The sequence below is a fragment of the Delphinapterus leucas genome, chromosome 3 (assembly GCF_059928025.1).
Source record: "Delphinapterus leucas isolate spDelLeu-1000000601 "Yukka" chromosome 3, BTC_Dleu_Yukka2, whole genome shotgun sequence".
NCBI classification, from domain to species: Eukaryota; Metazoa; Chordata; class Mammalia; order Artiodactyla; family Monodontidae; genus Delphinapterus; species Delphinapterus leucas.
The window spans coordinates 96,117,147-96,176,396 of record NC_143131.1 but is presented as its reverse complement, the minus strand read 5'-3'; the positions used below and the strand labels follow the sequence as shown (position 1 = coordinate 96,176,396).

The 59,250-nt window shown below is 39.9% G+C and overlaps 2 protein-coding genes across 5 annotated transcripts; both read left to right on the top strand.

Moving 5' to 3' along the window:
- Positions 1-10,005: 10,005 nt before the first annotated feature.
- Positions 10,006-28,556, top strand: TMED7 (transmembrane p24 trafficking protein 7). The gene is made up of 3 exons (XM_022590886.2): positions 10,006-10,613; positions 15,674-15,919; positions 25,524-28,556. Exons 1-3 carry the CDS (start codon positions 10,419-10,421, stop codon positions 25,758-25,760), a joined length of 678 nt encoding a protein of 225 aa, XP_022446594.1. The 5' UTR covers positions 10,006-10,418; the 3' UTR covers positions 25,761-28,556.
- A 14,503-nt stretch (positions 28,557-43,059) lies between these two features.
- Positions 43,060-57,701, top strand: TICAM2 (TIR domain containing adaptor molecule 2). 4 transcript variants are annotated; one of them, XM_022590857.3, is made up of 2 exons: positions 43,060-43,165; positions 56,165-57,701. In XM_022590857.3, exon 2 carries the CDS (start codon positions 56,220-56,222, stop codon positions 56,925-56,927), a length of 708 nt encoding a protein of 235 aa, XP_022446565.1. In that variant the 5' UTR covers positions 43,060-43,165; positions 56,165-56,219; the 3' UTR covers positions 56,928-57,701. The 4 variants fall into 4 exon arrangements, with proteins under 4 accessions (XP_022446565.1, XP_022446577.1, XP_022446558.1 ...); XM_022590869.3 differs by lacking the exon at positions 43,060-43,165 and adding an exon at positions 43,211-51,080; XM_022590850.3 differs by lacking the exon at positions 43,060-43,165 and adding an exon at positions 43,211-51,080 and having other exon boundaries at positions 54,513-57,701.
- The last annotated feature ends 1,549 nt before the right edge of the window (positions 57,702-59,250 follow it).

Here is a 59,250-nt window from a genome sequence, read left to right as displayed (position 1 = left end):
TTATCTGATTAAGGGTAACCTAGTCAATATAGTTGTTGGAAAATGACACATATATAATCCTAATATTTTCAAATGGCTAAAATAAGATTGCCACAATAGAAAAGGAAAGAGCTCGGTTCTGAATACAGTGCTCTGGATACAGTGCTCTGTATCCAAACAATTATCATTTGTATTCTCTATCCACCCATCCCTTCAGCCAATATTTATTTACCACCTATTATGTGCCAAATAATGGAGCAAAGGGAAGACAATTCTCTGTCTTATAATGTGATTTTTTTAAGGAGGAGATTATAATAAAAATAAGGATGCTTGACTTCTGTGTATTTCAAACACCTAGCACAGTGCCTAGAAAACAGAGATGCTCATTTATAGAATGCCACATTTTTGTCTTCCCAGAAATGATTGCTCTCTGCTTTCTACTGCCAGGCTGCTCCAGTTTCTTTTGCATCACCAGGATGTCTCTGAATAGCTGAGTAGCTTGGCTTCAGTTAGGGAACGCTTTCCTCAATCTCAGAGAAAATCCATCAGGTCAGTCAGTCAAATTGCTCTTTCACTTTATCCCACAGCATCTTCTGAATTCTACTCAGTTGTTCCTGTCCAGTATCTCATCTCCTACTGTACTGACTCATATCCTCTTCCATCCTACACCCATCCCAACCGGTGCCAGTCAGCCATCACCAGACACACTATTTTATTTCTGGTCACCACCACCTTTTATCTTGGGTACTATAATAGTCTTTCAATTGGTCTCCTTGTTTCAATATTTTCACCTCTCTAATCCAGTCTTTATATGGTAGCCAGAATGCTCTTTTGAAAATACAACTTTAATTAGCTTCTTTCATGCTTAAAATTTTTCAATGGTTCTGCATTGCCCTGGGAAAAAGTCCAAACCTGTTAACATGACTTTCCAGAAGTTTTGTAATACATTCACTAATCACTTTTCATCCTCATCTTTCTTTTGTTATCCTGGTCCCTTGAGCAAAGTTTTTGCTTAAATATTTCAGCTGTAAATTTCAGATGAAAAAGAAACAATTGAATGTTTGTACCTGAGCAGAAGTATTAGAAAGGGAGCAGCACCCCCTAGCGGTCAGTATGGTGTTGGTGGGGCGTTGAGGGTGAGACGTGAATCTGAAAACCTCAGAGTGTGTTAGAGGGCCGCTTGCCCATTTACAAGTGGAGATTCTTCCTCCATTGCTTCCTGCATTTTGGAGAATGCAGAACTGATGTTCCCAAGGAAGGTGGTGTATTTGTTACTGTCTCCAACTTCAATTTTTTAAAGTACAAAAACATTTTTCAAATGCATATTTAAAATATTGCCCCATAACATGCTCATAACCTGAAATCCTAACTCTACAATGTTGAGAAATTACTTTGGAGAGGGAAAAACATGGTCTGACTACAGCTTTCTGGTGAGTTGACAATATAGTGGAGTGGATTCCTGGCTTCCAAAGATTCCGTGTTTTCCATTCAGCCATTGGTGAGAGACTCAGTGGCTTCTGAATCTGTTCTTTCCTTGAGACACAAATATGATTTACATGATTGACCAACAGGATTGATTTCCTTGTGGTTTTGTTCTTTATTCACTATCAAGTAGGCAGTTAATCTCAGCAAGATTCTGAAAAGGTGACATCAATTTTTAAATTTCAAATTTATTGCCTCCTGTGGAAAAATTATATGCCTTAATAGTACTCACAGATTTGGGTATTCACAAGAGTCTGAATAAGTACCCTTCCTGCTTATCTCTGTGTCTATCTCTTCAAATAGATTAAGGAACTGTGAAGAATAATGAATTAATGTGCCCATTTGACTTTCTCTTAAATATCAGAGATACCAGCTAAGTCTTTACTAGGGAGCAATCTATGAGCTTGGGCAAAAATACAGGCATCCCTCACTTTCTGAATTCTCACCATCTGAAGATTGCAAACAGTTTTACTCCAAATTCACGCTAAATCAAAACCCACTGTAATAAATGACCTTTCCAGATAGGATGAGTCCTTGCTGTCCCTGTTTACATGGGTTGTACATTGTAGATATCATCTTCACATTATTAAGGGCTATGATTTGAATGTTTGTGTACCCCCCCCCAAAATTCATATGCTGAAATCCTAACCTCCAGAAGTGATGATACTAGGAGGTGGGGGAGTGATGGAGCCCTCATGAATGGGATTAGTGCTCTTACAAAAGAGACTCCACAGATCTCCCTCAGTGAGAAGACACTGGCTATGAGCCAGGGAGAGCTTCACTAGAGGGCAGCCATGCTGGCACCTTGATCTTGGATTTCCCAGCCTCCAGAACTATGACAAACAAAGTTCTGTTGTTTATAAGCTACCCAGTCTGTAGCAGTGTACCCAAATGCACTGAGACATTAAGTAAAAATGTCTTCCAGGAAACCAACCCTGCCAATTAGTTGCTAACTATCAACATTTTGGGGAAGTGATCAACTGCAAGCAAAAAAATCACAGATGCTGCTAATCAAATGTATTTATTGCTAAGTATATGCCTTTATATAACTCTAACCTTATATTTATATGGCTATAGTTACATAGGGACAATGTTGAAGAACTTAAAGGAAACTTGTTCAACTTAAGGCTCACTGTTAGTCAGAAAAAGAGAAAGGGGAAGAAGAGCAACTCTGCATACCCTGTGCCAGATGTTTAAAAGATATTTTAGCTCACGCACAGGAAATGATTAGTGTTATAAATAACTGTGATTATAGCATGAGCAGAAGTATTACATTCAGAAATGCATTCCCACGCACAATCTTATTATTGGGAGCCACATAACTGCAAGATAAGGGAATGTTATCCATTTTGAGGAGCTGTTTTATTGTCTATTTTAGTATTTGTCCTTTTGATTCAGGTGAGGATTTTCAATTGAGAATCCTTGGCATTGAGTCTCAGTTGCCAAGCTGAGAAGACTGTCTAACTATATCTTGAATTCAGACCTGGACACACCTGTGGCATGTACTGCATTACTTCACTCCTTCACTAGCTCACTCTCTCTCAACTTTCACCCATCACCAAACCTCTACCAAGACCACAGTCCCCCTTCCCTCCCATCACTGAAGCTCACTTGGGCAATTGGAAAGGAACTATTTTTTAAATTGCCTCATTTTATAAAAATTTTAGTTTTCAAGATTTAGTATGTATTTTTAACATAGTTCGTCCTTGTTTGTTCACATTCCAGTGCATGTTCATTGCAATGTAGAAGGAAGACACAACTTAGATCTGATACTGTATACTATCTTTGAGAGCTGCATACAAACATACCGTTGATAAGCCCATCAAGTGTTGAATAATGGGATGATTAGTATTTTATTTAAAAAATTTTTTCTATTGAAGTACAGTTGATTTACAATGTCATGTTAATTTCTGCTGTACAGCAAAGTAATTCAGTTATACACAAGTATACTTTCTCTAAAAAATTCTTTTCCATTATGGTTTATCACAGAATATTGAATAAAAGTCCCTGTGCTATACAGTAGGACCTCGTTGTTTATACATTCTATATATAACAGTTTGCATCTACTAATCCCAAACTCCCAGTCCATCCGTTCCCCACCCCTTTCCCCCTTGGCAACCACAAGTGTGTTCTCTATGTCTGTGAGAGTGTTTCTGTTTTGTAGATAAGTGCATTTGTGTCATGTTTCAGATTCCACATATAAGTGATAGGATGATCAGTATTTTAAATGCTTATCTCATGTAGATATAATAAATGGAATGTTATGTAAGTTAAAGAGTGTAGTTAGTGATATTTAGGAAAATTAGTTGGATTTTTTTGTATGAATATGGAATGCATGGTTATTTTTCCCATTTAAAATACTAGAATAGGGGCTTCCCTAGTGGTGCAGTGGTTAAAAATCCACTTGCCAATGCAGGGGACACGGGTTTGAGCCCTGGTCCGGGAAGATCCCACATGCCGTGGAGCAACTAAGCCCATGCGCCGCAATAACTGAGCCTGCGCACCACAACTACTGAGCCCGTGAGCCACAACTACTGAAGCCTGTCCGCCTAGAGCCCGTGCTCCGCAACAAGAGAAGCCACCGCAATGAGAAGCCTGCGCACCGCAACAAAGAGTAGCCCCCACTCCCACAACTAGGGAAAGCCCGCACACAGCAACGGAGACCCAACACGGCCAAAAATAAATAAAATAAAATTTTAAAAATAATAATAAAATAAAATACTAGAATGTAGACCACTCTAAAAATACTAGATTAGAGGCTAACTCTAGTGCCTAAATTTCTATCCAACATGTTTTCAGGAATATTTCAGATTCAGATAAAGAGGAATGCAGGCTGTAGGGAGAATCATGAAGATGCTGACATTTCTGGTCCCTGCTCCCTTATGTCAGGGGCTGCCTAAACCACCATCTTCACCTCTGCGAGGCCAAATGCTTAATCCTAGAGCTTCCCTGATCTGTATCTGACGCTGACGCCAAGGAGGTCACGGCAATGTCCCTTCCCTCTGCCTAAACCTTGCCATTTGAAGCTTTGATTTTAGATTTATGTTATTTCTAATCTAATTACTTAATCTGATCTAATACTTTAACATACAGAAATAAGAGGAGCCCTACCATCTATAGGAGTAATAAGAAAAATAAAGGGTTTTTTAAATAGTAACCTTTTGAAGGAGAATTATATAGAGAATCTCTACTGCATTTCATGCACTGTTATGGATATTATCTCATCTCATTCAGTCCTCTCAGCCACCTACAAAATAGGTATAATTACCTCCTTTTTATGGATGAAGAAATTAGGTATCAGAAAGGGTAGGTCATTTCCCCAAGCTTACACTACACTATACTTCCTATGTTATATAGGCTCAAAGACTATGTTTGAGTCAAAATTTGCATTGCTGTGTTATCACCGTAAGCTAAACAAATAACGGTTAATTTTTTAAATAATATTTTGTAGTCCCTAGTAAGGAGGTATACCTGACATAAAGATGATATTAATTTGTGTATTTTATGAAGCTTTTTCACATATATATTCTTTCTGATTCTTAGATTAATCCTGAGAAGTGAAAAGATAAACTAAAAATCTGGAACACAATTAAATTTCTACTTTCTAGTTTATGAACCTTCCAAGGACAAGAATATAGATTTCTTCATTTTCTGTCTTTATCCAGTGGAGTAGATTGATTGCAAAAATCAACAAAATTCTTCTCTCACACCTACCTCCCCCAACACTTTTGCAAAATGTATATGGCGGATTTGTAGTGTATTAAATTAGCTGAAGTAGAACTAGTCTTTCCTAGAATTCCATTCCCTACATAGTTGGAGGTTAGTGAACCACAAGAGACATTCTGAAAGACAGAAGGGATGAAGCAGCCACGATATCGCTTTTTACACCTGAATCTTCTCTGATTCTGAGCCAGGTGCGTAAAGAAGAACACCAGCTTTTCCTGCAGATCCCCCATCACTGAAATCAGACGCTTGGAGGGAGTGAGAAAGTGATGTGGGTTGTGGCCCATCCACACAGGCCCAGTTTCTTTTTCCACTTCATATCCATCTTTCCTTTTTGACTGCTTTATCTACAGACTTCAGGCTCCAGAACCAGACAAAGAAGCCGCAGCCTCCCATAGACTGTTTAACCCGCTCCCACATTAATAAAGTCAAATTCCTAGAGTCAACTCCTTATCTTATATGTCTACACACATATATTTACATTTATAGAAATATTAAATATATGTATATTCAATAACAAATATATATACATATATAAATATATATATATATATACACACACACACACTCATTTATATATTTGTTATTGTCGTTTTTTTCTTCTAGTGGTCCTGCTTCTTTTAATGGAGCCCTGACTGACACAATGTCTTTTGCAGTTCCTCCCTGTCCCTTTAATCTGGGTTGGCCTTGTGATTGGCTTTGGTTAATAGAATGAAGCAAAAGTGACAGGGCCCATTTCTGAGGCTAGGCCTCTAGAAGCCTTGCACATTCTCTCGGAACTCTGTAACTGCCACGTGCACCGTCCAGGGCTAGCCTGCTGGAGTATGAGAGACTACTACACAGAGGGGAGCCCAGTTGTCTTAGCCAAGGCCATTCTAGACCAGCCTATAACCAGCTGTCCCACCCAAATAAGAGCAAACCCAACCAAGATAAGCACAGCTGCCTACCCAACCCCCAGCTGACCAGAGACGATGCTTGAGCCCACCTGAGAGCAGACCCATCAGCTGACCTATAGTCTCTCGAGCAGTAATAAATACATATTGTTTAAGCCACACTTTCTGAGGTGTTTTTTACCACAATAATGGCTAAGTGATGCATCCAGCATATTAAGTTTTCCTTCTTTCACTGTGAAATATAACACACATGCAGAAAAGCATATAAAAATAAAACCATATAAAAATAAATAAGTTTAACAAGTAATTATAAAGTGAAAATATATGTAACCACCCCCTAGGCTATGAAAATGATCACTGCCAACACCAAAGAAGCTGCCCCATTCTCCACCCAATGTTGCTTCTCACCTATCACCCTATCCTTCCCCACTATCCTGACTTCTGAGATAATCATTCCCTTGCTTCTTTGCATAGTTTCACTGTGTATTAGGGGAAACAGTATCATTTAGTTTTGCCTGATGTCAGCCTTTATGTTCTATATGATTTCTTTTTCATTGTGTTTATAAGATTCCCCCATGTTGTCCTATGTAGCTATAATCTGTTCATTTTCATTGCTATGTAATGTTGCATTTCAGACTGCACTGAAATTTATGGATATTTGTGCTGTTTCCAGTTTGGGACTATTATTAGACTTTGGCTTTAAGTATTCTTGCCTATGTATCGTGGTATACCTGTGCATAAGTGGTTCTCAAATTTTTGATTCCAGAATCTTAAAAATCAGATAAAATAAAATAAATAAAAATTATTTAATGAAAAATTTAAATTATAGAGATTTGAGACCAAATATTTATTGAATAATTTATTTAAAATAACAATATATACACAATGGAATATTAGCCATAAAAAAGAATGAAATTGTGCCATTTGCAACAATATGGATGGACCTAGAGGGTAGTCATCTAAATGAAATAAGTCAGAGAAACACAAGTACTATATGATCTCACTTATATGTGGAATCTAAAAACAAAACAAAGGAACAAACAAAACAGAAACAGACATAGATACAAAATACAAACTGGTGGTTGCCAGAGGGGAGGTAGGTGGGTGTTGGATGAAATAGGTGAAGGGGATTAAGAGACACAAACTTCCAGTTATAAAATAAATGAGTCATTGGGATGTAATATACAGCATAGGGAGTATAGTGAATAATACTGTAACAATTTTGCATGGTGACAAATGGTTACTGGATGTGTGGAGATCATTTTGCAATGTACTTGATTGTCAGAGCGTTATGTTGCACACCTGAAACTGACATAATTTGTACATCAAGTATACTTCAATTAAAAATAAACAAATAAAATAACAATAATAAACCCATTATGTGTTATATTCATTTCCTGAGACTGCCATAACAAACTGCCACTAATGTGGTGTTTTAAAACAACAGAAAAGTATTCTCTCACAGTTGAGGAGGCCGGAAGTCTGAAATTAAAGTATTTCCAGGGCAGTTCCTTCTGGAGGGCTCTGAGGGAGAATCTGTTCCATGCCTTTCTCCTATCTGCTGGTGGCTTTGGGCAATCCTTGGCATTCCTTGGCTCATAGATGCATCACTCCAATCTTTTTGTCTTCACGTGGCATTCTCCCTGTGTGTCTGTGTTTGTGTGTCTCAGTTCTCCCTCTCCTTTCTCTTATTAAGGACACCAGTCACTGGATTTAGGGTCCACTCTAAATACAAGATGATTACATCTTGAGATGCTTAACTTAAGTATATTTCAGAAACCCTATTTCCAAGGTCGAATTCACAGGGTCTGGAAGTTAGGATTTGGACATATGTTTTTTTGGGGTACACAGTTTCACCTACTACATATGTTAACATGGGTAACACATTTTAACATGAAAAAGAGAAATATTGTCCAAATGAAAATTTAGTGATAAGGGTCACATTGCTTTACATTTGTGTGAGTCTCTTTAATATCTAGATTCATACAAGAAGCTGGGTGCTCATCTGCTTTTACATTCGATATGTTGTATGTTGTTTTGGTTGAGATGTATGATGGAAATCCAACGTCCAGTAGATAATCTCAGATCCTCTGAAGGGGTTTCAAAGTCTCCCAAAGGTCTTTGGGGCACACTTTGAGAACCACTGCTGTAAAGTACATACTATAAGTATATGCAGAGTGGAATTTCTAGGCCATATATGTATCTTCCACTTTATTAGATAATGCCACATTGTTTTCCAAAGCCGTTGGGCCAATTTACATTTCCACCAGCGATGTATGAGGGATCTTGTTGTCCTATTTGCTCGCCAACATCTGGTATTGTTGTATTTTTAAAAATTTGTCTGTCTGCCTCTCTGGTGGTGTGTACTGTATTGCATTATGGTCTTAATCTTATTCATTCATTCATTCTTTGTTTGTATTGCCACTTGATGCATGAAGAAATGGAGGTTTAAAAGAGCAATGTTTCTTGCCAAGAGTCAAGAGTTAGAAAATAGAACCCAAGCTTTCTACTTTGAAATTCAGTCTTCTTTCCACTCACAGACACACACAAAAAAACTACTTCTTTTTCTGGCCTAGCGTTACCAAAAGTGGGTTCAGCTGCTTGCTGCTCAAAAGCCAATAATCGAGAGGCAAGATTTGTTGGAAAGGAAAGCCTGCTTTATTTCAGAGGCCGGCAACCTCCGAAGGTCAACTCTCTACTGACAATCAATCAGTGGGCAAGACCTTTTAAAGGGGAGTTTCAGGTGTGTATAGGTGGAGGGAGAGGGGCTACATGCAGAAACAGCACAGTCACCTCTGACAGTTGTCCTGCAATTAGTCATGCAGTGGTCTGACCAGTGTCACCTCGATTGTTTTAAGTACAGTTAGTCTTCAGTTCCAGGGTCAGTTTGTTCCCATTTCTTTGAGGCCAGTTCTCGGAATTGTGGTAGCTTATGTCATGGCTACAGTCTGGTCATCATGTAGTTAATTCCTTCCACCTGGTGGGGATTTCATTCTCTACAAGACAGCTGCTCAAAGGATATGGCTCAGAATATTATCTATAGCCCTTGAGAAGGAACTAAATGTCCTTGACATTGTTTAATGACTATTGCTGTTTTGTCTTGTTTGACGGTTTTCTTTTGCTTCTGCAGTTTTTCACTTCTTGATTAAATTTATTCTTTGACTAAAGTTTTTCTACATACAAAAGGCAGGCTGAGGACATGGCACTGTTGGGGCGGCTAGGGCATGGGGTTTTCTGTCCTGGGAAGGCCCCATAGGGTCCTGCTCTGTTTCACTTGGTCTCAGGAAGGTGCAATCTCCCCCAAATCTCATCTCCTGGGGGCTCCTTTCCCCCTGCAGAGGCTTTGGGCACCTGAGGCCATTAAAGGTCCTTCATCACCCCCCTCATCAAACACCTCCACCTCCCCACCCGGCCTTCCCACCACCCTCTGACTTCCCTGCCTGGCTCCTACATACATGCTTACTGTATGATGCTTCCTGTATGACAAACACTCTTCTAGGGTTTTTTTCAAATAGTGAAGCCTTGTAGTAACCCTCTGGGTTAGGTACTATTACTTTTCTCATTTTTCAGATTCAAAGACTGAAGTAGAGAGGTTAAGCAGCTGGTCTAAGGTCACACAGCCAGTAACCAGCAGAGTAGGGATTAGAACTACTGCAGTCTGGTGGTCACAGAATTCGCGCTCCTAGCAAAGCTGCTTCCCCCCAAACTTATTATTTCCAAGAAAATTCTCTGCAAATTGCAAAGCGCTCTACCACCGGCGATTAGCCCTCTAGAGCAATATCGGCTCTTCATCACTCCCTCTGAGCCTCCCTAGCGTTTAGCTCTGGCAGAAACACTCACGGGCCGGCAGCTCCTACCACAGGCCACACCCCTTCTCCTCGCCCCGCCCCGCCACGTTCACCATGCTGGCCACGCCTCTCGGCCCAGGCGCTGTCGGAGGCCTAGCTGACGCCTTGCTAGCTTCCACGTACACACTCCAACGTCTCTCCCCGCGGCCGGGGGAGAGCACATCCGGGTCGCTGGAGCAGGTGCCTCAGGCCCCGCCTCTTTCCCCAGTCTCTTGTCCCAGCTTCCGGCTATCTCAAGTCTTTTCCGCTTGTTTTCTGCCGTCTTTATCTGCGCTCCCCAGCTCGTTCTGGCGTCTAGGCCCTGGTCCCTCAGCACCCCTACCCTGTAACCAGCGACTCGCTGCGCATCTCGAATCTCTCGGGGCTCGGAGCAACTCTGCGGTGCGTCTTCGCGGTGCCGTTTGGGGTGAGGCCTGCCGCGCGCCGTGAGTCCGTGGAGACGTGAGCCCGCGTCTCCCCGCAGCTCGGTTGAGGCCACCGCCGCCGCTTCGGGATGCCCCGGCTGGGGTCCGCGCAGCGCTGGGCTGCCGCCGCGGGCCGTTGGGGCTGTAGGCTGCTCGCGCTGCTGCTGTTGCTGGTGCCGGGGCCCTGCGGCGCCTCTGAGATCACGTTCGAGCTGCCCGACAATGCCAAGCAGTGTTTCTACGAGGACATCACGCAGGGCACCAAGTGCACTCTCGAGTTCCAGGTACTACGGGCTCAGGCGGTCGCGGGCCCCAGCTGGCGGTTCCAGGGTCGAGGCTGTTTTCTCATTCTTTGGCTGATTCAGGAATCACATCTAGGTAGCTGATGCAGGCCATTTGGCTTTCCTGTCCGAAACCTTGCGCATTAGACATTTAAGACCAGATGTTAAGGTATATAAATTCCAGAAATGCTTCCTGTGGCTGTGATTTTTCCGTCTTTTCTCTAATGTCCGTCATTTTGAACTTTCTTCTTTAAGAGTTTCCTTTTAAAAGAAAAATGTATTCCTGTTCCAGAGTGCCCAACGTCAGTCCGCCGCTGTCTAATCCGCACCTCCACTTTAATCAGATTTCAAGTGCTGCCGGTATCTAACTCCGTTGCTTTTCAGTTTTTCCATTGATACTAGGATTATTGGTTAATGTGGTTCCTGTCGTTGGAAGAGCTCTATTCCAGACCAGATGACCATCTGCCAAAGGATTTGTAGAAGGAATTGCTGTGATAAATGAGAGGCCCCTTTTCATTTGAGGGATTATATAAAAAAGTGCCTATCTAACAGAACGTAGTTTCTTAAATTGGTTAGAACAGTTTACTGTTTCTTTTTTTGTTGGTAGACTTAACGTGTTTGAAAAGCTGTTGAGTACTAGGTGCTGGTGATAGAGAAGTGAACAAAATAGATAGGGTCGCTGCCATCATTCTTGATTCCCTACCCATCCTACGGTTCTTTTCTTAATTAGTACCTGTTCATTCATCAGAATTGTGCTTTAAGAGCAGAGAATAGGTGATATACGGTCTGGTCATTGGAATCTGGGAAGGCTTCCTTTAGGAAGTGATTTGATGCTGAACTGTAAAAGAGTTGTAAATGCTTTGGGGAGGGGGAAGAGGGAATGGCCTTTGCAAGGTCACTGTGGTAACAGTGACTGGGAATTTGAAGAACACAGAGAGGTCCACTATAGCGGGGAATAAGGAGCCAGAAGAAGGGAGGTCAGCAGGGGCCAGACCATGTAGTGCCCAGCTGGCCAGGTAAAGGATTTTAGTTTTTCCTAAGAGTATGAGAAGCTATCATAGGGTTGTAAGCAGTGCAGTGACAAGTTCTAAGTATTCTTGGTCGCTATACGGATGTTAACTTGTGCAGGTAGAGAAGGTATTATGGAGTGTTGCCAAGTAGATGTAGAAGACCGATTAGCAGGCTATTGTAGTGGTCCAGGCTGAGACTATGGTAGCACTGGGGAAGGAGAAAAGTGAAAGAAAAGGATACTTTTTAGGTAAAAGCAACAGAACTTGGTGATGATTTGGCTACAGTGAGGGAGGGAGGGAGGCCAAGGATGACTTTTAGGCTTGCTTAACTTCATGGGTTAGGACCAGGAGACAGAAAAGATGATAGCAAGAATTGTAATATAAAGTGTCAGTGAAAAGTTTATTTGTTTGAATTTAACAAACATTTCTTGACTTCTACGTGCAGATGCTGTGCTTGCTGGTGAGAGTGCTACTATACTACTCGTGCGGGCTAAAAAATTAGCGTTTATTATGTGGCAGACAGTATAGCAAGCATTTCAGGTGTATTACTTAATTCTCAGGACAACTCGATATGAGATGGGTTTATTAGAGAGTTTTTATTATTTTTTTACTGATGAAGAAACTGAGGCTTCGGTAAGTTGAGACCCAGCGTTACAAAATGTAACAGGTAGCAGAATCAGTATGCAGTTCCAGGTTCTTTTTTTTTTTTTTTTAACATCTTTATAGGAGTATAATTGCTTTACAATGGTGTGTTAGTTTATGCTTTATAACAAAGTGAATCAGCTATACGTATACATATATCCCCATATCTCTTCCCTCTTGCGTCTTCCTCCCTCCCACCCAGGTTAAGCTCTTAAGCACTTAATTTTACTACCTCCCAAAGACAAATAAGGCTGAACTTGACCTCAGGGACCTTACATAGACACATAGTCATGTAATGTTAAATGCAATAATGAAAGTACCCACTAGATATAGTGCTGGCTGACGACGGAGGATCATCAGGGGGAATTTAGCTGAGGGTCTGATGTATGAGCTGAGTCTAGAGGGATAAATAGAAGTTACTCTACAGGGTGGCAAAGGGGGGAGGGACTTCCTCAGCAGATATGTTATGTTTGTGAGACTTAATTCCAGCAAGCCTGAAAATTAACCTGAGTCAGCACTGAAAATACTGAATCACAGTGTTGCTTTGTAACTGTGGGTCTGAGGGCTTTAGGGGGGAGGTTTGTGCCAGTTTGTCAGCATTGTTCATTGATGACAGTGAGATTGATGATTTGTACCTGGTCTCAGTGAGACCCCCCCAGAGAGTCTGCTACCGAGAATAGTTATACGGCAAAAATATGCTTATGTGAAAAAGCAAAATATAAAAAAAACCAGTTAAGACTCTACTTTGGGCTCACTGATTCCAAGGTGTTCCTTGCACATTTGAGTGGTTCCTGATCTGAGAGGGTATATTTCTGGCCACATCCCTCACAGAGGGAGAACAAAGGAGCCCATACCTGATCTCTTCTGTCCTCTTGCTGTGAGACAGCTTTTGGCTGTGATGTTTTATATTGTATTCTCTCTCTCTCATAAACTGTAGATTTATAAGCATAGTCATTTGGGGTCCTGTGATTCTTCTTCAGCAAACAAACCCCGTGTAATTTGTCACTATTAGTGCAGATGTAGAGCAGAGACTTGTTCAGAGAATTTCTGGCATTCTAGTATTTTTGGAACATAGAGCGAGAAAGGGTGTAAAAGGTGCTGAGACTTCCTTGAGGAAGTACGGGGGTGTGGTATGCTGTTGTTAACAGGTTTGGATTTTTCTGTAGGCCACGGGAATTATCAAAAGGTTTTGAGACATGTGGGGAGGGAGGTGTTACTGTCATCTAGTGGTTAGAGACTGGAGATGCTGCTAAGTATGCTACAGTGCGCAGGGCAACACAGCCCCCTGAAAGAAAGACTTACCCAGCCCCAGATAATCTAATAACTGAGGTTAAGAAACCCTGGATTAGAGGGAGGAGATATTGGATTATGGGAAGACCTTTTAGGAAGTTGAGCCAATAGTCCCATCTGGATTGTGGATTGAGAATGGAAGAGATGGGGTGAATTTGAGAGAGGCAATATCGAGAGGTTTCTGTGACTAACTGGACAGGTAGACACATAATTTGAGATGATCCCCAGTTTCTTTCTTACGTGACCAGATAGGTTTTAAGGGCGATTTTTATCTGAAGTAAGATTATTTGTTTTAAAGTTTGATAGAAGAAAAGTGGCATGATGATCAGTTCTGGTTCTGTATTTTTGTTTGTATGTATGTTTTGATTATTCAAAGTACTATGGTTAAGTATGAATAATTGGGTATATAAAATGAAGTCATTATTTCAACTAGAAGAAAGGTTGTCAACTTTTGGTGGGGAGGGGTAAATGCCCAATTGATAAGACACTGTTTTTATGTCAAACGTTATATCTGTATGTTAATATTTGTGTATTCTACGGTTTCCTCAGTGCCTACTTATATTTCATTTAATTATCAAAATGATCTTTTAACATAGTTCAGTTATTTATCGTATCTCTTTAGTGACAAAAGGTCATATAAATAATCAATCTTCTCTGAAGTCCAAAGTTTGATCTCTGTGCTCCACAAATGTAGAATGTCAATATTATGCTAACCCAGAGGGTTCAAGCTTGAAAATATATCTCATGGTGGTTGGAAACCCCCAAACCCAATGTCTCTTCCTCATTACCTCAGGTGGATACAGGCACCCTATGTTTCTTCTGTCTCCTCTCCCTCTTTTTCCCAGTCAGTGTTTTCTCATATAAGGAGTTTTTTCTCCTCTTTAATCCTTTTCCTTCTTCCTCTCTTATGCTTGCCAAGTAACCTCAGGAAAAATGTCTCCCTCTTCTCATTTGTATAACTCAGATGGCTCAAATTGTAACTGATTAAGCATAAGCCTTTGAAAACAGCTCCAAAATCCTCTTCAGAAGCTTTTCACCTACCCCTGGCTTTCCTTTTATATGCTTTGCCTTAAACACAGACTGTGCAGAGGAACAAAACATTTATTTGCCTTCGTGTTGTTCTGTTTTGGTTTTGCTTTAATCACAGGGGTTAAAACAATGTAGTTTAATCATTTATGTTTCTCTTGGAAACAAGTTTGTAAATAATGGTATACTCTTGGAACAGGCCACAAGTCTATTCTGCTCAAAATGTAATTCAAAACAAAGTATGTATCAAATTCCATATAACTGACCTATAAAAGAACTTAAGAAACACAGTCTGTTTGTAATTTGGCAGTAAAATGAGCTTAAGTTCTCTAAAAGAAGTATGCATGGGGTGTTAGGCTAAGGACTGACCTACTTAAGTGCTGCACTGTACTATCTGAGAGTGCTTGGATGATGCTGATAGGAAACTAGATGAAAAAATTTGAGGAAGGAAAATATTACATGGTAGTAAGCTTAAGGGTCAAGAGTATGAATTTGGCATTCAACCTCTTACTAGGTGAAAAATCTTGGGTAGCTTACTTATTTTAACTCAATTTGTCAAATTGAGGGAAAAATACTGTCTTGTAGGGTTGTTGGGAGAATTAAGTGATGTAAGAGGCCTCTAGTAACTAGAACAGTTGTCTGGATTGTTGGTTAGTTCCCTCTCTCGTCATGAGGAAATTTGTTCAGTTTCTGTAAAGCTTTAGTTGAACTGAGATCTGCCTCCCAAGTTCCATCCACTGGTAGAAATCAAGAAATGGGGCTTCCTTGGTGGTGCAGTGGTTGAGAGTCCGCCTGCCGATGCAGGGGACACGGGTTCGTGCCCCGGTCTGGGAAGATCCCACATGCCGTGGAGAGGCTAGGCCTGTGAGCCATGGCCACTGAGCCTGTGCGTCCGGAGCCTGTGCTCCGCAACAGGAGAGCCCACAACAGTGAGAGGCCCGTGTACCGCAAAGAAAAAAAAAAAAAAGAAATGTAAAATTGCCTGTGATGGTAAAAAAACCTTATAGCCATTTCAACAGGAAACCTGGTTGATTTCTCAAACTTGTTAGTTGCAGTGATCTCTTCATTTTTTGTTTGTTTTTTTCTCTTTTGTAGGTGATTACTGGTGGTCACTATGATGTAGATTGTCGATTAGAAGATCCTGATGGTAATGTGTTATACAAAGAGATGAAGAAACAGTATGATAGTTTTACCTTCACAGCCTCCAAAAATGGGACATACAAATTTTGCTTCAGCAATGAATTTTCTACTTTCACACATAAAACCGTGTATTTTGATTTTCAAGTTGGAGAAGACCCACCTTTGTTTCCTAGTGAGAACCGAGTCAGTGCTCTTACCCAGGTAATAAAAAGTCAGTAACACAACATTGATATGTTTAAAGGGAAAAAAAGCATAATTTAATATCCATTAACTCATTGATGGAATACAGAATTTTGTGACTTTAACACAACCTTTAAGAAGTATCTTAACTCTTACAGTAGATTAGGCATTTCACAGAGAACTTCAGACTTTTTTAGTGAAGAAGAGTGTTAAAGGATTTTATGAAAAGAAAATAGACATTAAAATAGGGGGATCACTTAGGTAGAAACATCAATGGCAAAGGAAGCTTAAAAGTCTAAACAGTACTCTAGCATTATGAAGCATTTTCTATAATTCATGGAGGAATGTTGCTACCATAACTTAGCAGGTTGGTATAACTGGAAGCAAAAATGATGCTTTAATTAATATATATATATACTTTTATACCAGTATTTAGTGTTACTCAAACTGCTGTTACAGTAACTTTTGCTGTAACTGAAGGTAAACTAGTAAAGATTAATAGTAAGTCATCTAACAAAAATAGTTAAGGTAACTAAATTGGATTTTATTTTGAAGAATAGCTTAATGAGGGAAAGATAGCAAAAGAAATTTATAGAGTCAGTGAACAAATACTGCTCAGGTGATGAGAAGGGCTGTTTTATTTCTAGTTCAGATACATTTTGAGCTTAGAGTATGTCTAAAAGGTAGTTTGGTATTCAAAGGAATTATTTATCACCTTTTTGTTAAAACCTTAAATTGGATTTCATTGTTTCCAGGCTGTCTCTTGGTCAAAATCATGTAGTGATAGAGGCAGTTTTTAAGAATGTGTAAGAGCCTTAATTCATAAACCTATAGTAAGCATTAATAAGATGTGTTCAAATGTTCTTATTTTTAGAAATGTTCTCTTTATTTTAGCATTATGTGTGAACAGCACTTTGTAAAAAGATTTTTCTTTGGGGCCATTGTTTATAACTTAACCTTCATAAGTTTTAATTTGTAAAATAAGATAGTTTGCTTTAAAAACCTAAGCAGGGACTTCCCTGGTGGTCCAGTGGGTAAGACTCCATGCTCCCAATGCAGAGGGCCCGGGTTCAATCCCTGGTCAGGGAACTAGATCCCGTATGCATGCCACAACTAAGAGTTTGCATGACGCAACTGAGGAGCCCTCATGCCGCAACTTAGAAGTCCGCATGCCGCAACTAAAAAAGATCCCACGTGTCACAACGAGCATCACACGTGCCACAACTGAGACCTGGTGTAGCCAAGATAGATAGGTAGATAAAAACCTACACAGATAAACCACTTTTAGGACCGCTTAACCTCCTTTATTTGTATCACATTTTATTCTATTCTTTTTTTTAATTGTTGTGTTAATTTCTGCTGTACAACAGAGTGAATCAGCTGTATGTGTGTGTATATATATATATATATATATATATATATATTCCTCCTCTTGGACCTCCCTCCCATACCCCTCATCCCATCTAGGTCATCACAGAACACCAAGCTGAGCTCCCTTTGCTATACCACAGGTTCCCACTAGCTATCTGTTTTACACGTGGTAGTGTATTTATGTCGAACCTAATCTCCCAGTTCATCCCTCCTAACCCCCCCAGCCGTGTCCACATGTCTGTTCTCTACGTCTGCATCTCTATTCCTGCCCTAGAAATAGGTTCATCTGTACGATTTTTCTAGATTCCACATATATGCGTGGAATATATCGATTAATATACGATATTTATTTTTCTCTTTCTGACTGACTTCATTCTGTATGACAGACTCCAGGGCCGTCCACATCTACAGATGGTCCAATTTCGTTCCTTTTTATGGCCGAGTAATATTCCATTATATATATGTACCACATCTTCTTTATCCATTCATCTTGTCAGTGGACATTTAGGTTGTTTCCGTGACCTGGCTGTTGTAAATAGTGCTGCAGTGAACATTGGAGTACATGTGTGTCTTTTTGAGTTATGGTTTTCCCAGGGTATATGCCCAGTAGTGGGATTGCTGGGTCATATGGTAGTTCTATTTTTAGCTTTATAAGGAACCTCCATACTGTTCTGCATAGTGGCTGTATCAGTTTACATTCCCACCAGCAGTGTAAGAGGGTTCCCTTTTTTCCACACCCTCTCCAACATTTATTGTCTGTAGATTTTTTGATGATGCCCATTCTGACCAGTGTGAGGTGACACCTCATTGTAGTTTTGATTTGCATTTCTCTAATGATTAGTGATGTTGAGCATCCTTTCATGTGTTTGTTGGCCATCTGTATATCTTCTTTGGAGAAATGTCTGTTTAGTTCTTCTGCCCATTTTTGGATTGGGTTGTTTGTTTTTTGATATTGAGCTGCATGAGCTGCTTGTATATTTTGGAGATTAATCCTTTGTCAGTTGCTTCATTTGCAAATATTTTCTCCCATTCTGAGGGTTGTCTTTTGGTCTTGTTTATGGTTTCCTTTGCTGTGCAAAAGCTTAAGTTTCATTAGGTCCCATTTGTTTATTTTTGGTTTTATTTCCATTACTCTAGGAGGTGGGTCAGAAAGGATCTTGCTGTGATTTATGACATAGAGTGTTCTGCCTGTGTTTTCCTCTAAAAGTTTTATAGTGTCTGGCCTTACGTTTAGCTCTTTAATCCATTTTGAGTTTATTTTTGTGTTTGGTGTTAGGAAGTGTTCTAATTTCATTCTTTTACATGTAGCTGTCCAGTTTTCCCAGCACCACTTATTGAACAGGCTGTCTTTTCTCCATTGTATATCCTTGCCTCCTTTATCAAAGATAAGGTAACCATATGTGCATGGGTTTATCTCTGGGCTTTCCATCCTGTTCCACTGATCGATATTTCTGTTTTTGTGCCAGTACCATACTGTCTTGATTACTGTAGCTTTATAGTATAGTTTGAAAACAGGGAGCCTGATTCCTCCAGCTCCATTTTCCTTTCTCAAGATTGCTTTGGCTGTCCGGGGTCTTTCGTGTTTCCATGCAAATTGTGAAATTTTTTGTTCTAGTTCTATGAAAAATGCCATTGGTAGTTTGATAGGGATTGCATTGAATCTGTAGATTGCTTTAGGTAATATAGTCATTTTCACAGTATTGATTCTTCCAATCCAAGAACATGGTATATCTCTCCACCTGTTTGTATCGCCTTTAATTTCTTTCATCAGTGTCTTATAGTTTTGTGCATACAGGTCTTTTGTCTCCTTAGGTAGGTTTATTCCTAGGTATTTTATTCTTTTTGTTGCAGTGGTAAATGGGAGTGTTTCCTTAATTTCTCTTTCAGATTTTTCGTCATTAGTGTATAAGAATGCAAGAGATTTCTTTGCATTAATTTTGTATGTTGCTACTTTACCAAATTCATTGATTAGCTTTAGTAGTTTTCTGGTATCATCTTTAGGATTCTCTGTGTATAGTATCATGTCATCTGCAAACAGTGACAGTTTCACTTCTTTTCTGATTTCGATTCCTTTTATTTCTTTTTCTTCTCTGATTGCTGTGGCTAAAACTTCCAAAACTATATTGAATAATAGTGGTGAGATTGGGCAACCTTGTCTTGTTCCTGATCTTAGAGGAAATGGTTTCAGTTTTTAACATGGAGAACGATGTTGACTGTGAGTTTATCATATATGGCCTTTATTACGTTGAGGTAGGTTCCCTCACTTTCTGGAGAGTTTGTATCATAAATGGGTGTTGAATTTTGTCGAAAACTTTTTGTGCATCTATTGAGGTTATCATACGGTTTTTATTCTTCAGTTTGTTAATATGGTGTATCACATTGATTGATTTGTGTATACTGAAGAATCCTTGTGTTTCTGGGATAAACCCCACTTGATCATGGTGTATGATCCTTTTAATGTGCTGTTGGATTCTGTTTGCTAGTATTTTGTTGAGGATTTTTGCATCTATGTTCGTCAGTGATATTGGTCTATAGTTTTCTTTCTTTGTGACATCTTTGTCTGGTTTTGGTGTCAGGGTGATGGTGGCCTCGTAGAATGAGTTTGGGAGTGTTCCCCCCTCTGCTGTATTTTGGAAGAGTTTGGGAAGGATAGCTGTTAGCTTTTCTCTAAATGTTTGATAGAATTCACCTGTGAAGCTATCTGGTCCTGGGCTTTTGTTTGTTGGAAGATTTTTATTCACGGTTTAAATTTCAGTGCTTGTGATTGGTCTGTTCATATTTTCTCTTTCTTCCTGGTTCAGTCTTGGGAGGTTGTATTTTTCTAAGAATTTGTCCATTTCTTTCAGGTTGTCCATTTTATTGGCATATAGTTGCTTGTAGTAGTCTCTCATGATCCTTTGTGTTTCTGTAGAGTCAGTTGTTACTTCTCCTTTTTTCATTTCTCATTCTGTTGATTTGAGCCTTCTCCCTTTTTTTCTTGATGAGTCTGGCTAATGGTTTATCAATTTTGTTTATCTTCTCAAAGAACCAGCTTTTAGTTTTATTGATCTTTGCTATCGTTTCCTTCATTTCTTTTTCATTTGTTTCTGATCTGATTTTTATGATTTCTTTCCTTCTGCTAACTTTGGGGTTTTTTTGTTCTTCTTTCTCTAATTGCTTTAGGTGCAAGGTTAGGTTGTTTATTCGAGATGTTTCCTGTTTCTTAAGGTAGGATTGTATTGCTATAAACTTCCCTCTTAGAACTGCTTTTGCTGCATCCCATAGGTTTTGGGTCGTCGTGTCTCCATTGTCATTTGTTTCTAGGTATTTTTTTATTTCCTCCTTAATTTCTTCAGTGATCACTTCGTTATTAAGTAGTGTATTGTTTAGCCTCCATGTGTTTGTATTTTTTACAGATTACTTTCCTGTAATTGATATCTAGTCTCATAGCGTTGTGGTTGGAAAAGATACTTGATACGATTTCAATTTTCTTAAATTTACCAAGGCCTGATTTGTGACCTAAGATATGATCTATCCTGGAGAATGTTCCATGAGCACTTAGAAGAAAGTATATTCTGTCGTTTTTGGATGGAATGTCCTATAAATGTCAATTATGTCTGTCTGGTCTAATGTTTCATTTAAAGCTGTGTTTCCTTGTTTATTTTCATTTTGGATGATCTGTCCATTGGTGAAAGTGGGGTGTAAAGTCCCCTACTATTATTGTAGTAGTGCCAGTAATTTGTAGTTACTGTCGATTTGTAGTTACTGACAATTTCCCCTTTTATGGCTGTTAGCATTTGCCTTATGTATTGAGGTGTTCCTATGTTGGGTGCATAAATGTTTACAGTTGTTATATCTTCTTGGATTGATCCCATGATTGTTATGTAGTCTCCTTCTTTGTCTCTTGTAATAGTCTTTATTTTAAAGTCTATTTTGTCTGATATGAGAATTGCTAGTTCAACTTTCTTTTGATTTCCATTTGCATGGAATATCTTTTTCCATCCCCTCAGTTTCAGTCTGTATGTGTCCCTAGGTCTGAAGTGGGTCTCTTGTAGACAGCATATATACGGGTTTTGTTTTTGCGTCCATTCAGCCAGTCTGTGTCTTTTGGTTGGGGCATTTAATCCATTTACATATAAGGTAATCATCGAGATGTATGTTCCTATTGTCATTTTCTTGATTGTTTTGGGTTTGTTTTTGTAGGTCTTTTCCTTCTCTTGTGTTTCCTGCCTAGAGAACTTCCTTTAGCATTTGTTGTAAAGCTGGTTTGGTGGTGCTGAATTCTCTTAACTTTTGCTTGTCTGTAAAGGTTTTAATTTCTCTTGTCAAATCTGAATGAGATCCTTGCTGGGTAGAGTAATCTTGGTTTTAGGTTTTTCCCTTTCATCACTTTAAATATGTCCTGCCACTCCCTTCTGGCTTGCAGAGTTTGTGCTGAAAGATCAGCCGTTAATCTTATGGGGATTCCCTTGTATGTTATTTGTTGCTTTTCCCTTTCTGCTTTTAATAATTTTTCTTTGTATTTAATTTTCGTTAGTTGGATTAATATATGTTTTGGCGTGTTTCTCCTTGGATTTATCCTGTATGGGACTCTCTGTGCTTCCTGGACTTGTTTGACTATTTCCTTTCCAATGTTAGGGAAGTTTTCAACTGTAATCCCTTCAAATATCTTCTCAGACTCTTTCTTCTTCTCTTCTTCTTCTGGGACCCCTATAATTCGAACGTTGGTGCGTTTAATGTTGTCCCAGAGGCCTCTGAGACTGTCCTCAATTATTTTCATTCTTTTTTCTTTATTCTGCTCTGTGGCAGTTACTTCCACTGTTTTATCTTCCAGGTCACTTATCCGTCCTGCCTCAGTTATTTTGCTATTGATTCCTTCTAGAATATTTTTGATTTCATTTAATGTGTTTTTCATCATTGTTTGCTTGCTCTTTAGTTCTTCTAGGTCCTCATTAAACGTTTCTTGTGTTTTCTTCATTCTGTTGCCAAGATTTTGGATCATCTTTACTATCATTACCCTGAATTCTTTTTCAGGTAGACTGCCTATTTCCTCCTCATTTGTTTGGTCTGGTGGGTTTTTACCTTGCTCCTTCATGTGCTATGTATTTTTCTGTCTTCTCATTTTGTTTAACTTACTGTGTTTGGTGTCTCCTTTTCACAGGCTGCAGGTCCGTAGTTCCCATTATTTTTGGTGTCTGCCCACAGTGGGTGAGATTGGTTCAGTGGCTTGTGTAGACTTCCTGGTGGAGGGGAGTGGTGCGTGTGCTCTGGTGGGTGGGGCTGGATCTTTTGGTGGCAGGGCTGTGTCCAGTGGTATGTTTTGGTACGTGTCTGTGAACTTAGTATGACTTTAGGCAGCTTCTCTGCTAATGGGTGGCATTGTGTTCCTGTCTTGATAGTTGTTTGGCATGGGGTGTCCAGCATTGGAGCCTGCTGCCCGTTGGGTGGAGCTGGGTCCTAGTGTTGAGACGGACATCTCTGGGAGAGCTCTCGCCAATTGGCATTACGTGTGGCTAGGAGGTCTCTGGTGGTCCAGTGTCCTGGACTCGGCTCTCCCAACTCGGAGGCTCAGGCCCAACAGCCGGCCAGAGCACCAAGACCCTGGCAGCCACACAGCTCGGAAGAAAAGGAAGAGAGAAAAACCTAGCAGGTAGAACCTCAAACCAAATGGTAAAAGCAAACCTAAATAGACAAATTCACACAAAGAAGCATACACATACACCCTCACAAAAAGAGAAAAAAAGGAATAAAAGTAAAATTAAATTTAAAAAATTAATAAAAATAAATAAAAGGAAGAGAGCAGCCAAACCAATAAACAGATCCAGCAGTAATAACAAGCACTAAAACTAAGATAAAGATAAAGCCAAAACAAATCAGACACAGAAAGCAAACCCCAAGTCTACAGTTGCTCCCAAAGTCCACCACCTCAATTTTGAGAACATTCATTGTCTGTTCAGGTATTCCACAGATGCAGCATACATCAAGTTGATTGTGGCGATTTAATCCGCTGCTCCTGAGGCTGCACGGAGAAGTTTCCCTTTCTCCTCTTTGTTCACACAGCTCCTGGGGCTCAGCTTTAGTTTTGGCCCCGCCTCTGTGTGTGGGTTGCCCTCTGGTGCCTGTTCCCACCCAGACAGGACGGGGTTAAAGCAGCAGGTGATTAGGACTGTCTTGCTCACTCAGGCTGGGGAGAGGAAGGGGTATGGTAGTCGTAATTGGTTTGCAGGGCAAACCTGCAGCGGCAGAGGCCAGTGTAACATTGCAGCTGCCTGAGGCAGGCTGTGTGTTCTCCCAGGGAAGTTGTCCCTGGATCACAGGACCCTGGCAGTGGCAGGCTGCACAGCCTCCCAAGAGGGGAGGTGTGGATAGTGACCTGTGCTCGCACACAGGCTTCTTGGTGGCTGCAGCAGCACCCATAGCGTCTCATGCCTATCTCTGGGGTCCAAGCTGATAGCCACGGTTCACACCCGTCTCTGAAGCTCGTTTAGGCAGCACTCTGAATCCCCTCTCCTCGCATACCTCAAAACAATGGTCTCTTGCCCCTCTGGCAGGTCCAGACCTTTTCCCGGACTCCCTCCCGGCTAGCTGTGGTGCACTAGCCCCCTTCAGCCTGTGTTCATGCAGCCAACCCCAGTCCTCTCCATGGGATCCGACCTCCAAAGCCTGAACCTTAGCTCCCAGCCACCACCCGCCCCGGTGGGTGAGCAGACAAGCCTCTCGGGCTAGTGAGTGCTGGTCGGCACCGATCTTTTGTGCGGGAATCTCTGCGCTTTGCCCTTTGCACCCCTGTTGCTGCGCTCTCCTCCATGGCTCCGAAGCTTCCCCCCGCACTGTCCCGACCAGTGAAGGGGCTTCCTAGTGTGTGGAAACTTATCCTCCTTCACAGCTGCCTCCCAGAGGTGCAGGTCCCATCCCTATTCTTTTGTCTCTGTTTTTTCTTTTGCCCTACCCAGGTACGTGGGGAGTTTCTTGTCTTTTGGGAAGTCTGAGGTCTTCTGCAGGCATTCAGTAGGTGTTCTGTAGGAGTTGTTCCACATGTAGATGTATTTTTGATGTATTTGTGGGGAGGAAGGTGATCTCTGTGTCTTATTCCTCTGCCATCTTGTAGGTCTCCTCATTCCAAGATCTTTTGTTCCTTACCTCACCAGGATACTGGGCACCGTTGTCAACATACTTAACATCTAATTCCACTGTTAAAGCAGCAAAGAAAACACTGTTTCTTCTGGGGAGTCTGTAGCACAGGACAGAAGAGCTGCTGCAGGCCCAGTGTGGGTGGCAGTGAGGGACGCCAGTCTTCCTCTCTCATACTTTTTAAACGAACTTTTAATGAAATATTTTTATAACTATTCCTTTCATACTTACTTTGGTAGAACTTTATTAAGTGTTTAAATTATTTTCTAATGTCTATTATTAAAATTACAACAAACAAAAATTGAAATAAAAAACTAATACATGGTTTGTGATGTAAAATAAGTATAATAAAGCATATATTTCATCACCAGGATTAAGTTTTCAGCAGCAGAAAAACATTAAACTGGTATACAACAAAAAAATCACTCTTAACCTATCTCAGAGCAGATCGTGTAATTTAGAAAAAGCTATGGTGTCATCAGATGAAGGCCTACAAACTCATTACACAGTGAAAATGAAACTTATGTCCTGTTGGGAACATATATATTAGTTTTGTTGACTGGCATGAGGAAGACTTACTGAGCAAAGTGGTAAACGTGAAAAAAAAATTCCTACTCTGACCTATCACTTTTCAGTTTCAACTGCTTTTAAGATAGTTGAAATAACTGACTAACAATCTACTTTTATGCCATATTTCGTTTGTTTTTGTATATATTTGGACTTTGATTCATATAATTATAATTGGTCAAATTTACTGACCTGCCATTCCCTTCCTCCTAATTCTTCCTCTTTAAGAAACCTGGCCTTGAAACTCGGTAGCTACCAACCTTAACTGCTTAGTATTTCTCCTACTGTTAGCTTCATGTTCCATCTGCCACCTTAACAGATGCCACAGTTGGGACGTTCCAGTTTGGGGCAATAGCTCCTTCATGGGATCCCTAGCCTTACCAGTCATCCTAGTGAGAATGCGTAGAAGCGTTGCTTTGCCAGGACCATTGACACGAATGAGTGAATGAATGAGTGCCAGTTTAGTAGAATGTTAGTCAGATGAGGAATTGCGATCAAATTAAAAGAAAAGATGAATATGCTAGATGGATTGTACAGAAAGTATTAAAACATACTAACTGAAAATCTTTCTCTTTAGATGGAATCTGCCTGTGTTTCAATTCACGAAGCTCTGAAATCTGTCATTGACTATCAGACTCATTTCCGTTTGAGAGAGGCCCAAGGCCGAAGCCGAGCTGAGGATCTAAATACAAGAGTGGCCTATTGGTCAGTAGGAGAAGCCCTCATTCTTCTGGTGGTTAGCATAGGGCAGGTATTTCTTCTGAAAAGCTTTTTCTCAGATAAAAGAACCACGACAACTCGTGTTGGATCGTAACTACGTTTTGAGAATTGATCCACCATTGCCGCTGTAATATTGCTGTCCTCTAATTAATTTTAGGTACCGAAGAACTTAATATTGGCAACATTTTTAGAATCTTACTCATACACTTGTTGTGGAGGGATGTACGATGCATTCCCCAAGCTGTGGAAAGGACACCTTTTTTTATTTGTAAAGGTAGAAAAACTTTGGGACTTATTTTGGGCTATTCATAAATATTCAGCACAATGATCTACTCTTTTCTTGGTTGTTTCTATCTGCTCTTCGCACACTAAAGTATTTTGATTTGGTATTTTGGTATTTTGGTTCCTTTTAGCCATTTAAAAATACTTTTCTTGTAAGTAGTGGAGATTTTTAAAACCTTCAATTTAATGTCTACATGTGTTGTGGAGGAAGAAAATTACCTTTCAGTTGTTTATAGGAAATAAAGTTTTGTTTTTAAGAAAACCAGATGTGATTAGCTATAGCCCAAGCCCTATTCTGCACTGTTTAATTTTATGAGGAAAAAAATCTACCATAGAAATGTTAGTTAGTTAATATTGATATAATTTTAAATTGATACATCATGGTTTAATTTATTTCTCAGTAGCTTGGAAAATATCGTTTTTATTGTTTGGGTTTATTCTATGATCTATAACCAGATATCTTATTTTTTTTCATAAAGACATTTTTACCACACAGAAAATAGTATGTTTCAATAACATAATAGAGTTTACACAGGCCTTAAAAGTCAGACTATTGTAACAGGTAGAATAATTACAGAATAATTTATGACACTACAATGGGGGGCAAATGAAATGAGAAGACTTTTAGTGAGTTATCTGCACATATTACATTTTCAGTGCTTTTACAAAGAAAAAAGGTGATCTGTTTCATTTTAAACATTTGGATTGGCTAGTTCTTGCTCTTATGTGGCTTTAATGTCTGAGTCACTCCCAGCTTAAATTGAGAGTTGCAATATAGTATTATAAAAGTGCCATACATTTTATCCTAAGGGGTGTGATGCACTGAGAAATTAGTTACTTTGGTTTTTTTCTTTCTTTCTTTCTTTTTTGGTTTTTTTGTCTTGCACATGTAATTTGTACAATCTCTGGTTAACAGCCCTAAGATTTTAAAAATTTAGAATGCCGTGTATGTGTTTCTTATTTGATAATCTTCATTGATTGTACTGCATTTAACGAATATTAGTGCATTTTCTGTAGACTATAGGGTTTAGACTGTGTTTGTGTTTTATAACTTGCATACATTGAGCTGATTGAAATAAGATTCCAAGTATTCTAGAATGGAATACAAGATGATGCAAAATTGGGTTTAAAGCTTTTATGCTGTTAAAAAAAAAAAAATTGCAACTGCTTTTTGTCATGCTTCTATCCCCCACCTAAAAGTGATGAGTGCTGAACGTGACTGTCATATTGTTAGGACTTTGATATGTGGTACCACAGAATACTGATTGGATAGCAATTCTAGTCACTTACCACTACTGACTAGAAGTTAACTCTTAATTCTAAGCTGTCTTAAGATGCATATACACTGCTGCATGTAAGAGCAAAATGAATTCAGGTTGTCCTGCTTGCTAATTTCAAGTGCTACAGTGTAGCAAGGGATGAACATATTTTCAGACTTTTAATTCTAAAATTTTTGAAGACCAAATAGCTACTCCTTCAACAATATATACCAGTGGATTAAGAACTGAAGTTGAAGATTCTGCAGATTTATCTATTGGGGTTCTTGTATTGGAGTTGTCCTGTAGCTTTTTAAGTGTCCCTCTAGATTTGCAAATTTTAAACACTAATGTTAAAGTGATAAACATGGGAGTATGTTAAATGTCCTTTTCTGGTTGCCTGTCTGCTCTGTTGTATTCAGGTAGTTACACCATAATTCAGCAGAGCTGGGTATCATAAGTGTGCCGAGTTTGGCATAGATAATGCAGTTATTTAATCTGTGCCTATCAAAACTTCATGATATTTAAAGATTATTACCACAGATAACTTGCGGTGAAACTATTGAGATATATTAAAATTTTTTAAATCACCACTGTTACCTGTTGTAGAAAATAGTACTGACTTAGTCTAGTCTGTTTGTAACTGGTTAAAGTTTGATGGCTTGCCTATACTCAACTAGGTATGTATATTAAAATTAGAAAATACATATCTACCTAGACATGAATATTAAGTAAGAACTTTTTTCTTCCTTCCCCTATATAATTTGTAGCTCATCTTTTTTCTTTAATCCTTTCATAACTTGTTGCAACAGTTTGAATTCTCCAAATATTTACGTTTGGACATATGGCTCAGAATACATATTTAAACATCATTAGCTGTATATATTTTTAAAGTAGAATAAATAATGGAAAGGGACTTGATATATAAGTTTATACTAAAATTCCAACTGTGTGAAGATACATTTTAAGATATTACTTTGCTAATAATCTAAATATTCATTTTTTATTAAAGAAACAAATGGTTTGGGGTTCACAGCTTTCATCCTGGCTTGATGATAATCAACTTTGAAAACACAGTGGACTGAAAAGCAATTTTATTCTTTGAAAGATTTCATTTAAATCTCTGTACTATCCATTTTTGCTTCAGTTTGTAAATGTGTAACATTTATGGTTAAATAGGACAAAGCAGACCCTATGACTATTGTTTTCAAGAATTAAACAAATTGATATATAAATTATTCAAAGGGGGTTTTCATTTACTTTTGAAAAGAAAAATTTCTCTAAATTAAAAATGTTGGTTCTGCAGGATTGCACCAATCAATTCTTGTAGAATAAAAAAATATTTCAACAAACTGACTTCACTTATTTCTGTCAAGATTTAAATCTTTTTGAAGCTCCTTATCAGCTTGCAGCTTGGAGTATAGTTTTGTAGCAAGAGAGTGATAATTTACTTGATATTTCATTGGAACATCTCAGGGACTGACCAAGAAAGAAAGTTAAAGAAGAGAAATACAGCCTGTAAACACCTCACTTTTAACCTTACTTTTCCTTTTCTTACTGAAAGTTTTGGTGAAAGGAAGTTAAGCCTTCAATTCCCTAAAAAGCTCTTAGTTTTTAGGTAAATTAACCTTTGGTTGTATAATGCCAAGTTTTCTGAACTTTGTTCCCCATTATAATGTTATGGGGGACGTTCTGATTCCTAGGCACAAGTACAAAAGTAGCAGAGAAATAATAATATATTGGGCTGGCCAAAAAGTTCGTTCAGTTTTAAGTAAAAAGACATTTTTCATTTTCACCAGGAACTAAATTGAGCAACGTATTCATTCACCAAACGAAATTTTTGGCCAACCCAATGGGTTAACACTTATTGAATGCTTTCCTTGTGCCAGCTGCTGTGATAAGTCTTTTGCTTGTATTGACACGTTTCATCTTTGCAATAATCCTGTGAAGTAAGGATATTATTCCCATTTTGCAGATGAGGAAAGGGAGGCCTAGAAAGGTTAAGAAACCTGCCTATATCACAGTAATTAACAAAATCTGGAATATGGACCATGGCAGTCTGGCTCCAAACCCCCCTTTCTGAACCACTATGCAGTAATTACCTACAAACACCACTTAAGGATAGATCTCCAAAGGTTTAGCAGCCTTGATTTCAGTATACCTCAGTAGCAGTTCAGGGGCTTCCCTGGTGGCGCAGTGGTTAAGAATCCGCCTCCCACATGCTGCAGAGCAACTAAGCCCGTGAGCCACAACTACTGAGCTCAGGCGCCTAGGGCCTGTGCTCCGCAACAAGACACCGCAATGAGAAGCCCGCACACTGCAATGAAGACCTAACACAGCCAAAAATAAATAAAATTTTTTAATTAAAAAAATAGCGGTTCGGTGCTTTGGCTTTGGAGTCATAGTCAAGTTCAGATCATGGTCGGTGACCTCACACAAATGATTTTGTTAACTCGGCATTTCTGTTTCTTCATTTATTACTAAGGTAATATCTACTATAATGAGAATATAATGAGATGTTCATAAAACACTTAGGGTCAGTGCCTATCATATACAAGCCCTTAATAAATAATAGCTATATTTTTGTCATTGGTCCAATTTAATCACTTGATCTTTCTTTAGTTCTTAAAGTTCTTACTGTAGCCTCAACTCATATGGGCTCTTAAATAGTATGTAACAAATATGAAAGTCTATCATGTACATAATAGACTGCTAGAAGTTTCAAAAATGAGTAAGAGAATCTGACCTCCAGGAACATAATTGTTGGGGGAGACAGGATAGCTATGTAAGAAACTAATGTTAAGCAAGTCATGAAGCAGAATGGACTTGAAGGTTCTAAGACCTTTATAGGATGCTAGAGGAGGGAGAAAATATATAGATCAAAAGACTTGTTCCCTAAGGGATTTCACTTTGTCCTCTCCAGGTGTGGGGAGTGGTGCATAGTTGTCTAGCTAGGCCAGCAATTGAGTGAATTAATCCCTAATTCAGGGGTGTGGACTCCTCAGTACAGATCAAAAAACATGTTCTTTAACTTTGTTACTAGTAAAGGTGATGTTTGATCTGAATAACTTCATCTCAGTTGTTTCCAAATTCTGGAGGAAAATATAGGGATGTTATCCCTAAACCACCAAATGTGCTATTTTTCAGTCTGCGTTTCTCCATTTTATCCATAAGATAGCATCATTAGGATGATTATATTCCTTGCTGAAATCAACATATATTAGGCCTGGCATAATCTGTTTTTAGTGCTGGTAATTACTAGTGACTGCTACTACCTTACAAAGAGAAGACAACGCAAGAATTTGAGAAATAATCGAAGAGTAAAATCCGCCAATAATCCACCATCTGCTTTGATGTATTTCAGTTTTTCCATAGATAAATGTATATATTTTTAAAGAATTGGTATTGTTTATAACAAATTTGTAAACTTTTAAAAATTGTGAAATTTGTGATAATACAGAAGAGGGTATTAAACATGTACAATTTAAAGAGATATAAAATTATAAAGCACATACTCATAATAACCAATGCTCAGGTTAAGAAATGCAATATTGTCAGCACCATAAAAGGCTCTATGTATCCTTTCCTGATCACATCTCTCAATTTCTTCCCTAGAGATAACCAATGTTCTGCTTGTAAAGAAAATAATTTTTCTTTTTCTTTTTACCAGTTATGTATACTAGTTCTTCTCAAACTACTTTAAAAAATATTTCCGGGCTTCCCTGGTGGCGCAGTGGTTGAGAGTCCGCCTGCCGATGCAGGGGACACGGGTTCGTGCCCCGGTCCGGGAAGATCCCACATGCCGCGGAGCGGCTGGGCCCGTGAGCCATGGCCGCTGAGCCTGCGCGTCCGGAGCCTGTGCTCCGCAACAGGAGAGGCCACAACAGTGAGAGGCCCGCGTACCGCAAAAAAAAAAAAAAAATTTCCAAGTAATCACAAACTCATAATTTTGTAAATACAAAATCTTGTGCTTGAATGTTTTGGTAATATCAAATTATCAACCTTTCCAAATGCTTACTTTCTATGCATGCTTACTCTCACTTTATGTGCTTCTCTCTTCATCAGCCACTGACAGTTCAGTATGGTTGTTGGACCATACTTTGAATAGTACTGATGATTATGTTCCTGAAAAACGTCTAAGAAAATCAGGCAAAAGTAAACCTGAATAAATAAAGTTTAATGGAATATTCTATTTAATGAATTAGTTATTACACATATTCTTTTGTGACTTTGTTTTGCTGTCATCCATGTTGATGCATATGGCTATAGTTTTCATTACTGCATAGTAGTCCATCATATAAATATATCAAAGTTATGTGTCTTTTCTACTATGGTGGCATTTGGATTGTTCCAGGTTTCTTGCTGTTATAAACAAAGCCACTATGAACATTTTTGTATATTATGTCTTGTTGCACATATGTATCATCCCTTGAGAGTACATCTAGGAGTGGAATTATTTGCTGATAGAGTACGTATATCTTCATCTTTACTAGGTGACACCTGACTTTTCTAAAGCAATTGTATCAATCAGTGCTTTCACCAGTAACAATGGAAAGTTCCAAATTCGTGTTGTCAGACTTTAAAACTTCAGAAAATCTCCCGAGTTTGTAATGTCGTAAAAGCAACACTTAAGAATTTGAGAAATAATGGTTCACAGAATAAAATCCACCCATAATTCCATTATGCATTTTGATGTGTTTCAGTTATTTTTGTAGATATATGTGTATATTTTTAAAGAAAATGCTATTATACCTCATTGCTGCTTACTTTGCTTTTCTATGAGGTTAATTTTTTTTTTCTCACAGGTTTATCTACCACTTGGATTTCCTCTTTTGTGAAGTCCTTGTTCACATTTTTTGCCCATTTAAAAAATAATTGGATGCTTTGGTTAAAAGGATTCCTTTATATATTCAGGAGATTAATCCTTTGGTTATAACTATTTCAAATATCTTCTCACAGTTTGTGTTTATCTTTCTGCTCCTAGTGAAATATCAGTCTTTTCCCATATTGTTGGTGTTTTATATATTGTTAAAGAAATACTTCTCTATCCTGAGGTCATGAATATCTTCTCCTGTACTATGTTCTAAATACGTATGATTTTGTCTTCTACTTGAATTGAGTTTTGTACATGGGATAAGGTAGGTGTCCAGGTTCCCCCCCGCCCCCCCTTAAAAACTCATCTTTCTCTGTTGATTTGCCATGCCAAGTCTTTCACCTATTAAATGCCCATATTTACCTGAGTCTGTTTCTGGGCTCTCTGTTTTATTCCATTGATCAGTTTGTTCATAAACCAGTAACATATTATCTTAATTACTAAAGCTTTTAAAATTCTTAATATTGGTAAAACAAGTGTTTATACCTTGTTCTTCAAGATTTTGGCTGTCATCTGTCCTTTGTATTTTTATACAAAGTTTAGAGTTAGCACAAGTTTCAACAAAGCAAAATAAATCTGTTAGGATTTTGACTGGAATTGTGTTTAGTGTGTGAACAATTTCCTCTTTATAATAGTGCATTTTCCATTGAATGAACCCATCTTTCCTTTGCTGTGGTCTTCCTTAAATCTCTTGGTAAAGTTTTGTAATTTTCTTCATAGAAGTATTCTGTATATTTTTGTTAAATTAATCTTCTTAAAAATTTATTTATTTATTTATTTTTGGCTGTGTTGGGTCTTCATTGCTGTGCACGGGCTTTCTCTAGTTGTGGCGAGTGGGGGCTGCTCTTCGTTGTGGTGCACGGGCCTCTCATTGCAGTGGCTTCTGTTGCAGAGCACAGGCTCTAGGTGCATGGGCTACAGTAGTTGTGGCTCATGAGCTCAATAGTTGTGGCTTGGAGGCTCTAGAGCGCAGGCTCAGTAGTTGTGGCACACGGGCTTAGTTTCTCCATGGCATGTGAGATCTTCCCGGACCAGGGCTTGAACCTGTGTCCCCTGCACTGGCAGGCAGATTCTTAACCACTGCGCCACCAGGGAAGTCCCATGTTAAATTAATATTGTTTTCTTTATATTTTTGATGCTATTATAATCTTTAAATTTTTTATTTGTTGCTAGTACGTGGAAATACAACTTTTAAATTGATTCTTCTATTCAGCAATTTTGCTAAATTCTCTTGTCAATTCCAGTAATTTGTATATTCTTTTGGATTTTCTGTGTATATTGTTGTACCACCTGCAAGTCGGGACAGATTCTTCTTTCTATTCCTCACACCTTTTCTTTCTTTTTCTTGTCTAATTACATTGGCGGGGACCTCCAGTACAGTGCTGAATAGAAGTGGTCATAATAGGCATTCTTGTTTTGTTCCTGTTCTCTAGGAATGCTTTCAAGGTATCCTGTAGACAGTTTACAGTAATTTTACTAAATTTAGAAATTTCCCTTCTATTCTTAGTTTGCTAAAAGTTTTTTTTTATGATCATAAATGATGTTGAATTTTATAAAACAATTTTTCCTGTATTTATTGAGAAAAATGATTGTTTTGCCACCTTTATTCTCTTTATTCTTTTTATGTGGTCAAAGAATTGCTTTCCTATTATTAAACCAACATTTTTCTGAGGTAAAACCAGTCTAGTCATGATGTGATTTGTTTGTTTTTAATAACTGGATTTGGTTTGTTTTAATATTTTTGCTTAATATCAAGATTATATATCCTGATACAGTGAGCTGGAGAGTGGCTTTCTTTTCTTAGTTTCTGGAACAGCGTCTATAAAATTTACATTACTCTTCCTTAAATGTTTTGTTACAAATCTGAGGTGAAGTGTGTTTGGTTGGAGTCTGGTTTGGTCTTTGTGGGATACTGATTCAGTTTTTTTATTAATAAGAGTACTTCTTATATAATATTGGTAAATGGAATATTCCCAAGAATCTGTCCATTTCATCTGCATTTTCAAATTTATTAGCACAGGGTTATCCCTGCCCACTTTTTATCATATGCCAAATCTGTACTGATGTTCTTTTCATTCCTATTACTGCTATTTGTAGTATACAAATTTATACCACTGTGTATTATGTAAAATATTTGTATCTTCTTTCTTTTTTACTTGACCAGTCTTACCAGAGGCTTATCACTTTTATTGTTTTCTTCAAAGAGCCAATATTTTTTTCCTTCCAGTTTTACTGACATATAATTGACATACAACACTGTATAAGTTTAAGGTGTAGAGCAGAATGATTTAACTTACATTCATCCTGCAGTGATTACCACGATAATTTTAGTGAAAGAAAAATAAAAAATTTTTCCTTGTGATGAGAACTCTTAGGAGTTCTTACAACTGTCTTAACAACTTTCATATATAATATACAGCAGTTAATTATATTAATCATGTAATTTACGTCCTTAGTGCTTATTTATCTTATAACTGGAAGTTTGTACCCTTTGACTACCTTCATCCAGTTCCCCCTCACCCCTCATCCCCACATCCCCACCTCTGGTAACCACAAATCTGATCTCTTTTTCTATGAGATTGTTTGGTTGTTTTTGAAATATAATGGACCTACAGCACTATGCCAGTTCCTGGAACATAGTGATGCAATATTTCTGTCCATTACAAAATGGTCACTATGGTAAGTCTAGCTACCCTCTGTCACCATACAAAGATGTTATGTTATTATTGACTATCTTCCTCATGCTATCCATTTCATCCCTGTGACTCATTTATCTTGTATGGGAGTTTGTACCTCTTAATTCCCCTGACCTATTTCACTCACCCCTCTCCCCTCTGGCAACAACCTATTTGTTCTCTGTATCCATGACTATTTCTGTTTTGTTATGGTTGTTCATTTTTTTGTTTTTTAGGTTCCACATATAAGTGAAATCATATAGTATTTGTCTTTCTCTGTCTGACTTCACTTAGCATAATGCCCTCTAGGTCTACCCAGTTGTTGCAAATGGCGAGGTTTCATTCTTTTTTATGGCAGAGTAATATTCCATTGTATATATACAAGAGCCACTATTTCAGTTGTTTTTCTTGTCTGTTTCATTGATTTCAGCTTTTTATGATTTTCTTTTTCTCTAGGTTGAGTTGGTCATTATTTTTCTATATTCTTGTAGTGGATATTTAGTTCAGATTTTTAACTTTCCAGTCTAATGCATATTTAAAACTATAGATTTACCTCTTATTGTACTTTAGCTCCATGTTCATTTTCTGTGCTACATAACAAATTACCATAATCATACCAGTTTAAAACAGCATACTTTTATAATTGCACAGTATTTATAGGTCAAGCGTCTTGGCACAGCTTAGCTAAGTCCTATGCTCAGGGTCTCACAAGGCTACAGTCAAGTAGTCACCTGAACTGCCTTCTTATCTGGAGCTTGGGGGTCCTCTTCCAAACTCATCAGGTTGTTGACAAAATTCAGCTCCTTGCAGCTGTAGAACTGAGGCCCTCAGCCACTGGAGGCTTCTCCTTTCCATAAGCATTTCACATCATGACTGTTTCTTCAAGGCCAGCAGGAGGAAATATGTTGCTTTGAGTCTCTTCTTTCAGGGAAGGCCTGACAGGATTCACCTGATGAGATCAGAGGCCCTACCCTTAAATAATCTCCCTTTTGATGAATTTAGAGTCAACTGAATAAGGACCTTAACTGCATCTTCAAAATCTTTTCACCTTTGCCATATTCTTTTGGTAAGAAGCAAGTTATAGGCTCTGCCCACACAAAGATATGGATATGGAGATAGGGAGGGATTTCAGGGACCATCTTAGAATTCCGCCTACCATGAACTCCATTCTACAAGTCTTGATATCTGTTTTAGTTATTCATCAATTTCAAAGAATTTTCTGATTTCATTATTCTAATTTGAGCCATAGATATTATTTAGAACTATAATTCTTACTTTCCAAAAATAAGTATTTAAGTTCTCTTTTATTATTGACTTCTAACATAATTGCATTGTGATCAGATAATATATTCTGTATATGATTTAAATTCTTTGGAATTTTTTGACAATTGCTTTATGAGTTCATTTACCACCCTCTCAATTTGTATATTGTCATATATTCTGTATCTAGAAGTCATTACTATTGTCTTATATAGCCAATATTCATTTAGATTTACCCATGGATTTGCCACCTTCTTTGCTCTTTGTTCTTTTTTTTTTTAAGTAAATTTATTTATTCATTTATTTTTGGCTATGTTGGGTCTTTGTTGCTGCATGTGGGCTTTTCTCTAGTTGCCGTGAGAGGGGACTACTCGTCGTTGCGGTGCACAGGCTTCTCATTGCAGTGGCTTCTCTTGTTGCAGAGCACAGACTCTAGGTGTGCAGGCTTGAGTAGTTGTGGCACATGGGCTCAGTAGTTGTGGCTCGTGGGCTCTAGAGCGCCGGCTCAGTAGTTGTGGCTCATGGGCTTAGTTGCTCCGTGGCATGTGGGATTTTCCCGGACCAGGGCTTGAACCCATGTCCCCTGCACTGGCAGGCGGATTCTTAACCACTGCGCCACCAGGGAAGTCCTGCTCTTTGTTCTTTGCTGTGTCTTTGAGCTTGCATCTGGAATAATTTTCCTTCCACCTGAAGAATACATTTAGAATTTCCTTTAGTGCCAGTCAGCTGGTTGCAATGGCATGTTTTTGGGGGGTTTTTTTAATGTCTTCATTTTGGCTTCATTCTTGAAGGAGATTTTTGCTGGACATCGAATTCACTTGGGGATATCTTCTCATCGTCTTCTGGCTTCCATTTTGTTACTATGAAGAAATCAGCTATCAGTCTTTTGCTCCATTGAAACTAATCTGTCTTTTTTCCTCTGGCTGCCTTCAAGATTTTGTCTTTGTATTTGATTTCCTGCTGTTTAATTATGCTGTGTTAAGTGAAAATTTCATTGTATTTTCCCACTTGGGTTTTATTAGGCATCTTGGATGAGCTGACATGTCAGTACTGGGACATTCTCAACTATAATCTCTTTAGATATTGCCTCTGTCCAATATTCTCTCTCCTGTCTTCTGGGGCCCTGAGTAAACATATGTTAGACCTTCTTGGTGTATTTCTTATATCTCTTCATTTTTCTTCTATATGTTCTATATTTATTTTCTCTGATCATCCTAGATAGTTTCTTCTTATGTAGCTTTTAAATCACAACTTCACTTTTCAGGTGTTTTTAATTTGCCGTGAAACTCATTCATTGAGTTCATAATTTCTATTTTTATATTTTTTAATTCTGTTTTTCTGTTAGATTCTTTTTCTTATCTGCTCTGTTACTTTTTATGGTATCCAGTCCCTTGCTGCATTTTTCAGTGAGGATTTTATTTCCATGGATTACACTTTGTTTCTGAGAATCCCAATATCTATAGCCTGCTTTGGTTCTGTTTCTGCTGTCTGTAGTTCATGTTGCTTCTAATTAATGTTGTCTTGGTTATTCTTCTACCTCATTATCTTTGATTGTTTGCATTAGAAACGTGAAAAAAAAACGGAAATAATGTAAGATCTAGGATGATTTTCTCTTCCCTAAGAGGTTTTTGTTTCTTTCTGCTGTGTACCTGTGGTCATTAGCAGTCTGGAGCTTAGGCTTTAGATTTTATGGCCTTCCAGAGGGCCCACTGCACTGCAGTTTGTACCCTCACTCCAGGGTAGCGCCCTTGGGCTTCAGTCTAGAGCAAGGGGTGTTTCACCACTTTTGGTGAATACCAAACCCAACTGTTGTCTTTCCAACTCTTGTTAATGACAGTACAACTCTGCTTCTCAACTTATTTCTCTAGATTGGCAGCCACCCGAAGGGCAAAATTAGCTTCCTGAACTCAACCTCTTCCTGAATTTGATGAGGTAAATTCTGTCTTACGTCTTCAAGGTGCTTATTGTGTTTCTTCATATTTCATCTTAAGTGGAAACATTGGTCCAAGTGACCTGTTTTTTCATTACCCACCTCTAGAAATTCAAGGTTACATCTTGGTCATGAATAAGATATACAACATCTGTGCTTTCATTCTCTACTGTACATCACCCTTGGGTGACTCAAGGAGTTCCAGATAACCTCCAGATAGCATCCTTTTATCAGTGACTCATTTATTCATTCAGCAAATATTTATTTAGTGCCAAGTATGCTCTATCTTTTTTTCTAGAAATAGAGATTCAGTGATAAACAAGAACTTAGTGTTTTGTTCTAGGAGACAGACAAGCCAGTTTTCATATGAGATGTTTTTAACCTGAGGTGAACCCTTTAAAATTATTTGCAAGGTTTAATATATATCTTCAGTCTTCTGAAGAGAGTTTGTAGTTTTCATCACATTCTCAAAGGAGTCCATGACTCAAAAAGTTTTATTAAAGAATCCCTGCTCTGTATGATATTAGAGTAATTTTAGCTCTTTTATATTAATATAAAGGTTTGAATTGTAAGCCTAATTTGTTATTTATTCCACATTGTGGGAATTGCAGAGCTGGACATTGATTAGCTTTAAATAAAGCTTTCTGTTATTTAATAGATGTTTGACTAAATGTCTGCTGTGTGCTAGGCAATGAGGATACTGAAGTAAATATGATAATTTATACCTTCAAGCATGTGCACATAGACCCCAAACAGAAAACTAGAAATCTTACCTAAAAATAATAGTTCTCAAGCATTGGTAGTATAAGAATCACCTAGTCAACTTGTAAAAAACTGATCTTTCTCAGGTTCCTTCCCCTGAACCTGAGACTTTGATTCAGTACACCTGGATTGAATCTTGGACTTCCCTCCAGAATTCTGAGGCAAGTGTTTTTAAACCACATTTTGAGAAGTAATAATAGTAAATACTTTTGTAATACTATTGCCTGCTGTACTATGTTCTGCATTCAATATAATTTATTTACTTCTCTCAAGTAAATAAATTATATTTATTATAACTATTATATTTAAAAAACTGCTTTTTCCCATTTTACAGATTAAGAAACTGATGCACAGAACAGTTAAATTGACTTGACAAAGGTCACACAATTAGTGCTAGAACCAGGGTTCAAATGCAGATATCTGCAGGGGCAGGCTTGTAGGGGCAAGCTTGTGTCTCCCTGTGTATATGTAGCCTCCCAGTCACGCAGAGATAAGTGAAGAGCCTATCTTGACCCTCAGTGGCTCTCTCATTTCCAGGATCTCCCTGTTAAATTTTTGGCCAAAAGAACTTAAATCCACTGGTCTGCTGCACACCTCATGTGAGATCACGACTTCAGGCTAACAGCTGTGGGCTTTCTCCATTTATTTCCTCCCAAGTGTGCAATTTTTCTTGACAGCACCACTAGGTATGGACTTTTTGCCCTCTACCAAGTCAAGTTGGCTGCCTCCAGCTGTGGGGCTCCTGGCTTTCATTGCTGGCCTCATGCTGGTAGCACTGTTGCCCCAACAAAGCTGAGGAGTATATGGGGGTTGGGAGATAAGAGCAGCTTCTGGTTAGAATGCTGCAGATTCCCACTACTCCTACCCAAAATTCAGCAGAGTTTTTTAAAGTGAATAAATGATTCTCAATTTGTTGTTTTCCTTTGGTCAATTTCCAGAGCCCTCAAATGATTGTTTTTGACAATTTTGTCCAGTTTATATTTGTTTGGGGGGGAGAGAATTTGATGATATCTTCACTGTCACTAGCAGTCCCTCCTATCCATTTTGTCAGGTCTGGGATTTGATTTTACCCCACTTACAATCTAATAAGTTAGCCTATTACTGTTTCATGGATTCTGGCAGAAGACACAAAACTCCTGGATCAGAGACAAAGGATTTCGTTACTCATGACACAGCAAGCGGCACTACTATCAGCATATTTGCAATGGTTCCTCTTGCTCACAAGCCCCCTGTGGGTGACACGAGGCCCAGGTCCGTGCTACACGTGCAGTGGGTCTGTGTCACATCTGAGGAACACTGAGCGTAAGGAATCCACCACTTTTATAGCAAGCAGTAAGCAAGCTTGTTCTCTGTCCTGGAAGGAGACAGTACCTCATATCTCAAGGTTGCTCACTGTAAATGCTACCCTAAGAAATGGCTCAGGTGAGTAGTCAGGATCTTGCATGTACTCAGTAAGACACAGAGGAACATAAGAGACACACGGATAACTGTCTCTCCCAGTTCATTTCATCTAAATAGCTTATTGGAATGAAGTTGTTAATGTCTTTCATATTTTAAATGTCATGATCTGTGGTGATGTTTCCTTTTTATTTCTAGTATTGTTATTTGTGTCTTCTCTCTCTTTTTTTGATGACTAGTTTTACCAGCTGTTTATTAATTTTATTAGTCTTTTTCAAAGAACCATCTTTTGCTCTTGTTGATCCTCTGTTATTTTTTTTCTAATCTTGAAATTCTGGTCTTATTTTTATTATTTCTATCTTTTTATTTGGATTTCATTTCCTGGGGTTTTTTTCCTTCCCTAATTTCTTGATGTGGTTGTTTAGACAGTTGACTTTCTGGCTTTGTTTTCTGATATGCCCATTTAAGACCAGAAATTTCCTTCTCATTGTATTTTAGCTATATCCCACAAGTTTTGATATTTAGTATTTTTAGTAACATTCAAATCGAAATATTTTATGATTTCTATTGTGATTTATTTTTTGACCCACGGCTTATTTTGAAATGTGTCATTTAATTTCCAGACATATAGGGGCTTTTCTCGTTTCTGTTTTTGTTTTTCAGATTAGTGGTTAGTGAACACATTCATATTATTTCAGTCTTTTGATTTGTTTTGATTTGCTTTGTGGAGACTTGCTCAATGGCCAAAAACATGGTCTGATTTTGTTAATGTTTCATATGTACGTGAAAAGAATATGTGTTCTGAAATTGTATTGGGTGCCATAATCTGTATCTGTCAATGAGGTCAAGTTCATTAATCATGTTCAAATCATTTATATCCTTAGTGATTGAGCTGTGAGTCTGATGGACATATGTAAGATAATCCAGGGAAATGGTAGAGTAAGTGAAAGAGGACAGTGGATCAAGACCCTGAAAACACGAGCATTGAATGCCAAGGGTTTCAAGGGTATGAAGCCACAGGAAAGACGTTTTACATGTCAGAGAAGCCATCTCTTTCCTGACTTAATTAGCACTCCTCCCCACTTTACTCTGCTTTCTTCCATTCATTCTTTTCAATGAATGGATCTGAAATTGTGCATAATGTCTGTCCTCTGTCTCCTGCTCTAGACTGCAAAATCTCCATGAGGACTGGGGCCATCTCTGTCTTGTTCACACTGTATCCCTAGTGCCTTTAGAAGACTAAATATTTGTGGCATAAGTGATTGGTGCATTTTCTTGACATGTATACTTGATAATTTGGGGAGAAAAATTTAACTTGTAACCAATTTGCAATTTTTTTTTAGTACAACATGTGAATATTTATGAAGAACAGTGCAAAATTTGGAGCAATTTAAAACATAAAATGAGACAATTCAAGTAAATTTGCCCTTGACATTAGTGACTTTAGGTTCACTTATGCATGTGATGTGGGTGATGAATGGGGAAGTAAATGTTTATCGCATTTGTCATTAGTGATATTTCAATGAAGAAGTTTGGAAAGCAGTGGTATGAAGGGTTGCCAGAGGAAGAGGAACAGGCAGAAGAGACTGAAAGAGAAGAATTTTAACAAGTAGGATAAGCATGAAGGCCCCATGGGTTGTTAATATCAAGGAACTAGAGTATCTGGAGGAGACAATGATCAACCTTGTCAATTGCCAAAGGGAGATTAGGAAATGAAGGGGAAATGAAGGCAACAAAAAGTACCAGATTTAGTAACAGGGAGGCCACTGTTTACCTGAAAAGTCAATAGAGGGAGGAGGAGAAACCAGCTGTCAGTGGATAATGAATTGTATTGACATGATGGTTAATTGGGCATTTCACCAAGTAATTACTGTCTGCCAGTGCCACCTTCAATGGCCCATCCTCATGTTAGGTAGTGGGGAGAGGAAGAGAAAATAACTTAGTTCTACCAGTAGTAAACCTCTGAGATCCAGGTATGGACCTTCAATTCCAATGTACTATTCATTGTCTTCTCTGATGTTTAGTAACGGGGTTCTCCTCCTTTGGCAGTGAGTAGGGATTGCCTTAAAAGAAGGCGGGGGTGGGGGTGGGGTGGGGTTGGGGGGGTATGTGGTTTCTGAACTGGGTTCTTTGGGAATGACTGGGATTGGGAGCCTGAGATAGATATGATAGGATAACCTATTTGGCTTTATCAGGCATTTTATCCTTCTTAGAATTACTCGGTTGCTTTTCTGTTCTCCCTAAATATTAAGCGGAGTTCCAATTTCGGCTGTGAAAAAGCCGGCTGTGAAAAAGAATCTGAGAAAGGAATCTTTCTCAAGGTGGCTTTTGGTTGGTGTTGAGAGTGGGGAGGTACTGATACGCCACCACCCCCAACCAGGGATGTGGTTGACTGCAGCAGTAGTCAGTGAGAGAACCCCAAAGAGAAAGGAAGGGCCAAGGGACCAACTTGGAGGGCCCGGAGAGTCGCTGTACCTCGGGAAGGGTCTTAGAGGGTTTGTTTGGGTGAGACTGGCTGTTTCCTCCCTTTAGAGTCTAGGGGCTTCTGTTGGGAGCCCCGGGCTCCGCAGCAGGCTCAATGCTGGGCGCGCTAGGTAGGCGCGGAAGCAGCGAATGCAGCTCCCAAGCCCGCACTCACGTCTGTAAGGAACAGACAGCTGAGTCCCTTTCCTTCCTGGCCTCCAAGGCGGGCTTCAAGGGACATTAAAAAAAAGAGAGAAAACAAACAAAAAGTAGCGCGGGGACAATTACCCTGCGCAAGCTCCCCTCCTCCGCCCTCCCGGCCTCTCCTTCCCGCCGCCCAGAGACTTCCAGCCTCGTAAAACCCGTACTTCCTCCGGCGGGGCCGGCCTTGAAGGGTTAAGTGGCGGCGCGTCCCCGTGGGGAGGGGACTCGGCGGCCCCCTGACTTCCGCGCGGCGCGGGGCCGCGGGCGTGGGGCGGGGTCTGCGGCGCGTAGTGGGCGGGCCGCCTCTCCTTCCCGACGCCCACGAGAAGTCGCGCAGCGCTCGGCGGGCGAGGAGGACGGAGTCACGGCGGAGCTGCCGCGCCGCCCGCTTCCCCGGCAAGTAGCGGGCGTCCGGGCGCGTGGGCTGGGGGCCGGGCAGGCGTGGGGGTGGGCGAGCCGGCCGTCCTTCCAGCAGAGTTGCCTTGCTCTGAAGGGAGCACACCCGCCAACTCTCTGCCTGTCTTTTAAGTTTCATTTTGACTAGGAAACCTATCTTTTAAAGAAACCTCAGAACCCTAAGCAAAGAGCCCAGCCTCTCAGAGGGCTTAAAGGTTCTGTGGGAGCCTCCTTCAGGCACACTTGAGCCAGTGCAGAAAGTTTTGGTTTTGGTTTGCTGATTTGGGATCTTGTCCCAAAGCTAATTTGGCTAAAAATAATTTGGGCTGGCAGCTGTGAGCTCGTTTTCAGAATTTTGTTAGTTAGGACCTCTCCAGTTTTTCATGGCAGTAAACTTTGGTTTTAAAAGTCTTTAAAAATAATCTTAAATAGTGCGTTGGTTATAAATAGAGATAAGCAACTCCATTTTATATCTTACTGAAATCAGAAAGTAGATGGTCACATATAGAATAATGCCTTACATTCTCCTGAAACAAAGTAAATGTTACTCAGAGTTCCAGCTGTATGTTTGGACGTCTTGCGCCTCATCTGTTGAATCATTGGCTCCCTGTGGTATTTTTAAATTTATTCGTTTAACAAATACCTGCTGATAAATAACTTGCCTTTAAATAATCCCCACTAGACCAAACGTCTCCTCCTAGGTCCCACCCATTTCTTTGCTCCCTTTTACTTAAAAAGACGAAAGAAAGAAAAGAAAGAGAATGAGAAAAAGCTCTTTGAAAGACTTGCCTCTAAGCCTTTATTTCTCCTCCTCCTGTTTTCTCCTCCACACTCTCATCTCAGGCTTTTTGTCTCCATCACCCCCATGTCACTTGTGAAATCCAGTGTCTGTGTACATTTCCACTTCCTGTGACACAGTTGTTCGCTCCCTCCTCCTTGATATTTTTTCTGCATTTGGCTTCCAGGTCACCACCACCTTCTTCTACATTTCCTTTCACCTCACTGGTCACTCTTTCTGTGGCTCCAGGCTTTTTCTTCTTTTCTCAACCACTGTTAGACTGCCACAGTGCTTGGTTCTTGGCCATATTCTCTTTTGAGCCATAACTTTCTCCCAAGGCAATTTCTATCCCAAGCCATATTTCATGACTATAAATAACATCTATAAGCTGATGACTTCCAAATTTTTCTTTCTAGTTTTACTTCTGTCCTGAGCTCTAGACGCATGTGTTTAGCTATTTGCTCAACATCTCCACTAGGAAGTCTGATCAGCATTTAAATGTAGTATGTCCAAACAGAATTACTGATACACACCCACCCAGTCCTCTTCTGTTTGCCCCTCACTTACCTTCCTTATCACAGGAAATGTTACTGCCATTCAGTGAGGCTGAAACTCTAGGGATCATCATCGACCCCTCTTTTCAGCTCTGACCGCACATCCAAGCATCCAGCAAACTCTGTTGACTCTACCTTGAAAAGATAGCTCAAGTTCGACCACATATTATGTGCCCTCTGTAACACAAACCACAATTCTCTTTTACTGGACGACTGTGAAGACTCTGATTTGGTCTTTCAGCTTCTACCCTTGCTTCTCTATAGTGTTTCTCCAAACAGCAGTGTTTTTTTAAAAAATATCTAATCAGAACTTTCACTTCCCTTCAAAACCTGGTGGCTTCTTATCAGAATCATAAAAACCAAATTCTTACCATGGCTCAAAGCCCTGTGTCATCTCACCCCTGACTGATTCCCTGGTCTTATCTTCTGCTTCCCACCTGCCTCCCCCCGCCCCGCCCCTGGCCCTGACCTCTCAGCTGGAGTGGCTGTGATCTTGCTCCTGTTCTCCTTGCCTGCAGCAGGCCTCTGCTAGGCCATCGCAGGCTGTACACCTTCACTTTCCGCACTCCCCTGTTCACATACTGTCTCAGGGGTTACTGCCTTAGTCCTGGTAACATCTTGTCACTGATCCTCTGGGTTGGTGGCTGTTAGATACTGAGCGCTGTTCTCTAATATTCCACGAAGCTTATGGCACCGTTAAATCCTTATTGGTTGCTAGGACTCTCTAATATTGAAAGTGCACAAGCAGCTTTCTCTTGAGTCTCACTTTGATAAAATGTACAAGTTTGCCCTTACCGTCTGTGTTTTTATAAAATGTTGTTCCTGGTTTGGAGAAGGTTTGCCCTTTAAGGCTAGTTCTCATTCTTAAATATAGAAAATGAAAGGAAAGTACTCTGTTTACTGGAAGGAATATGCAGTATTTTTTTTCAATTCCTTTGCTTCAGTGGGAAGCAGTAGTCTCTGATTCAGAGCGTTGTTGAGTGGTACCAGAAACAGGTAGTTTTAATGGGAAGAAGAAAAATGAAGGCACTTGTTCAGAGAATATTATACACGTCTTTAAGTTGTGTAGTGACTGAGCCAGTGTCAGAATAACAAGATTCATAGCAAGATTCAGTTCTCTTTTTAAGATATGTGGGAATGGAAATGAAAAACAATATTTTCATCTTCACGGAAAGCTGTTGGGGAATAAAAGACCGTTTAGTTTACATAATGTTTATTTGTCATTTTAATCCCAAGGAACTAGTTCTGTGATGTTACCAGTAGAATAGGTACTGTTAGGCTGGCCAAAAAGTTTACAGAAAAACCTGAATGAACTTTTTGGCCAACCCAATACCTTCCTCTCTTTTAAAAGAACAGAAAAAAATTTTTTTTTCTCATTTCAGATTTGGGATTTCAGATGCTTGAATAAACATATACAATAGAAGATTAAATAAAATTTTAAAATAAAGGGATTTGGAATATGGAACAAAGAGTAGGAGAGTTAAAGGAAAGCCATGAGTAAAATCATGATCACATCTCCTGCCCCAAGCTTCTGTATGTTGATTAGACAGCACTCATCGACCTGGACCTTCCTAGCAGCTGAGAAAAGAGACAGGCTCCACAGGTGAAAAAGACGGTGCCCAGGGGAAGACCAGTTTGTGTATTTTTGTTTTTCTACCTGATAGAAGCAATTTTTAAAAAATTAATTAAACATTTACTTGCTCAAGGACCTGTTTTAGGTACTGTGGAGATGAATATTCTGCCTTCCAGTATGTGTAATTAAGTAAGATATTGGAGGACCCCTGTTGGGTTTAGAGTTAGCAAATCCAGACTATTGGAAAATTTTCATGTAGATTAAAAAAAAAAAAAACAGGAGATCAAACAGTTAAACCTGGAGGTGAGCTCAACCCATCCAAAATGTGCAGATATGACACATAAGGTATATACTATTTGAGGCATTAAGTGAATGTGACCTCTATTTAAAAACACAAAATCTAGAGAATAATGTATTTACTAAAAAATCTTCTTTTTTCCAGATTACATTATCATCGTAGAAAAAGGGTGTATAGATATAGATACATGTACATTCACACATCTACCATACACAGCTAACCAATGTTAACTTTTTGGTATACTTCATTTCAATCTATTTTCTCTATAGTTTGTTTTTACAAAGTTTTGCAGTATATTTTATTTTATAGTCTATTTTTTCCACTTATTGTTATGGAAGCATTTTCTCATGTCGTTAAAATAATTCGTAACATTCATAAACATTTTGATGATTTAACAGGGTTCAACCATATGAATAATATGACATAGTTTATGTTGCCATTCCTTACTTTTTGAACATTTTGATTGTGTACCTCCAATAGAATGTTGGCTAGCCTATGATACTATGTACAAGTTCTCTAATAAGAAAATATAGTCATGTAACTCATACTTCAGAATTGCAATAAAATGTTTCCATAGATCCTGTGACAGGAGAAAGCTGAGCAAGTTTGAGAAACAAAAAAAGACACACATGTAGGGAACTGGGGGAGCAGAGGGAAGAAAAGCATGAGATAAGCTTGGAGCTGAAGGAGCCGGATCATGCAGGGCATCCTTGCCATATTAAGAAATTTTGATTCTAAGAGCAGTAGGAACCCATTGCAGGGGTGTAAATGGTAGTAATTTGATCAGTTGTATGTAGTTAAAAAGATCGTTGTGGCTGCTGAGTGGAGAATGGATTAGACTGACCAAGAGTGGCTGTAGGAGACCGATTAGGAAGGAGCAGTGTAGTAGACTAGGGGAGAGATGTTGATCTAGAGTGAAAATGCAGTGGGGGAGGGAAGTGGAACATTTTGAGATGTGTCTTACAGGTTGGCTTGCTGACAGCTTGGAAGTGAAAGTGTATGAGTGGAAGGGGAAAGTGTCAGTGATGCCTGAGGTTTCTGGCTGTTGTAACTGGGCAGATGATGGCGCCATTTTCCGTGGTGGAGAAGTCTGGGAAAATGAGGTGGAAGCTACCTCCCAGGCCAGCAAGGAAGACAAGTTAAAAGTGCTGTACGACACATATCATAAGAAATATGAGCAAGATATTATGGGCAGCCGGAGGAGGAGTACTTAACCTGGAGGTCAAAGGAAAAGCATTCTGCCAAATATGACCCTTGAGCTGTATCTTGAAATGAATGTACCATATTTATATTCACACAGTTTTAAAAAATGTAACATAATTGCTCATTAAAAAATCCATACATTTGGATAGGCTGGTCCCTATTTTGATTGAGTCAATAATTTATATGCTAGGGATGATAAAGAGCTATCTGTTCAGCTATCTCTCAACTTGAAAAACTATGTTAGGTCTCATATTTGGAATTGTCTAATTTCATTCATTCATTCAGAAGGTATTGTTGAATGCTGACTATGTGCAAGACTCTGGAGATACAGTGACAAGCAAGACAGATTTGGTGTTATTCTGATAGAGTTTACAGTCTAATGGGAAAGATGAGAAACTAAGCAGATACTCAAACATGTAATTAATTGTAGTGTGACTAGAGCCATGAAGGGAAGATATAGGGTTTTAGACTCCTACAGATCCCTAACATTTCTAATGCAAGCTTTGGTACCTAAAATGAAAAACACAGGCACTAGCTTAGTTAGACTGTAAGTATCAATGGGTAATATTTGATAATTAATCCTTTCCTTTATACTGGGCCTTTGCTATCCTTATGGATTCTGTGCAAGTCCCAAAAGAAGAAGATAAATAAATGACAGTGGACTCTCAATAATGTTATTTCAATAAAGAACAGGTGGATTCAAATTCTACCCATCCTATTCCTGAAGATATTGATCACCCTAGTTGGGATTTTATTTCAATAAAATATTTCCAGTGTGAAGGAGTCTGAAAGAAAAGTCTACATGTTCCTTGTCTGGCTGGCTCAGGCCTATTCTGTTGGGTCCTGACAATTAATACCACGGGCGATACAGGCCACACGGCTCCTGTTGGAATTCTTCAACTCTGCCTCTGTAGCATGACATTTGCCATAGGCAATACAGAAATGAATAGGCATGGCTGTCTTCCAGTAAAACTTTACTTATAAAAACAGGTGGCACACCATGTTTTGCTGCTGACCTGCTGTAGTTCCCTGGCCTGGATTTGGATGTTGTATCAATCATAGTTTTGTTGCAGAGAACAGAGTCTACTATAGCTAGTTTAAGCAGAAAAGTGTGCATTAGAGGATATTACAAAATGTACAATATCACTGGGTAAGTTGAAGAGCTAGAGTCCACGTTGAGTTTCTAGGAATACCTCAGACCACCACCTACCGTACTGGTGTAGTGGCGCTGGAGCTTTTTTAAAATTTATTTATTTATTTATTTTTGGCTGCGTTGGGTCTTCGTTGCTGCGTGCGAGCTTTCTCTAGTTGCGGCAAGTGGGGGCTACTCTTCGTCACGGTGCGCAGACTTCTCATTGCGGTGGCTTCTCCTGTTGTGGAGCACGGGCTCTAGGCACACGGGCTTCAGTAGTTGCGGCATGGGGACTCAGTAGTTGTGGTGCGTGGGCTCTAGAGTGCAGGCTCAGTGGTTGTGGCGCACAGGCTCAGTTGCTCCGCGGCATGTGGGATCTTCCTGGGACCAGGGCTTGAACCCGTGCCCCCTGCATTGGCAGGCGGATTCTTAACCACTGTGCCACCAGGGAAGTCCGGAGCTGGAGCTTTTGCCACAACCATGAAACCTCCCGCCAGGTCAGCAAGCTGCCAGCTCTGAATCACACCAACTCTGCTAGAGCCTTAACCAGCAAAGTCACTGCCTCATACTCTGCCTCCCTTCATATTTAAGTCACACTAGTAAGTACATCTGATTGGCAGAACTTAAATTACACCCAGAACCCTAGCTTCAAGGAAGTCTAGGAAATAGAGCTTTTAGTACTTGTGGCACAGGAAGTACAGGGAGGTTCACTAAAAGGAAGTTGGAATCAGTTTTGCGTGAGCAAATCTGCAGGATCTGTTACAGAACGCCCCTTTGGCTACTTAATATCCATACCTTCCCTTCTTTCCATACCTAAACCTCCAGCAAGAAATGTGCTCTCTTACAATATAACGCAGCCATCCCTGATTTTTAAAAAAGCCAAGTGCACTCACCTTCTCCCAAGAAGCTAAAACCCAAGGTTCTGTAGGTCAGCACGTCATCTGCAGTATTCATCACAGACATTACCCCGGGGCCTAGCACCCTCAGGGGTTAGGTGGCCTCTCTCCTCTCCCAGGGAAAGGGGGAGTAGGAGAGAGAGCTGCCCAGTGACCAAGAGGAGAACAGCTCAGCTCTAAGAAGCTCCCATCCATACTTTTCATCCTTCCTCTCTACTAGCCAGTACCCTCTGTTTCCAAGCATTCTGAGTTTCTCCTCTCTTCATGGAATCCTCTCCCCACCCTATGTTCGTTTGTAGCTGTTGGCTTCTTTCCTTCTTAGCTAAGCTTTCCCCTCCCCTGCCCCCTCATCCTCTAGACTCTGGAGCATACTGGTGACTCCCACCATCCCCTGTAACTGCTCCGGTGAACCTCAAGGGGCTCAATGCCTTGGACGCCGACCACTGCTCGAGGTACTCTCCTGCCTTGGCTTCCGGATTCTGTGCCTGATTTTCCTGCTGCTCGGGTGCCACTCCTCCCTCTCCTTTATGGGTCCCCCTCCTCCAGGTGCCCCTCAGGCATTGATTCTGTCTTCAGCTCTCTTCCTTCTCTTTTCTTTCTACTTGTTTTCAGTTACTCACAGATTTGAGCTAGTGTCAAGGTTTTCTCTCCCATCAAGATGCTCTCCTCAGCCTCGGACCTACATGTGTAAGTACCTATTGGACAGCTCCTCTTCCAGGTCACAGGCACCCTAAGCTCCCTGTGTCCCAAACTGGATTAACTGGTCAGCTACATCCAACCCCCACACCCTGCTTGTCTCAGCAAACGACTCAGCGAATGTAACAAGGCATAGACTTGGGAAGCGTACTTGATCCTTCTTTCTCTGTCACCCTCCCAACCCCTGGCACCTCCTACATATCTTCATCTCCACCATAACTTCCTTAGTTCAGGGCTCTGCTTTCTCATCTAGGTTACTGTGGCAGCCTCTCAACTGATTGTTCTCCCATCCAGGGCCTTACAGTCCTTAAGCCTAGTCTCCTTACTCTTGTCTAAAACAAGTCAGATCGTGTCGCTCCCCTGCTTAATACCCACCAGGGACTCTCTGTCTGCCAACACGATCAGGTTCAAAGTCCTGAACCAAGTAAACCAGGTTCCTTACTCACTCTAATCCTTTTTATCTCTCCATCCTTATCTCTCACCACTATCCTCTCCCCTCACACCCCTGCATATTTGGACTTGAGCCATCTAAACACCTGGTGCAAAATGATCCTAATACACTGTGCCCTCTGGTGCTTCAGTGGTTTTTTTTTTTTGCAAGTGCCGCTCCCACTGCCTGGAAACCGTCCGCCTCTCGGCCTTACTGATGCAGTGCTCCCCACTGCATGTCCACCCTGAGTGCTATGGTAGCACCCGTTATTTGAATGAAGCAGCAGTGCAACGAGTCCTAATCGTCTGCTTATCCTGGGTCCACATCCCTAAAGCCCAGCAGGTCTTGGTGCAGAGTAAGTTTTCGTCAACCCTTATTAATAATGACAAAACCTATTTATGGATTGAATTAAGGGAAGAAACTATTAATTTTGTACGTATTTCCCACAAGATGGTGCTATTCAGATAGGAAAGACAACTGAAAAGTTCTCCAGGGCTAAAGGATCCAAGTACTAGATGCCTAAATGTTCGTTAAATGTGTGAAATTTCAGAGGCAGTGATTTAAACGCATAAGCTTTTTCTGTGGTAAATGCATGGACAGGTTGAAAATGGTTTATGCATATGTATTTTATTATCAGATTAGCACTGATCATTGTTTTACTTACTGCTTTTTGGGAGCCTCTCTTCCCAAGTGGTCAAAATTTTTTTTAAATGGAAACAGTAACTCTTAATTCTAGGGCAACAAACTTTTAAGGAGGGCTGTATTTGGGTTTTTCAGAGATACAGGACCAGTAGGTTTTATAGAGAGAGAGGGAGGGAGGGTGGGAGATTCATTTTAAGGAATCGGCTCATGTGACTGGCGGGGCTGGCAGGTCCCAAATCTGCAGGGCTGGAAACAGACAGGAGGTGACTGCAGTCTTGAGCCTGAAGGCTGGAAACTCAGGTGGAGTTTCTATGTTGCCATCCCAAGGCAGAATTCCTTCTTCTTTGAGGAACCTCAGTATTGCTCTGGCCTTCACTTATTGAGTAAGTTCCACCCACACTATGGAGGGTAATCTTTACTCAGTCTACTGCTTTATTTATTTAAAAAAATAGAAATATAGTTGATTAATACAATATTATATTAGTTTCAGGTATACAGCAGAGTGATTCATTATTTTTACAGTTAAAGTCTACTGCTTTAAGTGTCAGTCTTACCTAAAAAATACCTTCAGAGCGACATCTGGACTGGTGGTTGGCCAAACAACTAGACACCATAGCCTAGCCCAGCTGACACATACAGTTGACTCTCACAAAGGTCTTGGTGAGGAAAGTAAACTTTGTATGAAAGAGAAATTCACACTGAAGTTTCAGTTTTTAGTTTGGGACAGGGGAGAGAGGGCTGATGGCTGTAACCACCCTGAGGAACCTCCTGGGAAATTTCTGCATGGAGAGGGTCTGTCCTGGGATAGGACCCAACGGGTGCCGCCCTCACTCTCCTCCAGCCACAGAAGTCTTCTGCTGGGAGCAAGAGTACACACAGACACTAATCAGCATTGGGTGGGGCTGAGGAAGAATAATAACCTTGTGGATATGGTAATCTCACCCCAGTAGCCTCCATCCTGTACCATTTATACTGCAAAATGAGATTGAGCTTTGGGGCAGTCCTAAGGAAGGGGTTTTGCTTCCTCTTTTACTGAGAACAATGAAACAGTCAAAGGGAACTTCTGCAGGTGTCCTCTGCCACATCCACTCACCCCGCTGTAGGCACACAGCTTAGTTCTGCCTTCTCTTATTGCTACTAAAGTGAAACCGTGAAGTTTTCTTTAGCTTCTTTGTTATGTATTTAATAACAATATTAACTGCTGACATTTATGGAGCACTCTTCTAAGCCATTTGATCTTTGTAAAAACCTTAAAGGTAGGTATTATAATTATCACCATTTTACACATGATGAAATCAAACACACAGATACACTTACAGTAATTTGTACAAAGTCTCGCAGTTCTTTTTATAGTAGGGCTGGGATTTACATTCAGGCAGTCTGATTCCAGAGCACGTAGTCTTAATGAGAATGGAATTTTTTATTTGTCTCTTGCATGCTCTGATTCTTCTTTATCTTCTTTCTTATTTCCTGTAACATACGTGCGCACTTGCCCAGTGTGCATATATGCCATGCTGTTCTTTTCATCTTACTCCTATTGAATGTGGGGGGATTCCTTTGGCACCTTTGTTTGCCTAGATATAGAGTGAATACATTCTGGACTCTTTCCTTCTTATCCTGAACCTGTTGATCTTCCCTTCAGAACTTCAGTTTAAGGGCTCCATTCTGATGGGTTGTATCTTTCCACATTTCTGTTGCCCTGAAGGGATGTGATTAGCTCAGTTGGGCTGTGGTCAATAGTAATTGGTAGTTTGGGTCTTAGATCTTTTCTGGGGCAAGGGATGGAGGTGGAGGTGTCATTCTGTCAAGTGAAAAGCAAAACCAAACCAGAAAATGTTCAATCTTACAGAGAGCGATTTGGCCAAATCTATCACTATGACAAATGCATTTGTCCTTTGATACAGAAATCCTGTTTAGGGCAATTATTCTGCAGATGACCTTGCACATAAATGGCCTTTGTACAAAGTTATTCATCGCCGCATTGTTCATGATAGTAGTAGACTGGAAACAAATCACATACTGAAGAACGGGACAGTTATGGTACTTTCACATGCTGTGAGATTATGTAAATAAGAGGAGGTTCTCCGTGTGCTGATATGGAAGGCTCTGAAGTTATATTACTAAGGGAAAAAGCCATCTACTATCTGTCTATCTACTTACCTACCTACTGCTGTTTGGCAGTGTATGTGTATATATACATTAATACTTTTTTTAAAAAAAGGAAAAAAAATATATGTATTCATGAGGAAATATTGGAAGGATATAGGAAAAACTAATAAAAGCGGTCACCAGTAAGAGGCCATGGGGGCAACAGGATGGATGGGAAAGACAAGGATGGGAGTGGGACTTTTCAATATAAATATTTTCAAAGTGTACCCTTCTAAAAAAGTAAATAAAAAAATGTACACACACACACGTTTTTATTCCTGTGAACAGTGATCCTGTGTGCCTCTCCCTTGCAGCCACCTTCACTCTCCTCCCGCTTAGATGAGGGGAAGGAGCTGAAATCTCAGCGTTTTAACCCTGATGCTAACTGTCCCTGTTGGAGGAGGAGGACATTGAAGAGGCTTTGCAGGATTCTCTGTGCCAGCCTTCTCCCCTCCCCTATTTCTCTCTGCGTTCCCTGCCTTCCTTCTGTTCTCTTTGTTGATGGAGTTAATTAGCTCAGGGTGAGCACAGTCAGGTTCTCCCCGCTTCCTTCCAGCCTTGAGAACCCCTGTGAAGAATCTGGACCACTTCCCCATCTCTGACTCACGTGGTGGTGGGAAAGGCAGATCTCCGGCGCAGAACTTCCCGCGTCTTTTCCCCTTGGCTAACGCCTTACTCTCCTCTCCAAATTAGAAGGTTATGGTGAAGTTTTCAGACATTGTCACTAATTTTCTTCTCGCTGGTCTGCTTCGGGCGGCGGGCAGGAGTGCTTGGAAGTTGGAACAGCACATCGTAGATTTCTGGAGTATTTTGCTGTTTTTTGCTGACCAGTGTTTAAGAAAAATGAGGCGTAAAATTGTAATTTTTATTCATAATGTAATTCTTTGGTTGTTTATTTTTATTTATCTCAGAAGATTCTGTGTTCTGACTCCACACACCATTTTACCTTAGAAGTTTTCAACACTTCATAGTGAAAACCTTTTGTTTCACTTCGCAGGCGCTCATCTGCAGCAACTGGTGATTGAGATAATGAAGTTCAGTTGGTTTAACCAACCTGTCTCAACGAATAAGTGAAGATCATTTCAATTGATGCTTTAATAGATTTCTCTGGATAGTTTTTTTTTTTTTTTAATTCAGGGGAACCTTCTTTCGCAATTCTGCATGGTAAAACTTTTTTCATGATACAATAAAAAAAGTCAGCAGTTAATCCTAACCAGTGAAGAGAGTCTGAGTTCATTTAGGTTTATTAATTGGGATATCAATGGCATTGGAGGGTTGTCATGCCTTAGACTACCACTTGGTGGCGGGCGCAGTATACTGTGGATCAGAACCTGAAGTACAGACAAAATAAATGACAGGCAATAGCCAGCAGTTCCCTCACTATTCAGAGGCAGTAGCAAACCCTTTCACTCCGTATATACATTAGAAAACAATTCTGTGTTTTTCCTTGTTTTTTCTTCCCATAACAGTTTTTCACCATTTTTGCTGAATGGTTTCTTCTAAACCTGAAATATTTTGGTATATGTAGCTATGTTACTTAGGTCATAATGAATAAAATTCTGATTTCTTCTTGAGCTCTGGTCTTTGCCAATGAATAAATAAAAATGCTTTAGAATATAGCCTATGGGCCCATGGTTTGAAAACATGGAATTTATAATTATTCTAAATTTTCTGTCTTTTGATAAAAAAGAACCCCCCTTGAAACTGCCTGTTTGGGGGTTATATTAACAACGCTGCCGACATTATCTGAAGATTTATTTCAATTAGATTTACATGGAGTACCTTTCTTTCACAGCTGATCTAATTCTTACACTCTGAATTTAGGATCTTTAAAATAAAAGAACAAGTATAGACTACAATGATTATCTGTTAATTTCACTGGTGAAAATCACAAGGCTTTGTTTCCATATTTCACTTCCAAACCAAGATGTTAATTTCTCCCTAGGTGAATAAATGTTTTCTTAAGTATTCCCAAGATTAGCTGGAAAATATATTCCTTACTTTTCACAATCATTATAGTTTCTGCACCAGCCCCACTACAACATGGCCTGATCCTAGACAGACAACAAAGCTCTGAACCCATGAATTCTGGGCAACAAGTCATTTGACATTTCAGATCTTCTCTTTGTTCTGAGTCAGTAGAGCTGCCTGCTAGCCACCTTTAGGATATTTGTATTCTGTTTTGTATTTGTGTTTGATACAAAAACAAATTTTGTGTTTAATGTTGGAATATTTGGTTTCTTTAGGTTTTTCCTGTTTCTAGCTTACACAGTAATTTGGTTATGGAGAAGTTGGATTTAAACTCCATATGGGTAGAGTTGATATGGTACCTTTTCTCTAAAATACCAAAGTAATTTATTTTAATTTGGAAGTTTATAGTGTGGTTATAATACGATTTAAAATTTCCAAATGTCTCCTGTTATATTAAACTGGACCCTCTGTTTAACTTACCCTTGACTACCTGTGGTAGCCCTTGTGAAGCTCAAAAAAGACTAGTGATTTCATTTCCCAATGATCTGTTTGGCAATTCTTTCTTAGAGAACTTTATATTATAATCTTTTTGAGGTTTTCGGGGTGAATGAAATTTTCCATTTTTAATGTTTTGATTAAGTTTACGGTATTCTTCTGCTTTGTTATTTCTCCTTCTAGAATGAAATGAAATGCTGAGAAATAAAGCTTTCCTATTCTGATTTGGATCTTTATAATGGGTATCGGAAAGTCTAAAACGGATCCCTGCCCTCTTTCTCTCTCTTGGGGTAAAAGCCACAGTGTGGATACGAGTCAAAGACAGCACAAGTCAGATTCCAAGAAATCTGAAGAAATGTCCCTGAGTGACGCTGCTGCTCATAGCAATACAGCAGAGATGCCAACAGGGGAGCAGGAGGGAGCCAAGGGAGTGGAGGAGATGCCAGAAGAGGAAGCAGAAGAAGAGGTGTTCCTCAAATTTGTGATACTGCATGCTGAAGAAGACACAGACGAAGCCCTCCGAGTCCAGAATCTGCTGGAAAATGACTTCGGCATCAAACCTGGAATAATCTTTGCTGAGATGCCAGGTGGCAGGCAGCATTTACAGAATTTGGATGATGCTGTCAATGGGTCTGCCTGGACAATCTTATTATTGACCAAAAACTTTTTAAGAGATACCTGGTGTAAGTTCCAGTTCTATACGTCCCTCATGAACTCTGTTAACAGGCAGCACAAGTACAACTCCGTCATCCCCATGCGGCCTCTGAACAACCCCCTGCCCCGAGAAAGGACTCCCTTTGCTCTGCGAACCATCAACGCCCTGGAGGAAGAAAGTCGTGGCTTTCCTACACAAGTGGAAAGGATTTTTAAGGATTCTGTATATAGGATACAGCAGGCTATATGGAAAGAGACCAGAAATACGGTACAAAGGCAATTTATTGCTTGAGACGGAACACACAACACACAGCAGGCTCTTGTTTTGTAAAACAAATGATTTATCTCCACTTGAGAAAGCAAATTTCTAGGAAGAGTTTAGATGAAAGAGAACCTTACTCTTACAGAAACTTATGGAGCCCAAGAAAGATAAATTTCTGCAGGACAGTCTATAGAATTGTGGTACTTTTCAATGTTTCCATAAACTTGAAATTGTCAGAGTTTCAACTGTTTCCAAAAAAAAAAAAAAAAAGAACTCTGTTCCCTCTCAGTTTTCCTAGTTCATGATTACAACAAAGGATATTTTAAATTCATATTCCTCGTATTGAACTTGATCAAAACCTTATATGATAGACATTTAAAAAATACAATAACACTGATTTTGTTCTCAAAGGAACCGCAGAAAAAAATGGCCTCGAGAGATCCGAGCGCCCTCACTTTCGAGGCACCTCTCATGAATGTTGCAATAAAGTGTTCCCGGTGTTGTCACCCAGAAATAGGGATAGCCAGACTAGAACATTTAGAATGTTGAGTGCTGATAAATATGAAACCCAAAATAGATGTGAGAATGGTAGGGCTCTTTAAAAGAATCCAATCAGGGGCTGCCCTGGTGGCGCAGTGGTTGAGAGTCCGCCTGCCAGTGCAGGGGATGCAGGTTCGTGCCCTGGTCCGGGAGGATCCCACCTGCCGTGGAGCTGCTGGGCCCGTGAGCCATGGCCGCTGAGCCTGCGCATCCGGAGCCTGTGCTCCGCAATGTGAGAGGCCACAACAGTGAGAGGCCCGCGTACGGGGGGGGGGGAAGAATCCAATCAAATGTGTTTCCGTTCTGTTTGAATTTGCATATTTGGAGGCAGTTCCCACCATTTGATGGTATTGTGGTCAGGGACTTCGTGCCTGGTGTTGACATGACCCCTGGAGCTGGAAGCTCTCCATTGTTGGTCATTGTGTGTGACCAGGAGCTTCTGAAAGGTGTATGTATCCTTGGCCAGATGTTCTCCTTTAAAATCAATAACCTCTCCTATGGCAGCTGTTAAAAATTCCTCTCTCACACAATGCCCCATCAAGGAAATATTTCTCAGCTAGGTGATCACAGAGCCTGACTCTGTGTGTGTGTGTGTGTGTGTGTGTGTGTGTGTGTGTTGTAGATCACTTTCAGACTTGGGATAGAAGTGGGCGATGCGTTTTCTGGCGTCCTCTTCTAGTGCCCCACACTCATAGCAAACCAGAGGCCCCAAGAGGACCGGGTCCTGTCTTTCACAGCCCTTCTGCCCCAGCTGAGATTGAGGGAGAACCACCAGGTACAGACCAGGGACAAGGCGGAGTGTGAATCAGGTCATGTTGTAATGAGAAAAGCACCAGATGGGAATCAGGAGACCTGGTTGTTCTAGTCCAGTCTCTTTCACTGAGGATGAATGGGACCGCCGGCAAGCTATTTACCCTGCTTTATCTGTGAAAAGAAAGGATTGGATTGATGAATCTCTAAAGGCCTTTGTCCTCTCCCAGAATGTGAATAACTAGGAACCAGAAAAGGGAACAAGCAAAAAAAAGGTAGAATTTTATAACGTGATTTTATAATAGTTGCAGGAGGCTTCATATATATGCTCACGATGAAAGGATATTGTATATGTTTACAGTGTAATTGATTTCTAATGCTTCCCATTACATTTTTATAGTCACAGAAAAATATTACAATACGTGCTTACTCAGATTTTTTTTTTTTTTTTTTTTTTGTGGTACGCGGGCCTCTCACTGTTGTGGCCTCTCCCGATGTGGAGCACAGGCTCCAGACACGCAGGCTCAGCGGCCATGGCTCACGGGCCCAGCCGTTCCGCGGCATGTGGGATCTTCCCTGACCGGGACACGAACCCGCGTCCCCTGCATCGGCAGGCGGACTCTCAACCTCTGCGCCACCAGGGAAGCCCCTCAGATTTTTTTTTAATTTTTAAATTTTTTTCTAGGGACCCTTGAGCAAAAACATTCTGCCCTATTTTTCTTTCTCTTTATTCCCACTTCTCCATATCCCCTACTAACACTAGGGTCTGCTCACAGCTTTCTACAGTCTGCCTCTTCATAGTCATGAATCAACACGTTTCATAATCCTGCAAATAAGTCAAACCTCCCCCACTACCTAGTACGTATCAAAGATGAGATTCTTCTCTTTGTGTGGTGACTCAAAGTTCCCTTCTATCATATTAGCATACTACTCACTTTTTCTTTCAGTTCTAATGATAAGCATTCTTTTTTTTTTTTTTTGCCACACTGCTTCCTGTATCTCCAATTTCATATACAAATAAAACATTAACCACCCACCCTGCCTGCCTGTCAAAGTTGGCACA

What these genes read in the sequence shown, in the direction of transcription:
- TMED7 (XM_022590886.2), top strand. Translation starts at nt 10,419, where the DNA reads ATGCCCCGGCTGGGGTCCGCGCAGCGCTGGGCTGCCGCCGCGGGCCGT. An exon ending in AGTGCACTCTCGAGTTCCAG is followed by an intron (nt 10,614 to 15,673) that starts GTACTACGGGCT and finishes TCTCTTTTGTAG; the next exon opens with GTGATTACTGGTGGTCACTA. An exon ending in GAGTCAGTGCTCTTACCCAG is followed by an intron (nt 15,920 to 25,523) that starts GTAATAAAAAGT and finishes CTTTCTCTTTAG; the next exon opens with ATGGAATCTGCCTGTGTTTC.
- TICAM2 (XM_022590857.3), top strand. Translation starts at nt 56,220, where the DNA reads ATGGGTATCGGAAAGTCTAAAACGGATCCCTGCCCTCTTTCTCTCTCT.